General features: G+C 52.4%; 1 protein-coding gene and 1 long non-coding RNA gene across 2 annotated transcripts; one reads left to right on the top strand and one right to left on the bottom strand.

Moving 5' to 3' along the window:
* Positions 1–11,055: 11,055 nt before the first annotated feature.
* Positions 11,056–62,514, bottom strand: RBM19 (RNA binding motif protein 19). Its single transcript, XM_088176210.1, has 25 exons — positions 62,394–62,514; positions 61,563–61,745; positions 60,995–61,126; positions 60,763–60,801; positions 60,067–60,274; positions 58,845–59,131; positions 58,322–58,396; positions 58,014–58,092; positions 57,267–57,338; positions 56,133–56,333; positions 55,443–55,573; positions 54,975–55,096; positions 54,178–54,274; positions 53,632–53,742; positions 52,985–53,185; positions 52,441–52,558; positions 52,079–52,221; positions 51,046–51,106; positions 49,702–49,781; positions 49,227–49,282; positions 47,778–47,894; positions 29,148–29,253; positions 23,560–23,680; positions 18,166–18,279; positions 11,056–11,424 (listed from the first exon to the last, which is right to left on the bottom strand). The coding sequence occupies exons 1-24, from the start codon at positions 62,427–62,429 to the stop codon at positions 18,188–18,190; spliced, it is 2,868 nt and encodes a 955-aa protein (XP_088032336.1). The 5' UTR covers positions 62,430–62,514; the 3' UTR covers positions 11,056–11,424; positions 18,166–18,187.
* Positions 43,897–45,465, top strand: LOC148221650 (uncharacterized). Its single transcript, XR_015807693.1, has 3 exons — positions 43,897–44,037; positions 44,667–44,735; positions 45,328–45,465. It is a non-coding gene; the product is annotated as an uncharacterized LOC148221650 (long non-coding RNA).
* Positions 62,515–70,038: the final 7,524 nt, after the last annotated feature.

Raw genomic sequence — 70,038 nt, 5'->3', positions numbered from 1 at the left:
CACAGCGATTCCCAAGCCAGCCCTGGGGTCACGGTGAGGGGCTCCTGCCTGCCTGGGATCCCATGGAATCCAGCAGCTGCCATCGTGGACATGACCCCCGAGCCCTGGCACCAGGTCCTGCCCTGCACCCCAAGCTGGGCCAGGCAGCCCCGGCTGGAGGGGCTGGATCTCCCCCAGCACTGACTCCCACCTTCCCTAAACACACTCTGCGCTCAGGAATCGCTTCATTCTGAGTGTTAAGTCTTGTAGCTCTGGAGTCACTCGCGATTTGCTTGGGGACAGTGGGGAGAAGGAAGGAACAGCAGAAAGGGGATTTCATTCACAAAGCTTTGGCCTGGCAATGTCATCTGTTTCCTTCAAATCCAGCAGAGATGTTTCTATTAACCCCATAAATTACAAGAGGTTCGTTTGCAATCTCATTTGTTTTTCCTTCATTCAGCCTGGCTTGAGGAAGAAGAGCCCTCACCCCCTCACGAGGTTTGGGATGCTGTAGTTGATGGTTGCCAGCACCAGAGAAATATAGTTCTGAGAGGGGAAACCAACATTTTTTTGTGGGTTTGAAGTTGGTCTGAACTTCTGAGCAATAAACTTGGAGGAGTTGAGCTGCATTAATCACCAAGGCAGCTGGAATATGTGGACATGGATTTATACAGTGTAGGGAAAGCTCGGGGTCACAGCACCCATCACAGGCTGAACCCCCCATCCTTTGTCCCCCGAGACATCCCCAGAGCCCAGCCAGGAGCTGCTGTCCATGGTCACTCCGTGCTCCAGAACCAGAACCACAGCCTGGTTCCCATCACTCACACGAGCACACCACCTCCATCCCAGCAGGGTGGGACACGGGATTTCGAGGAAAGCCAGGAAAACACTTGGAGGAACAAGCAGTAGGTGGGGTCCACACGACCCCTTCCCTCCGGCCCAAAATCCTGTTGGGTTCCCTGTTCTGCACGAGAACTCCTCTCTCTGCAGGAGGGGTGGGCACCCGGCCCCACACTGCTCCTCCAGCTCCACTGAGTGATCATCAAAGGATCTGTCCCCTCCAGGCACCAGCCTGATCCCAAAAGCACACCTGGCTTCAAGACCTCTGCATTTCCAGACCTCTCAGCATTCCTGGGGTTTGGCTGACATTCTCTCAGAAGGGGACAGAGGGAAAGGGACAGCACCAATCCCTTGGGAATGCAGCCAGAGGAGAGCAAAAATCCCCATTTCCAGAGACGATGCAAGAGGAAAGGAAAAAAGAGAAACCCATCGTGATGGTGTTCATTTTAACTGTTCAGCCACTTGTAGGCTGATGCCATTAGAGGAAATAAATAGGTAAGAGGCACTCGAATGAGGAGATGGGAACAGAGACAAAACAAGAGCTGGGAGACAGAAGGAAGCACCGTGGCTTCCAGGAGAATCGAGGAGCTGGAGCAATGCTGCCTTCCCGAGCTCCACAAAGTTGGCAGCAATTCCTGTAAAACTCCCTTCGGAGGCTGCGTGGGATGCAGCCCGTGGCCACCGTGTGCCACGGCCGCTGTGACACCCCGGTCGGTGCCCGTGTGGCTGTCGGGGGGCAGAGCCGGGGGCGGATCCTGCTCCCAAAGCATCCCTGAGTGCCCGTGCTCGCTGCCAGCGCGGTCCCCGGGCGGTGATGGACGAGGGGAGCTGACAGAGCCGGCACCGGCCCCGCTCGATACCTGCTGGAGCGGGGCCATTTATACCCCGTGATGGATGCTGCGATCCAGGGGAGCGGCCGCGGCTCCTGCCCCCGCTCCGTGCGCCGGGAAAGGGTGTAAATTTGGCAGAACAGCTTCACTAAGCTCTGGTTGTTTATTATCTGGGGCACTGCTGCATCCCCAGCTCGGCCCCGCGCACGATGCTGAGGGATATTCCTCACCTGGAGGAGGGTTGGGAAGCACAGCCCAGCAGCAAAGCGTGGCTATCCAAGCACTCCTTGCCTCCAGCGGGGTTTTTTGGAGGTCTCCTGGCAGCCCGAGCAGGCAGAACCCCCATCCCGTGTCACCCCTCCAGGTCCCCATCCCCCCTGGCAGCAGGAGCAGGGATTCCCTGCAGACCCCGCGGAGGGATCCGAGCCTTGGTGCCACCTCCTCATGGCACTGCCAGGTGTGGGACCCCCCCAAACCACCCCAAATCCTCTCCCCTCACCCACAGCTGCCTCAGCAGGACCCGAGACGGCTCCATCCCCCGGTTTCCCGGGGAGAAATGAAGGGATTTCTGCTCTGGAGCGGCGAGACAATTGCAGAAATGGGTTTGCTTTGCCAGACTTCACTTTCTTCTCTCCTCTCCCTTCCCACCGTGCATCACCTTCCACCCCAGCACAATCACCAGGACACTGGGATGGCCGGGGGGCTCTTCCAGCACCTGGAACCTGGGCTCCCTGCCTGAATATTCATGAGCCACAGGGCTGGAGCAAAAGGCGCGCACAGCTGGGCAGCAAACAGGGCTAGGACGCGGAGATATTCCAAGGGAAAATGGGAAAAGAGGAGGAATTGCAGCGCCGAGGGGGTCAGAGGGAGGGTGAACAGAGAGGTACCAAGTGGCTGGAGCTGCTGCTGGCCAGGGGGACGGAGGGGGAGCGGCCCCATCTGGTCCCGGTGTCCCTCTGTCCCTCCTCCCGGCTCCTGACAGGCTGCAGAGATATCGATGCCATTTGCCTCTGCCCCGGAGGCGTTTTGGGGATGGAGAATGCCTGCATTAGCACGAGAGGAAGCGGCAAATGTCTAGGGATAAAGAAAATATAATAAAAAAAGAAGATAAATATCAGGCGAGTTCAGGAGGTGGATCTACAGTGGCTGGGGTGTGGGAAGGGTTAAGCACAGGCTTGCTTTGGGAAATGGACACCTGGAAGGGAGACACGGGACAGAAGAGCTTCAGTGAGTGAGAGGAGCCGCTCCTGAGCGTCCCGACCTTCCTGGTGTGTGTCACCCCCTGCCTCACTGCCATCAGCCAGAGCCAGGCTGGGAGCAGCCAGACAAAGGGGGAGGATGGCTCTTCCTCCTCTGGAGATGTCCTGGTCACAAGGAGGTCACAGTGCTGCAGGGACACAGAGGTGCTGCCGGCCACTGGCCCCAGCAGCAGCTCCTGGCTCTGTGCTTTGCTCAAAGCCTTCCCAGAAGCTGAGCTGGGACCTCTCATCCCTGCCAGGCACCTTTGCAGATTTGGGGCTCAGAAATCATGGCATGGTTTGGGTTGGAAGGGACTTTGAAGCTCATCCCATTCCACCCCTGCCATGGCAGGGACACCTCCCACTATCCCAGGTTGATCCCAGCCCCAGTGTCCAACCTGGCCTTGGGCACTGCCAGGGATCCAGGGGCAGCCACAGCTGCTCTGGGCACCTGTGCCAAGGCCTGCCCACCCTCAGAGCCAGGAATTCCTTCCCAATATCCAACCTAACCCTGTTCTCTGTCAGTTTAAGGCCATTCCCCCTTGTCCTGTCACTCCAGGCCTTTTTCACCAGTTCCTCTCCAGGTTTCTCCAGAGCAAACCAGTGTTTGCACCACCCCTCAACCAACCGTGACCCTTCCCAAGGATCAGCTTTTCCCAAGGCCACCACACCCAGAAGCTCCCCTTTCCATTGCCAGCAGGTTTATGATAAAAACAAAGGCCCTGACCATCCCAGCTCCCTGCACAGGTATTTTCAGAGTGGGAAAACCCTCTCCACACGCAGCCAGGTGCTGCAGACCTCAGCTGAGGTGCTAACACAGCTTTTCCCCACACTTCCAGGCAGGGAAAAGGGAGCAGCCAGTGCCAGGGAGGTGACAAGGGTGGCCTCTCCCTGTCCCTGTCCCCAGCCCTGGGTGCCTTTCCCACAGAAGGAAGCACCAGTCCTGGGTGGGTATTTCAAACATCAAACTGAAAAGCTGGAAGGAAATAAAGAGATGTTCCCAGGAGTGCTGAAGTGGCTGCTGTGCTACTCCTGCTGGAACATTAATATTTGCCAAAAATAATTTGTCTTTAATCAGACACAGCCATATATTGAGTTTTATGTCCGTTCTGGATCAGTCTTTATTACCTTGGGCCACTTCAGCTCCTTAATGGTCTGCCAGGGATCAGCATCCAGGAGGATGCAGGAGCTGGGGCAGGTGGCACCCAGGGAAGTGTCCCCAGGCCCTGTGTAAGCGGGGTGAGCCCCAAAAGCAGAGTGCTGCTAGAGAACAACCACAAACAAGAAGCAGTTTTGCATTTCTGTGAAGTGGCACAAAGCTGGGAGGTGCATTGGGTGGAGGTTGTATTTCATTCCCTGCTGATCTGGAACAAACCCCGTTGCTTTTTGCTCCTGGCCCCACCCAGAAGTAACAAGTGCTGTCCATGCTGAGCTGCAGGACTCTTCCCAGGCGATGACAAGCCCGATCCTGCCTGGCTTTGCACTTCCAGCTCGTGCCAATTAACGAGGTGTCACCGCCAGTGCCACAGTGGGGCCCTGAGCTGGCTCTGCACGGCCCCTCTGCCCACACCTCACCCACCTGCAGAGCTCTCTCCCCAAACTGGGGGTGCCCAAATCCCAAAGGATGGGCTGCAGGAGGAAAATCCAGCCCCTAAACCCCCTCTGGCTCCACTGCCCAGGCTTCCTCCCAGAGGAGAGGTCCCAGAGCTGAGCAGAGCATCTTTAATTCAAATGCTGCTCCATCCAGCACAGGGAGGATCAGCCCTGCTCTGGCCCTGCCAGCAGGCAGGGACCTCACCCAGGGAGTCTCCTGCTCCAAAAGCCTTTTCCAGAGGCAGAGCTATGGAAGGAGGGCTCCAGCTGAGCAGGTTCCTGTGGTCCTGTGTGAGCACACGAGCACAGGAGCAGTGACCTGGGGCTGGCAGAGCTTGCTGGGGGGTTTGGGGAGCAGCCCCAGCACTGCCCTGCCCAGAGGAGAGCTGAGCTGCTCCCTGAAGGAAGAGCTCACACCACTCCAAATTAGAACATCTGCCAATAAATCCCAGTGCAGACCTGGCTGGAGATACCACAGATGTTCTCCAGGGATTTTATAGTTGTGCAGATTCCCACCAAAACCACCCAGAGGTGTCCAGGGGCCTCTTCCAGCCCCCAAGCCCAGCCCTGTGCATCCCAAAACACGTGCATATCCAAAACCTGCATCACTCAGGGCTTCTCCTCCCATCCAGTTCATCCTGCAGACGCTCAGAGAGTCCATTTGAAGTAAAAGACCATCAGAAATGGGGAATTCTGCAGCACAGCTCAGAGCCTGCAGGACAAGGCCAGGCTGGATGGGGCTTGCAGCACCCTGCTGTGGTGGAGGGTGTCCCTGCCCACCACAGGGGGTGGGATGGGATGAGCTTCCAGGTCCTCCCAGCACAAACCATTTAATGATTTTAAGATTCAGGCTCCCCTCGGTTGAATTCTTGCCCACAGTTGAATGTACAGGGTGGTCACAACCACGAAACAAAACTCAGAATATTCATGCCCAAGGCTCCCACCCAAAGCAGGAAAGGTTTGTTGAATACATTCACATAATTAATACATATGAGAACATTGCAATTCCCCTCTTTGCTGGTCCACAAACACAAAGAAGCTAAATTCATTAGATTAATATTTGTTGAGACTTATTAGTTTAGCTCTAATTTCATGATCAGATGGCATTTTTGGGGAGCTGAAAAGCAAGCTCTAACGATTCATTGGATCTAAACCATGGGACTAAAGAGCAAGGAATGTTAAAATTTTCCAGGAAAAGAGCCTGTGCCCAGCTGCTGGTTAGCTTTTAAAACTGTTCTCCCACCAGCTGGGGAATCAGGCACCTCTGCTCCTCACTCAGTCTCAGCCCAGGGCCTGAGCTGGTTGATATTAAAGCAAATAAACAGCTCCTCAAAGCTTCCCAAAAAGGGGTCTGATGGTGCCACCACCCAGGAGACCTCAGAAGAAGGTCCAGATGCCTTTAAGTCATCTGGGTGATGGCAGCTGGGCTGGCTGGGGTGCTGTCCTCATGACCCCAAGCTCTTTGTGCTGCAGCCCCGAGCTGAGGCTGCCACAGCCCAGCAGCTGCACTTTGGGCAGGGCAGGAACATCAACCAGTGCTGACCCCGATGTGTGAAATCCTCCAAGCCCCCAGAGCCAGGGAATATATTTCATCCCAAGAAAAGCTTTGTACAGCAAAAAAAGGGTTTCACTGTGTGCTCCAGGGAGCTGAGAAGAGCAAGGAATGCTCAGGGGTTTGTTGTTCAGCAAAATTCCTGTCCCCAGGCAGCTCTGGATGCTGGAGAATTTCCCAGTCTGTGATCTGGAGATGCTGGGGAAAACCTGGGGGAGGCTGGGGAAGGGCATTCCCCTTGGAGGTGACAGCACGCTGCACTCCCTGCACCTGAAGGAAACTTTCGGGGAGGCAGAATTAATTCCTGAGTGTCATCATCTCAATTAGAGCACGGATAAAAAACCCAAGGCTCTCCTCTGGCAGAACCAATGGCAGAGTTTTGGCGGCTTTGCCCCAGCTGGGGACAATCCCAAGCCCAGGTGGCAGTGCCCAGATGCCAGGTCCGTGGGCAGGGCTGGGAGGCTCCGTGCTCCTGCCGTGGCCAGCAGCTCCTCTGCTCCCCGGGGAGGGTCAGCAGCCCGGCAGGGGCAGATCCATCCCGGGGTGACCCCCGCGGGTCCCCGCGCTGACAAAAGGCCTATCTTCTCTCCGCCTAAATGATTTAAATTCTAATCAAACATCATTTATAGCACATCTCGGAGCCGTCTCCCGGGAGCTGGTCCCACGTGAGCCGTTGCCAGGGCAACCGGGGGGTCTCATTTCAGAAATGTCAGATTGCATTATTGTCTTCACACTTCTCTGATAACCCGGTGTCTCTCCCTCTCCTGCCACCACCCCCCTCCCCGGCAGCCAACCCCCACACTCCCGGGAGGAAATCACCGGCTCCGTTTCATCCCCTGCCCTGCCAGCACCACCCTCCCAAGGCAGGCCCTGCCGCCTGCTCCGTGCCCCCTTATTCGGGATGGAAGGGAAAAGCAGAGCTGGCTTTGTGCTCACCGTGCAGGGATGGAGGTGATGCTCCTGTCACCCCCTCTGTGTTCCCTGCCATGCACGGGGCTGCTTGTGCCTCCCAAAAAATGAAAGGGAGAAGGGTGGGCAGAGCTCAGAGCAAGGCTTTGGTCTGTCTGGGTGAGCTTTCACAGGGCATCTCCCAGCACATCCAGAGCAGGATCAGCCCTGAGGGGACACTGCAGCTCCTCCTGCCAGGGCTTCCCTCTGTCCCCGGGCAGGGTGAGCACCGGGAACCAGCCGGGTGAGGGATTGATCCCATGGGCACCTTCTGGAGCACGGCTGCTCCTCTGCTTCATGGTTTTCCCTTCTCCCCTTCTAGGGGAAGGTGTCCCTGCCCATGGCAGGGGGTGGAAGCCCCTGGTCTTGAAGGTCCCTTCCAACCCAAACATAAACCCCAGCTCCTCCTCGTTCCCCCGTCTCCTGGAGCCCTGACACTGCAGCCAGCTGAGCTGCTCTGGCCCCCTCCATGACTCCAAGGACCCCCCAGAATCCTGTCCCCAGGTCCCAAAGGCCAGCCTGGAGCAGTGACACCACAGATGAACCCTCAGTGAGGTCTTGCCCAGCCCTGAGATGTCAAAATCCAGCAGAGCCAGGTCTAGCACAGCCGTGCTCTCACACACTGCTGGGAATAATATCCTGGGGGGAAACCCTGACAAGGGTTTGGCCAGGAACCAGTGACCCCAGGGGAAAACTGAGGTGTTTTTATGATTATTCTGCCACAACTTTAGGGAGCTGGGCACATAAACTGTACCTGGTGTTGTGCTCCAGGTGGTTTCCTACAGGAGCTGTCCCTGCTTATCTCCCACACCATCCCAACAGCTCCAGTTCCTCTGTTTTTAACCCTGTGTCCTGCTGGAAGGTGACAGGGCAGTGCTGGTGTCATCCCCCCAGTCCCCAGGCACTGTCACAAGCCCACATGAGCTGTCCCACATCCCTCCATCCCTCCATCCATCCATCTGCCTGATAAACCCCTAATGAACCTCCCAACTCTGCCTCTTCCCAAAGAATAAACCAGCCCTGGCCCAGGCGGTTAATATTTAACTGAATAAGGGCCATAAATATGGAAAATGGGACTTTTAATTAAATAAGCAGCTTTTAAAAGGGCCCTTGGGCCGAAGAGGCTTTTGTTTAAATATGATTGATTTGACACGTCCTTTCCCTCCCGCTTTCTCCCGCTCTCTCCCTCTCCTGCTCGGTGCAGGGGTGGGAAGCAGCTGCAGCACGGTCCTGCTGCAGGACCCTCCGCCTGTCTGTGCCCCAAAAAACCCGCCCACAGCCTCGGGCACCCAGCTCTGGGAGCGTGGGAGCACTGGGGTGGGCACCCAAGCAAGGGCAGCTCACTGCAGCTGATGAGGTTTGAAGCTCGAAATGGGAGCAGAAGGTTTTCCCTGGCTGCTGAGCCACCCTCGCCCACCCCAGCTGCTGGAACCAGGGACCCTGGGAACACTTTTCACCCCCCTGGCCCCCATCACATAACCCCGAGATTTTCCCCACGGAGGATGTGGTGGGTCCCTGACAGAGGGGGTGGAAGGGAAACTGAGGCAGGCAGCAGATGGGCAGCATAGCCATCCAAGGGCAAGGGACTTTTCCTGGAGCTTTGGGGATGGATTCACCCCCCAAAATTTCATCATACACACACACAGAGACTCTGGGAGCAAACACAGAGTGAAACCAGGCCTCAATAACTTTGCTGTTCCCTGACATTTGGGCATTGCCCGCTGGAGCAAGCGGCACTAATTAACTTCTTCCTCAGCCAGGCACGATGGGAGCAGGGGGTTCATGGAGTGCCAGGGGCACTGGGGCGTTTCCAGCCTTGGGGACACCCTGGGGAGCTGTTGGAGTGTGGGTGGCCCTGTCCAGAGCAGCAGTGTCACCCCAAGAGCAGATCCATCTTGGGCTGATGGACCCACCACGGTCCCCTTGCTGCCCAGAGCAGCATCAGGACTGGCTGTGCAAGGAACAGGAGTGGGGGAAAGTCATGGGAGGGGCAGGAATCCTTGGAAAAGATGGGAAAGGACCATGGGATTGAGCAGAGCTGCACCCAGATGGGCAGGGGAGGATGCAGTGCCCATGCCTGGCTCGGTCGGGCACGGAGAAGCTGGAGAAGGGCACAAAGGATGTCCCCAAAACTGAATTTAGGACTGAAGGACAAGTACAGACCAAGAGAAGAGGCAGCCCAGGGAAGGTCAATCCCCCCTGGTTCCTCCTGTGTGTTTTCCACCCGTGGTTCTCCCAGTTCATCCCCCATGGGTGGCACAGGCCCCCAGCTCAGTGCTGCCATGGCAGGTTTCAGCTGAGAACACACAGTTCATTATCTCCACAAACAACTCGGGCCAAGCAAAGCCTTCCCTGGGCTCAGACCTGTTGCTTCGATGGGATTTCATGAGTGAAGAAGGGAAAATGGGGGGGAAAAAGGGAAAATCTGGAAAAGAGCAGGTAAGGACTCACATCACTTCTGGGTACCCTTGGGTGTGGAAATGCCCAGCACAAAGTGCCCAGAGCCAGGCTGTGCTGCTGAGGAATGATCCCACAGGAATGTCAGTGAATGTCAGTGAAATCCCCTCTGGATCCAGAGCTTGAGCTTCTCCCTGGGTCTGAGCACCTCGGTGGTGACACAGCTCAGGAACCTGTCCAAAGCCTGCTCAGAGCTGGGGTCCCCTGAGGGCTCTGGGAGCAGCCAGGTGTCCATCAGTGGTGGCACAGGGAGAGCTGCTGGCACTGCTGGATACTCCCAGGCACCCTGGGGTCATTCCAGGTCCTAATCCTTCAAACTCATCACTAAACTTTTTGTGTTTCCCCTCTAAAGCAGCCAAGGCACTGCCTGGGTGAGTTGTGATGAGCTGCTCCCCTCCCAGGGCTCCTCTCCTCCGAACCCCCTCTGGCACCCCCCACTTTTGGGTGCCCATTCCAAGGCACTGCTGTGGCCTCATTTTTCTCCCTCTGAAATCTGGGCACGTCTCAGCCCTGGTGTGCAGCTTCTGAGCAGTGAAACATCCCTGAATCCTGGTGTTCCCTTCATCCCTGGTGCTTAACCCCACCTCCTCCCAGCCCTTCCCTCCGGGGGCCAGGGCTGCTGGGAGGACTAGGGGCGATTTTTGGCAGGGGCAGCTCAGGAGACAGAGCCAGGGGACAAACCTGGACAGGGGTTTCTCAGCTCTGCTCACCTCTGCTGGTGCCACCTGAGGGTTTTAAGGTTTTCAATGCCTGATTTGAAAAGCAAATTGTAAACCTATCCCAGCTTGCATCCAGCTAGAGATGGGAGAAACCCTTGGCCCACGGGTTGGGAGAAGCTGTCCTGGATGTCCCTGAGCTGCTCAGTTGATAAAATGTGGTTCCCTGCCGTGGTTGTCAGTGTGACACTGGGAGCCTGGCCCTCAGCAGCACCAGGGCATCACTGAGTCCCCCAGGGATGCTGTGGGTGCAGCATTTTCAGTCCCAAAATCCCCCACCCCAAGCCCTGAGCGAGCTCATCAGAAGTGCTCAGCCCTGATGGAATCAGTGGCATTTTCATGGATTCAGGCTCAAATTAACCTCAGTGAGAAAACCAATCTGGCCAGAGGCACCACGCAGGGGTCTGGTGCCACCAGCAGATCCCAACACGAGGCTGCTCCCGGGGGCTGGAGGCGAAAGGCAGAGCTCCTCCTGGCACTGCAGAGATAGAGATTTATTTTCTTTTTTAAGAAAAAGAAAAAAGGGGGGGAGGGGGGCAAAAAAAAGGCCCTGTGTTTGCAGCCAACACGTGTAATCTGTTGCAGCCCTTGTCAGACAAAACAGTTTTGCCGTAAGACAGCGATTCCCAGAGGGGAAAGGGGCGAAGTGAAAATACTTTATCAGCTGCCTACATATGTAAAGCAGTACCCTGGTTGAAAAGCAAAGCCTCTTTCCCTTTGAAAGCTGGGAAGGGAGAGACGGGAGGCGACTGCCTGGGAGCGGGGACAGAAATGACACAGGCACAAAGCCCAGCGTGGCAAAGCCAGGCCTCCCTCCCAAAATGCTCTTATCTCCCCATCAGCCCCAAAAAAACTACCTGGCTGTGGAGAAGAAACAAAGCCAAACAAAACCCAGACTTGGCTCAGTTTGGGAAATTAAAAATATGGTTTTTAATGTACAGGAATCATTTAATTCAGACATTAAGGGCAGGTTCTGTCAGAGTCCCCGGGTCAGCAGGGAAGTGTCCATTGCTCCAGGTTCCTCTTCCCTCAGGTTGGGCTGAGATGAAGGGAATCACTCCTTGCCTGGATTTAAGGTGATGCTCAGGAGCTGCCAGCAGACAAGGGTTTTCCTTCCTCTCTGAATTTAAAGTCTGTTTCAAAGGGAATTCCAGGACCTGGACACATGGCATAAATCAACCCTTGGGTTCACAGGATGAGTGGACTCTACTGGCAACAAGTGGGCTGGCTCCTCATGGAGGCTTCTCCTGCTCCATCCATCAGCCAGAGCCCTGAAAAAGTGGGGAAAAAAAAAAAATCAATTCCATGTAGCAGCTCCCCCAGCAAGCCAGCGAGGAGACACGAGCTGGGCTGGGGGGACACCGAGCTCCAGGAGGAGCTGAGATCCCATGGATAGGGATGCACAGAGGCAGGAGGGAGATAAGGAATGGGATGGGGGGGAGAAGAGGAGCAAGGAAAGGAGGGAAGCAGGAGAAGAAAGGGCAGGGAAGCAGCAGGGGGGGAGAGGGAAGGAGCCCGTGCGTGCCCATCTGGGCGATGCATCACATTGAAATTGTCCCGCATTAAAAATTCACCAGCCAGTGAATTTTCAAGGGATTTGTAGTAATTAGATGACAAAATGCTGGCAAATCTCAGGCTTGCCAAAGATGTTACTCAGGGGTCAAAGACTCGACACTTTTGGCTGGGTAATTTGTAAGTGTCAATCACACTCAGCCATCAGAGGGAGAGGAGAGCTCCAAGGGCTGAATCCTAACGAAGTCCAAGGCTCCTGCCTGCTGTGGCCCCTCCTGCTGCCACCAGGCCTGCAGACCCCCAGCTGGAACCACACTGGGCTGACTTGGTTTCTCATTTTTTTTAAATGAAAAGAAGGAACTTGCCGAGTTTTGCTTTTCAGCACCGATCTCTGGTGGGAGGAGCTCCTGCCTGTCCTGATGTGCCTGTCCTGTTTATCTTGCTGGGGGGAGCACCGTGGGCTGTGACCCCCTGGCTGATGTCTCTGCAGTTCTTCTGCCACGTGTTTGGCCCTGCTCCTGGGACAGCCCACCCTGCTGTTTCCTGGGGCTGACACACTGGGCTGACTTGTGCTGAAAATGGAATTAAAGCAGCTCCTGTCTGCAATCTCCCTGTTCCTGCCTCCCCACTGCATGTCAGGGAGACTTTTGGGGCCACCAAAGCAACCCCATGGGTTGTCCCTGCCTGTGCTGGCTCTGTTGAAAAACCCAGGTAAATTGAGATCCAGCAGGACACTCCCAGCCCTGGAGGGGGGGGTCCCACCTCAGGCTGAGCCTATGGCAGCAGCTCATCCACCACATCCACCCAGAGCCTGGGGGAGAAAAGAAATTGCAAAGTTTTCCACATCATCAGCTTAAAAACAGACTAGAAAATGCAAAAATTAATGCTTTGCCCAAAACACCAGAGGAAATCCCTGTCTCAGCCAGGTGTGAATCTCCAGAGAGGGCTCAGCCTTGCTGAGATTGAGGCTAAGCCTGGGCTTTGCTGCCAGGTTTTGTGGGCAGAGGATGGCTCTGAGGGGATGGCCTAGCCCCAGATCTCTCCTGGAGAGAATTTTTTGCCTTTTGTGGTCTTGTTTCTAAGCTGATAAAGTAGAAAAGTCCTGGATTTCTCACCAGCACGAGGGGGATGGCTGTTAACAGGGGCTACACTTACCTCCAATAAGATTTGGGGTCACCAAGTCTGGGAGAGGCAGGAGCCTGCTTTTCTCTCCCTCCCTCCTGGCTTATAAAGCTGTCCTTGTTATCCCTGCTAAACCCCACCTCCAATTTTGGGCTGTGAGGGATGATTGAAGCTGTAGGGAAGGGATGGGGAGGTTCTGAGGCATCAAACAGCACCCATCACACCCCAAGGAAAAGCAATCACATCCCTAACCCCCTTCTACTTCAAGAAGCCAAACCCCAGAGGAAAGGAAACTAAAGGAGGTTTGTCTGCTCCATCCCTCCCAGTGTGCTGAATTTCCTGAGTGCTCTTAACCCAGTGGTGTGGGGAGAGCTGGAAAGGGAAGGGCAGGAGGGAAATGGCCTCTGGACAGAGCTGCTGTGGTTTATCTGAGTGCAGAGCCATTGCCAGCCTGGTGCTGTCCAGCCCTGTGCTGCCCTGTCCTGGGGAGCTGAGGGCACTGGGAACGTGGCTGGAGGCTCCTCCTCAATTGCCAAAGTCATTTAATAGCTGCAAAACACCTTGCAGGGGCAGCCTTCCTCCAGCTCCTCATCAGCTGCACTTGCAGCTCCTACTCCACATATTTAAATAGCCCAAATCATGGGCTGAGGGGTTTTTCCATGGTTTTATCCTCATTTGATCTACCAGTGCCTTCAGATGCTGCTGGAAGAATATTTGTTGGGAGGCAGCAGGGAAGGAGTCTGCCTGTCACTGTGCTGGGCACTTGGGAGCCATTCCCTGCTCACAGGGGGTGTCCATGGGATGTTTCCTCCCTGTCAGAGCCTGCTGCTGGCAGATGAAGGCCCCCAGCCCCACCCCAGTGCACCTGAACACAGCTCCTACCACTGCCCCGCTCACTCCTGCAGGAGAAAATTAACCAGAAAATGCCGAATTTCCCCCAGGTCACCTCTCCTGACACACACCACAGCCCTTACTGCCCTCCCAGTCTGTCCCAGCAGCTTTGCTAAACCCTGAGCTGGGGATGATGCCACGTGTGGGGACGTGGTGATGCTGGCTCTGAACCCCCCCCATCCCCAGCAGCCCACCATGGTCCCAGGGCTGGACCACAGACACAAACCTAATGACATGGCACTAATTATGGCCTGTGGAACATAGGGACTGTGCTCCTGCAGCTCCCAGGGGAGGAGAGACACTCCCTTCTCCAGGATCCTTCCCACCTCCCTGCTCCTGGGCTGCCTCCACTTCCCGTTTGTCACCGATTCAGGTCACACCCTGCACACCCCCAGCGTCTGCTGTGCTCTGCCTCCCTTCCCAGCTCCAGTTTGGGGTGAAAGCTTCCCTGATTAGCCAATTTGGATCCCTATTTACTGTGAATTACTGAGCCTGATTATTATTCATGGCTGGCGAAGGCTGAGATCTCAAGCCCGGCCATGCGATTTCTCATCCTCTCCAATGCATATATTTAGGGAAAACAGGAGGCAGAGTGCCTCAGTCAGGGAAGCTGCTCACTGCCTCCTCCTCCTCCTCCTGCTGTATTTCCTGCTGAGGAAGGTGCTGATGGAAGCTGGAATGTGCTGCCAAACACTGGTGGTGCTGCGACCCAGAGTAAAGTCCAGATGTGTTGGAATATTGGTCCCTTCCAACTCAGCTTCTCCTGGGATTCTGTGCTGAAGGAGGAGCTCCCCAGATCTCCCAGTCAGCATCCAGGTCAACTCTTCTCAATCTGCATTTGCAAATTCTTCCTGAACCTCCCTCTGGAGATTCCTGGAGTCAGCAGCTGGGCTGGAAAGCAGCAGGCAGGACACAGGGGATGCAAGATTTTCCTTCAGCCCTGGCAAAGGGTGGGTGAACAGCATTTATGGTGCTTGCTTGGCCTTTAAGTGCTTCCCAGACCTCATTCCATGGGATAAACTTGGGAGGAAGACAGGCAAGATGGGACTGAAGGGAAGAGAAGAGCTGGAATTCCTCAGTTGTGGGCAGGAATTTCCTGAATTGAGCAGTGGTGATGGAAAGAAACCACCAAGTGCTCAGGGATGCTGCCTGCCTGTCCCTGCCAAATCTCCTGCCTTCTCCTATGGGACAGGGAGGAAAACTCAGCTGGTGCTCAGGAGTTTTCCAAAGGGAATGGGTCACTTTGGGCACCCACAGGGCACAGCAGAGGGCCTGGCAGTGCCCAGCAAACCCAGGCTCCCTGCTCTGTGCCTTGCCTTGCTTTGCTGGCTGTCCCCATAAGGAGATAAAAGCCTCTGGCAACAGGCAGCAATGAGGGAGAGCTGCTTCCACATTCAAACCCCTTAACCCTCTCATTCAGCAAAAAAGCTGCATTTGAATAATATCCTAATCCAATTGCAGAGCTGGCCCTGGGGAGGGGGATCTGCAGTGAGCCTGGGGACAGCTGCAGCCACCACAGCTCCTGCTCTTGTCCAGCTCGCTGGGGTCTCCCCCTGGATGAAGCTGTCACAACCTGACACAAACCCAGGGCTTCACCCCCAGGGGCCCTGCACCGTGTCCCAGCGGGCAGAGCTGAGTGTAAAGCCCAGGTCTGAGCTCTCTGCAGAGGCTGAGCACAGCCCAGAGAGCCCCAGAGCCCAGCGGGGGTGGCTGTACCCCAGCTCTCACCTGCACAGCCAGGTCTGCTGGGTGACCCTGCCTTGGGGCTGCTCATCTTCTCTGCCACCAGCACAGCCTGGCGACAGCACTCACACCCCAAAAAGGACACCGAGAGGAGCATCACACCCTCCCTGTGCCCAGCTCTGCCCTGGCAGCACAGGAGTGACAGGCACACATGGTGACAACTCTGGCGTGTCAAGAGCCAGCAAAACAAGGGACAGGGCTACAGCTCATCCCAGCCCAGTTACAACCATCGGTGTGCAATCATTTGGGACAGACAAATTCCTGAAGAATAGAAAAGAAACTATTCCCCCTCCCAAAGCAAACAAGAGCATTGCAGCAGCACTGCTGAGGTTAAGGAGCAGGGGGAAGCTGTTCCCTGCTTTAGCTCTGTGGACAGGTAACAGAGTTTGCATTATTTTGTCATTAGGATTGCTTCAGATCAGGGGGGAAAAAAGCAAACAGCCAGTGGGGAGTGCTGAATTTCTGCAGACCTACTTAAGTGATCATTTTCATTCAGGTGTATGCTCGTTTTTAGAAAATTCGTGCTGTAATTTTAGGGGTGCAACGTGTGGGATTCTCAATACGTAACAAAGAAGTGGAGCAGGAATTAACTCCAACTGTTCTCCAGAGCTGTGATCAGCACTTCCATAATTAATGTCCAGGCACATATATATCTGTGTACACATACACAGCCCCCCCCTGCTCACATCAAACAGATTTCCTTGATACCAAATTGCCTGAAAAATTAACCAATGTCAAACTGCTCCACAAGATAAGTATCATTAAGGGAAAAAGAAAAATCTTCATTATGTTTGAAGGTACAGGGGAAAAAAAAAAGCCTCACATGAATGTTTTCCAGCCTGTTCCCAGCCTGGGAAATAACATGTTTTAAAACATATCTAAGGGTTAAATTAATTTTCATTAAAATTTAAATTTGAGAAGGCTCCCTCTCTTCTTTCCTCCCTCCTCCCCCTTTGAACGTTTGACTGGCAACCATTTCATATTTCAATCTCGGCAGAACAAATTGAATTAGATGTTGAAACCAAACTCTGCTCTGTTCTCTAAAGCCTACATGCTCTGCTTGTGCTAATCCTTTTCGTCGCCGCTGCAGACCTCAGAGACACTCAGCAAGAAACCTGCCCTGCCACAAAAGACAATGAAGGGAAAGAGAAAAAAAAAAAAATAGGGAAAAAAACCCCACAGGAAAATCCAAGCCCAACCTGCAAGGCTGCAGAGCTTTGCTGAAATCATGTGCTGGGTGATGCTCGTGCCTGGAGGGGACCCTGCCCAGCTGCTCTGTCCTCTGTGCTGGACATGGGCTGGTCCAGCATGGCCAAACATCCCTGCTGGACTGAAATTTAATTTACCTAAGGCTGAAGTTTCCCTGCAGTGACCCCCTGGTGCAGAGCTGTGCCAGTGGTGTAGGCAGTGGGAAACAGGGACAGGAATGCCACTCACCAATGCCAAGCAAGAAAAGGGGAATCGAGTCTGTCACCACTTCAGGGGACACTGCCACACCCTCTGACAATGCTGCTTCCACCCCTGTGCCTCAGTTTCCCCAGCTGATGCTGTACAGGAAGAGGGTTTTACACCCCAGCCCTGACACATCCCAAAGGGGTATCCCTGAATTTTGGTCTGTGCCCTGAGCCAGCACTGCCAGGTCGTGGCAGGAGTGGCTGCTGTTGTGTTTGGGAAGTGTCTCAGTGGCAGTAGCAGGACTCTGCAGCTGCAGCAAGTTTGGGGGAGCAGCAAGGGCTGTGACACCTCTGGTCCCTGGGCAGGAGCTCAGCCCGGGACTGCAGCCTCAGTGCTGAGCCCTGTTCTGGAGAATTTTGCAGAACAGCTGTGATTGGACACATCTGTAAGCACAGAGTTCACAGCACACACACCTGGAGGTCCCCAAAGCACAGCTGGACAGATGTTACCCCAAAGCTCCATCCACTGGCCCTGCATGGAGCAGGCAGTGCTGCTTTAACCCAGCTCACATGCTGTGAACAGGGCTCCCAGCAGGTCCCCAGGGCTTCCACTGCCACAAACACACACAAAGGACACCACGAGCCCATGTCACCCCTCCTGAACCCACACAGGGTGAGATGAGCTCAGGGGTCTCAAAAAGATGAGAGGGGCTGACAGGACTGCAGGGTTTGACCTCAGGGAGCCGTTTCATCCTGGCTCCCTCCTGCCATCCCATATTTTCCAGCCCTGAGGTGCTACCCCAAGACACACCAAGGAGTGATGGCAGCCAGGACTCACAGATCTCGGGGTGTGGTGCTTTTGGAGGGAGAGAAGCTGTGGAGTTTTTGGTGCTGGCAGGGAAAAGGCCTTTACCAAACTGTGACATGGTGGCAGCTGCAGGTTGGTGTCCAAACAGGATTTTTTGGCTGCCCATCTGTTCTCCTCCAGCCACAGGGAGGGACAATTCACACCCTGACAGCAATTCCTGCTGCAGCAGAAATTCTGCTGCCTTTCCCTGGGGGGATGCCAAGAGCCAGGGGAGCACACAGAACACACCCAGGGCAGACACTCACTTCAACACGGGGCTCAAACCGAGCCCAAATCTGGGCTGTAACCCCTGGGACCACAGCCAGGAGCCTGTGGGGTCACAGGGGGGAGAGGCAAAGGGTGGAATCCTTGCCTGGAGGCTGCCGAGCCTTTGGAATTCCATTTTCTCTTGCCCCTGGCGCTACCAACCCTGCAGCAAGCCAGGACACCGTGATCTTTAGGGCTAGCTGTGCCCACCCCAGCCCCACTGCCCCAGTACCCACCTCACCAGACCCCAGGCTGCTGTTAGATGTCCTCATCTTTGTTATTCTCCTCCTCCTCCAGGTGCTCCATGATTTCATCCAAAATCTCCGATCGTTTTTTCTTCTTCGGGGAGTCTGTCCAGGCCCGGGTGGGAGCAAAAAGGGGAAGAAGAAAAGCAAAAATTACAACCTGGACCCACCTTGGGAGGGGCTGGAGGCAGCAGGATACCCTTCCAGTTGAAAGTCATCAAGTATCATCTACTTCTCCTCCCCAGGCAGGTCCTGGGATTCCAATACCTCCCACCCATGCTTTAGTTCACTGGCTGGGAGCAAACAGCATCCAAACAGGTGATGGTGATGCCAACCCTTCCTGCTGACCCCAATTCACCACGGAATTCACCAGCTCCCCATGGAAAAGTGGCTGCAATCCTAACCAGGGGTTCAGCAGGTCCATCCCATCCCAGCAGCACATCCCTCACCTCGGCAGGACATGGCCCTGCTTTGTCCCTGCTGCCCCACAGCACAGCACTGTCCTGGCACTGCCCAGCTCCCTGGGACACAGCACCATGCACACATCTCTCCCAATGCATCCAGGACAGGGGGGCAACCCTGAGGGAACATCCCAAGCCCAGCACTTGAGGTGACAAAGCCATTTGGTCCCTGATCTGAGGCTGACATCCTCCTTTATGCTGGGCAAGCAGTGCCCTCCCGGCAGGAGCAGTGGCACAGCCCCCTCTCCCCCCCTGGCTCCACAGCTCGCTCACAGCACATGGAGAACAGCTGTTTAAATCCTGCTTTCAGACATCAAAAGCCTCGCTGGGTTTCTCAAACAAACAAACATACCATAGGACTAAAGAAAAGGTGTAAAATAAATAAATGGAACAAGCTGTGCATTTTCTTTTAGTATTACAGCTGCTGCGGGAGATAAACAACAAGTAAATGTCACAAAACATCAATACAGAAGAAATTAACCTGACAAAAGCTCACATCCCCCCCCCCTCCGCCTCCCCCCAACTCCCAACAATTTTGCATTTCTGGAGTTCCCATCTAATGATTTTATTTTTCAATTAATTCCTTGACAGAGAGCCAGAACCTGCCTCCCTTCTCCCTGGGGGCTGTGGGGACAGGAGGGGGATGAGGGTGCTCCCACTGAGCTCAGGGGAGCCCAGGGGGCCACAAGGTGCCACCCCAAGACCCTCCAGCAGCTCCTCCCAGTTCAATCACCCAAAGGCACCAGGGGTAGGTGCCAGCTCAGCAGTTCTCCCTCTCCTTAACTTTGCTCCCAGCTCTCCTGCTTTGGAGTGACATCAAATGTGGTCCCATCTCCCAAATCCACTGTTGGAAGTGTGTCCTGTACCTGCCACCCCTTCCCAAACAGACCCTCACGGAGACCCTGCAGTGCTGGGGCTGCACAGCAGAGGAGAAGCTGGAGATGGGACTCTGGGTGCACAGGGAGCATCCCTCAGCAGAGCAGGACAATTCCCCCTGCTACACCCCCAGATTCACCAGCTCAGCCACGGGGAGCACCAGGAGCATCCCCCTCTGCTCTGAGGAGGGGAAAATAACAACCCAGGAGGGTGGGGAAGCGAATTGCTTCGACTTCCTTCCGTTCTGCTGCTCCAAGCTGGTTAAGGTTTGCCCGCTAACGATCCCATTTGCTTCCTTTAAACAATGGGCAAAGCCGGGGGGGTGGGCTGGGAGGGGATTACCACGGGATTAGAACGTGCCAGGGTTGTGGATGCCACGCTAATCCTGCAGGGTTTTACTCTCCGGCTCCGGCATGTGTTTGCATTAGTTACAGATGCTCTCGAAAAAAAAAAAAAATTAAAAAAAAAGAAATAGGAAAGGACAAAGGAGAAAAAAAGGGAGCCCAGCGGTTGGGAGGTGAGGGAAAAGGAAACCTGGGGGTCGGCGGCCAAAGGAGGAGCGATCTGGGAAAGGTGATGGAGGCAGGAGCAAATGGGAAAGGTGATGGTGGCAGGAAGACTTTCCAACCCCACCAGCAGGATCAGGACCTTCCTTCCCTGGCAGCCCCCTGCTTCCAACAACAACTGTAAATAAGCAGGGATGAGCCACAGCAGGGCTCAGTGCATTCCACCCACCCACACCCCCCAGGGCTGAACCCCCTCCTCACACATCTCCTCATCCATCCTCCCTAGCAAAGCCCTCCCCACAAGTCATTCCTTCCCGTGCCGGCGCGGTGAAATTCCCCCTGTGTCAATTTAATTCTTTGATGGATGGGAAGGAGCAGGGAGAGCGGCCCGGCACAGCTGGCTGCCCCGGCTAGGCCTGGCAGGAGAGCGGCTGAGCGCGGCGCACCGGCCCTCGCCATTTCCTGGCATTGCGAGCCAGCGCCTTCCCCGCACGGCCCCGGGCTCCTGGGGGACAGCAGGGCACGCCGAGGGCATGGGCAGGGCCTGCCAGCCTTCCCCCAGCTCGCCATTCCTCCAGGATGGAGCTGGGGAGGAAAGGGGGGGAGCTGTTCCCAGCCCTTTGGGGAGATGTGGCTCCCTGGTTTGGGGATGCAGGAGAGGCAGGGGTGAGCCTGGAGGGCTCCTCCTGCACAGGGCTCAGCTGCCCCTTGCCCCAGGGCTGGCAAATTCAGCTGCTGGGCAGCGGGGACCCTTGGTCCCAGAACCAGAAGAGCCACCCTGCTGGTTTCCAAAGCATCAGTGATCCTTGTTATCCAAAGACAGGATCCCCCTGCCCAAGCCGGGGCTGAGACGCTGCTGCTGGCAGGGTTTGTCACCTGTCTCTGCCCTGCTGTGGCATTTGTCACAACCCCACAACTACTGCACTACAGGGACAACTGTTGGCCAAGCTTTCCCTGGCTTCTCCTTCCCACATTAAGAGTATCCACAGCAGCAGGTCCCTGGCCAAGCCCTGGGGCTCTCCAGCCACCTTGCAGCAGTGGGTCCCCCATATTAAAAGTGGGGTGCAAAAAAAACCTCAAAGTGTCTTTTTTTGCTAATGTAAGAACCTGCTGGCCCAGGATGAAGAGCTGATACACTGAGAAATGAGCAAAAAGCCTTAAACCTCTCCCAGACTGCTGGGAGCCAGCGTGGGGTGCAGGGCTGAGGTCCCAGGCCTCAGGGCTGGGCTGTGGCTTCACTCCTGACAGAATTACTGAAACCACCCGTGGCAGTCAGTGACCACTCCTGGGCTCCTCACTTTCTCCTGGAACATTACAAAGCCTCAGAATAAGCCATAAAGAATGACCTGAAAACTACACAAAATGGGAAGGAAGCCTATTCCATTTTATTGCATCTATTAGACCTATTGAAAAGACGGCTCAGAAGTGGCTTGATTGCCATGACAAACGCCTGCATGGAGAAAAGATTTGGGAGACCAGACCTCTCCTTCACAAATAACAGCAGAGACCTGGAACTGGAAGCCCAATCTCTCTAAATGGTCTCTAGAAATGAGGTGTGTAATTGTAGCAGAGAGCAGTCAGTGGTAGGACACGTCTGTCACAGCCCAGGTCAGGACTTTGAAATTCTAAGACAAAGATGATGAGGCTGACATTCAAGCTGGGGACACCAGACCTCGGTCTCGATTGTTTCCAGAGGCTTGAAGACCCAAAATTATCTTTTCTTTCCAATTCCCAGCTCAGGATAGGGAGCTGGCCACTGCAACTGTGGGAAGACCTTCACAATTCACCCACGCTGTGCTGGGAGAGAACTCATGGGACATTGATAAACAGCACAGGGATGTCTGAGCTGCTCCTGTGCCCTGTGGGGAGAGGAGACTTGGGGAAATGGGGATCAGTAGGAAAAAGCATGGTTTCTGGTCTGTACCACCAGTGGAAAGAGCTGCAGGGTGTCAGCCTGGCTGCTGTGTGTGCTCTGCATCCTCTCCATCCCTGCTCCATGTGGGAAAAGCAGCCTCTAGCTACGTCAGGGAGAAAAGCTGAAGGAGCATCCCCCTTCCAGAGGGCTGCAGGCAGAGTGGTAGCAGCCTTTTTTCCCCTCTTTATCACTGTAAACCTCTGCACACCCACAGAAAGGACAGGGTGCAGCTCCTGCCTCACCTCAGAGCCCTTGGCACCCCACAGTGTCTGGAAATCAGGAGCAGGCACTTTCCAAGGGAATAAAATCCCACCCATGATTCCCTAGCCTGCCAGCATGGCACAGAGAGGCTGAGACCTGGTCCCAGCACCAGCCAGATCCTGGTGCCCACAGCCAGCCCCAGCCCGGCTTTCCTGGCACAGATCCCCTCCTGGCACATCCCACTCTGCTGCAGGATTAACCACTGGCAGCTGTGCCAGGCCTGGAGTTGCTGGATGTTCCTGAGACAGGCTGGAGCACAGCAGGGATGGTGTTTCCATCCTATTCCCACCCCTAAAGATGGGCAGAGGTAGCCTTGCTCCCTTTTCTCAGCTGAGATCCTGGAGCCATTTCAGCTCCAAGGCTGCATTCCTGCTGAGATGTGAAAATGCTCCTCCTGCTGCCAGACCAAGGGCCCAGGTGGGTGAGGAAGAGCCCAGACAAGGAGGCTGGAGCAAAGGAAGGCAAAAATCAGGATTAAGGATAGCCTGGGGGAGGTGGCAGAGCTCACAGCCACATCTATGAGAGTCTGCAAGGACCCTAAAGCCAAGACCGTAGGGGAAAATAAAAACCGTTTATTTCCCCATACACTGAGCAGAGTGGGAAGGGGGGAAGGAGATCCTGAAGATAAAACTGGGTGCTGTTTTCTCCATCCAGGTGGAGCTTCATGTGCAGGACATGTCTCCACTCCAGTGCTGGGTTCTGGGTGGGCACATCCACCCTCAGCCCTGCCACCACCAAGCTGCAGCTTCCCTAGCCTGGAATTCCCAGCCCTGCACTATTCCAGGCACATGGGGATCACTGGATCAGTCCGGATCACTCAATAACCAAGATGTGCTGCTGCTCTTCCCTCACCAGGGATGTGCAGCCCCACAATTGCTGCCAAAGCCCCGGGCCATGGGCATGTTGTGATGGAGAGGGGAAGCTGGGAGGGGATGCAGGAGGAGCAGCATTGATCTCCAGCTTAGCCCTGCAGCCCAGGGGAGCCATTCCTACATAAATATTTGCCAAGCAATGCATTTGTGCCTGTCGATGGCTGTCAATAGGAGCCTGCAGTGCTGTCATCTGCAGAGCTGTCACTCCCAGCAGCCTGAGCCAAGCAGCCCCTTCTGCATCCCAACCCATCACCAGGCAGTTGTTCCTTTTAAACCCACGTGCTGTGTGCACAGAGCCTGTCCCCAGCCCGGGAGCACCCAGGGGAGGGGGCACAGCGTTGTGGCTGGCAGGTGGCATCGCGGTGCAGACTGAAGGGCTCACAGGCAGAGCTGTCAGACAAAGCCCTGGCCTGGATGTCTCCAGGCTGCAGCACGTCCCTGGCAGTCCCCAGGTGTGCCAGGTGGGCAGTGGCAGGCAGGAGGGGTCGCCTTACCGTGGAAGTGCTGGGCGGTTTTGCGGCGCAGGGCCTCGAGCGTCTCCTCCGTGTCTGCCCACTCCAGCACCAGCCTGCGGCCGTACAGGTGAGTGCTGTGGCACAGGGCATTGAAGGCTTTCTGCAGGAGACAACGAGAAAAGAAAGAAATTAAAGGAGAAAAAAAAGAAATTAGAGCAGGCTCACAGGAGGGAAGGTAAACATGTCCCTCCCTCTGCCCCGGAGGGGAAAGGCCACTGGAGAACATGGTGCTCGGAGTGCTTTGCTCTGGTGGGGCAGGATCCATCTCCATCAGAGGCTCTGACTTGGTCATTTATCTTCTCTGTTCTTGCAGCAGAGCACATTCCCCTCACCATTGCTGCTGGCTGCTGCTCGTGGTGGGGCAGGCTGGAATCCAGCACAGGATGGGACCACCCTGAGCTGGGAATGCTGCAGTCTCTGGAGCCCTGGGTCAGCACTGGGTGGGACCTTGTGACTCCCCAGCACCTTGTTCTCTGCTGTGACAGAGAGGCTCCTTTCTGCTCTGGAAGCCAGTTGGAAAACTGCCTTTCTCCTGCCAACCATTTGGTGACTTGGCCATGCTGGCAGCAAATGTGGCAGAGCAGAAGCCAGCAGAGAAGTCCTCTGCTCTTTGTTCCTGTGGTGGATTGCTCCATTACAGAAATCCAGAGGTTTCCTGGAGTTGGATCCTGTTCAGTAACACCCATACAGCAATAATCTCGTGGTGGTGTTGAACACAAACATGCTAGCCAGCTCAGAGCTCAGGTGGCTTTCTCTGTAGGCAACCAGCAGAGACACCCACAAAACACTGCCTCAGGCCAGGGAAGTTTGATTTTGTCTTTATTTCCCACAGAATTTCACGGAAATTCAGGACTGAGCAGAATTGGGCCCACAATCCAAATACACAAACACACTGGCCAAGTATTTTTATCCCCAGGGACCCACAAAGTGCTCCACAGTAAAGGCTGAGCACAGGGGGAGAGAAATGCCCCAAATGCTTTTGTAAAACCCCAGCTAAGGCTGGGATGAGGTCAGGTTTTGAGCTCTGCAAACTCACATCCCTGGAACTAAATGGCAACTCCAGACACACATCCTGCTGTCCAAGAGGGAGCTGTGCTCCCATCTGGAGGCCCCCAAACCAGCCCCCAAGCTGTCCTGTAGAAGCCCACATCTCTCCTCTGAGCCACTGCAGCTGTCCCCAATGCCACATCTCTGGGCACAGGGGATTGTCCTGCTTTGCTGCCCACAGCTGCTCCTCAGAACCTTTCTCGAGCTGCTGGGTTATGAAATTCATAAAAAACCCCAATTTCAGTAAGCAGCACCCAGTAACCTGAGTTTTCTTCTCTTTCCAAAGTCCCTTCACCCATATAAAGGAGTGACAAAGAGCATCAGCTTCACCTGCCCCATGGGTGAAATTCCCATTATCCCAACACCCCCTGCTCCCCAGGGTGATCCCAGCAGGGCTGAGTGCTCCCTTTTCCAGGGGCACATTCCTCCTGGAAGAGCTGCAAGCTCCAGCTGTTTGGATTTGCTGCTGCTGTGTTTTCAAGGCCTATCTCCCAATTAGCAGAGCAATGTGTTGGCTTAAACAAACACGGGGGGGGGCAGTGGGAGGGAGGTGAGGGCTGTTTACATTGGCACCAGGAGCCTTTTCCAAAGCCTGGCACACAACCCACGGCTCTAAACACTGCATTTCCTTTGTCAATTCCTATTTTTGGATTTCTCCTTCCCATAGCACGAGGAAGAGGAAGGTTGGTGACAGCACACAGCCCATCTGTGCTCCACAGGTCATGGAATAGGGCAGACCATGATGAACGTGGCACTTGATGGGATCTGGTCCTCTGAGCTACTTCTCTGCCCCCACTCCTCCTCCTCCTCCTCCTCATGGGATTTCCATCCTCTAGTTTTGCTAACAGCCCTGGGAAAGATCATGGAGCAACAGGGAAGGCATCAAGTTATGTGCAAGAAACCTGCTGGGTGAGACACACCTGCCACCAGCCTGGTGGCACTGGCCCTTCCTGGCCAAACACATCCCCAAAATGAGTTGGTTTGCACCCAGGATGAAGGAAAGCTCCAGCCTGTACTGGGATCCCTGCTCCCTGTCTTCCAGATGGGCTTCAGGAGCTGGGAATGCAGAAGAGAAGCAGCACATTTCAGGTGCCAAGCACACGGATGTCACTTCTTTGGAAAGGAGCTAAAAGACAAAAGCTGTTCATTGCTCTGAGAGGAATTAAGACTTTTACAGGGGAAAAAAAAAATAAAAGAGAAAGCACTGATGATTTAAAAGACAAAGGGATGAAGGGGAGAAATGCCATCCCCATACATCCACACTGCTGGAAATCTTCCAGGGAGAGGAGGAAATCTGCCACTGCTGCTATTCCAAATGAAAAGATAGGTAGGGAAAAATATATTTTAATTAGGTGACAAGTATGAAATGAGGAGAAGCAGACTGGCTTTCACAGAAAGCAGGAGCTATTTTTGGGGTGCAGCTCCTCTATGTGAGCATCTGCCTTCCCAGGACACTTCTTTGGAGGAACAAAGAAGGGCCAGAGGTTTGTGGAGTTGTATCCAAATGAGGGATAAAGGGAGGTGTGGTGTTTGCTCACCCAAAAGAGAGACTCACCACAAAAACCCTCTAATTTCCAGGGCTTCATATCTTCCTACACCTTTAAGGGGAGCCGTTGCCACAAAAAGCTCTTTCTGAAATGCCCAAACCTGATTCTGATGAAGCTGCTGCATTTGGTAACACATCCTCTGCCAGGCCACCCCAAAGTCTGAAGATCCCTGGCAAACCTTCTCCCAGGCCTCATTTGCTTTCCAGATGCTTTAGGGGTTGCATGAAAACCCTACAGACTTCTCCTCCTCAAGAACAGGATGTGAGCATGCTTAAAAATGCCATTTCTGAGCATTTTTTGTAAAGTTTGGTTCGAGCTTAACGTTACAGCTCAGCATGGTGGGAAAAAGCGGGGAGAGGCTGGAAAAGCAGCTTAAAAATGTCTGTGGGGTTCAGAAAGAGAATTTCCAAGTGGAGAGGTGGCTGACAAATCCCCAGGAAGGCCAGGCTGTGGGGATGAGGCAGCCAGAGCTGTGGAGCAGAGCCTGCTGTGCTGGCAGGGCCGGGAGCAGCGTCTGTCACCCCGGGTGTGACAGCGCCAGCCCTGACTGCTGCACTCATTTGGAGGACAGTGCTGCTCTGCCTCCAGATTCCCCCCTGCCCTATTAAATACTCAAGCCAAAGAGCCTCCAGGCTGGAATCATTAGAGGGACAAAGGGTCAACAACATTAGGAGATTGACAAATATCCCTCCCTCACAAGAGCCAGTCCCAACTGAGGATGCTCTCTGCGATGCCAGCTGCACACAAGGATTTTTCCTTCCGTGTGTGTGCATTTTGAAAGCATTGGCTGTCTCTCCCAAATGGGCAATTTCTATTTGGAGACCAGATGTATTTTTATATCAACAGGGGAGTAAAGTGGGAACTCGGCTTCCCAGTTAATAGTTCAAAAATAAAAACAATTCCACAATTCTGCGCAGGGAACGGTTAGTGCTTCCTTAAGCGGAGTTAATTTGGTATTGGGGGTGCATCAGAGTTCCAGGGGAGGCTGAGGAGATCAAGCCAAGCCTGATGGGGCAGATCTGCAGGCACAGCACTGGGGAGCTGGGAGGAGGAGCCCCCATCTCCGTGCTGGCTGTGGAAAATCTCCACGTGCGCTCCCACAGCAGCCGTGTTGGGAGAAAAAGACAAACACGGGAGGTCACAGGCTTTAAATGCCCAACAAAGGCAGCCTAACTATTCTATTACAAACCCATCATGTTTTATAAGATGCTTATAAGCAATTTCCAGATTACCACTCTGAGCAAAAGCGTCACTGACAGTCAGAGCTATTCAGCTCAGAGGTCTCCAGGCCCACTCCCCTCCTCTCTCATTTCACTCAGCAATAAACTCTAAGCCAATTATGAGCGTGTTTACAATATTCAGGATCCTATTCATCAATACACCGTGCATCCTTTTCCAGACGGCCAATGGAGTGTACTTGATGTGCCACTTGTGAGACAATTAAATCCCTCAAAGAGATGAGGGTGGAAAAAAAATATGAAGAAGGAAGAAGAGCTGCTTTGCTGGGAAAGAAGAAAATCCCGCTGAGAGCTCTTCCACAGGGCAGCTCTCTCCCTGCATGCTCCCCTCCATGAGCATAGGGAGCAGTGCCCTGGGCCAGAGCCCTGCCTGGCTCTCTCCCCTATCACTGAGATCCCACTTGCCCAGTGCAGCTGGAATCAGTCCCTGAGGGGGTGAAAAGGGATTGGGAGGCAAACACTGAGCCTGTGCCTGTTTCCCCCAGAGAGCAGCAGGAAAGCAGGTGCTGCCTCACACCCTCCCAAACTGAGCAGCAGAAAAGAACCAGTCAGGTCCCTCTCTGGACCTTTCCATCCAAAGCCTAAAGTTTCCTTGGGAAAAGATTAATTCAAACCCCAGGAACAAAGCCTGAATGACTGTGGAGTGAAGCAGAGGTGAAAGCAAAGCTGCTTTGAGCAGAGCCACAGGCACAGCTCAAGGTGCAGGGAGAGGAACCTGGATCCTGGGGGGTCCCTGCATCCCCAGCTGACCCCCAAGGAGAGGAGGGAAGCTGAGCAGAGGGAAGTTTGAGTTAGGATCAATACAGGACTAACAAAGAAACTCCATGTACTGTGTTATACAGGAGGTCAGGCTGGAAGGGATGATCTAATAGTCCCTTGTGATCCTGGATCAATGAATGCTGTCTAAAAACATAAACACAGGCTCTGGCCGGCTCCCCCCTCCTCTGTCCTTCATCTCTGCTCAGTCTGGAAAATCTGGAGTTTTGGGGGCTCATGTGGTCCCTTCCCTCCAGCAATAACATCCCGTGGGTTGTGCATACAGCCACTCCCTTCCAGACCCTGCATGTATCACCAGGAATCAGCAGCAGGATGAAATCCACCCTGCTCCAGAACCTCTGGCAAAGGACAAGAGTAGGATACCATCAGCCAGGCTGCAATGCCCTTGTTTCTGCTAAAAGCATGGAACTTCAAGATATAGGAAAGCTTTCAAAAATAAATGAACTAGGCCAAGCCATAACTGCTGATCCTCTGGCACAGTCACTGGGAAAGCAGCAGGGTAAGGCTGCTCACAGGGGGCTCTCAAAACACACACAAGAACTGGTGAACACAAGACTTGCACAGGTTACAAATTAGGTAACAGCCACAATATCCAAATCTGCCCTAAAATCAAGGCAGTGGTGGAGGTGGGACATGTGCAGAGGTTTCCTGATGTGTTAATGCTGGGTCAAAACCATCCTGTCTCACCTTGCTGCTGACAAACCTGAAAAATAAGCTCCTGTCCTTCTGTATTACAAGAATTTTGAGTTATTTTATCAGTTGCACCGAAATTATCCCCATTAGGGTTTGAGTTGTGGGTTTTGTTGCTGCCCACGTGGGGGTTTCAGCCTGAGTGCAGCTTTCCTGGGAAATGCTACCAGCCTGCCCCAAACCTGGGCTAAGCCTCTGTGGGACAGAACCTCCAGGCTCCCCTCCCAGCTGGGGCAGTGCCAGAAGGGCAGGGAGGAGCACAGCTCACCTTGGCATCCTGCTTGGTGACGAAATCCACAAAGCCAAAGCCCCGGTGGGATCCCGTTCCTGCCATTTTCTTGGGCAGCCGCACGGTCTTGAGCTCTCCAAAGGTGCTGTGGATCCAAGGAAAAGCAGGGACAGCATGAGATGAAGGGAAGGGTCACCCCTGTCCCACCAACCTGGGCAGTGCCAGCTGCAGAGCCACGCTGAGTGGGTCACTCACATCAGGTGAGTCTTGTTCCAGCTGCCCTGCAGCCACTCTGCCTCCCTGCAAGCCCCATTTCCAAAGCACACACAACCAGCTAAAACCAGCTTGGATTTCAAGGATCATTCTGGATATAAAACTTAACAATACAAAAAACTTCATTAATGTAACTGCTTTGCTCCCACTTCCCTCAGGAGATCCAGCCAGAATGCCATGCCCTGCTCAGGGTGGGCAAAGCATCTCCAGGAAACAAGGGCTGCTCCAGATCTCACTAAAACAGATTTATTTGCACCTTTAAAGAGGGGCTGGGGTGCACAGGATACAGGCAGGAGACAGAGCATGGCTCCACAGGGAATTATTCAGTTTCCAGAATAGCTCCTCCATCCCCAGAGGTGTCGCCCCTCCAACTCCAGGGATCCTGGGCATTTTTTATGATGGGATTTCCTCGCTCTAACCCTTCAGCCTCTCCCATCCTGCAGCTTCTGTGCTGGAATAAACTGGTTTTACCTAAGCTTTCTGGATGTAGAAAGGGAAACAGGCAAATCCAGCAGACCACAACAAACTCCATATCCAACAGCATTTCAGACAAGTTTTGCAGTGTCAATGGAAATCCAAGAATGGGGAGATAAGGGGTTCCTGTCCCACAGAAGGAACTTGTGGTTGAGCACCAAAGCATGCAGCCGTCCCACTTTGTCCAAAAACCCAAAAAATGGCCCCAAAGGCAGCACATGCTGCCATGTTCCCCCTCTCCAGTGCCATCCCCTGGAGAAATTCCAGGACAAAGCCGATGCTTTCCCTGCTGCCAAGCTCCGGCTTCCCCTTCTCCTCCCCTCGCACCCATTTATCAAACACATATGCACAAACTGCAGGCAATAAATATTTAATGTGGCCCAGGTCTGAAGAGATGTGTTATTTTATTTGAAAATCTCCACACAGGCGTGCATACACAAAAGGAGCCTGGGATACAGCAGTGCCAAAGAGCACCTGGGAATAAACACAGTAAAGGCCATAAACGCTCTCGTGAAATGATATAAGCTAAATCCTGGGAGTTAACCTGCTGCACTGGCAGCATGACCAGGCATTCATCCACCCAATTTCCTTAGGCAACGTGGTGTGTAAATGCACCATTATGAAGCTTCAAAATGAATCCGCACGTCTCCCGCTCGGTGCTTTCCCTCCCTCTCTCCCTCCTGCCCCCTCCGAGCTGGAGCTACGCAAACAAACAAACAAACCCCAGCACAGGAGAGGGAGCAGCCTCAGCTGCTGGGAATGCTCCCAGCCTGTGGCTTCCAGAGGTCCTGCTGCAAGGGGGTGGGGGGTGACAGAGACTCCCAAGATCCCCGGAGCATCTCAAACGCTGCGGATGGGTGAAGGAAGAGGCAAGGAGAGATCTCCTGAGCCATGGAGATGCCCATCCAGCTAGGGAAAATGGGAGCTAAGAGCCACAGGCATGCTCCAGTCTCTCCATGAAAAATATCAAGGGCACTGCCTGGGAGCAGCAGAATATTTGCTGAAGGAACAGAAGCAGAGTATTTGCTCAAAGGGAAGTCTCAGTCTGTGCACTGAAACACCAACGTGTCCTTTTGACACCAGCACCCAGGATGGGCCAGGAGGTACCCACAGGAGCAGGATGGCTCTGGATTCAGGGTCCCAGGGAAGCTGTGCTGACCCACATCAGCCTGGGCAGAGCTGGAGAAACCGGCTCTTCCTTCCTCCCCAGCTCAGAGCAGTCCAAGCCACCTGCACTTGGAGAGGTGTGCAGGGAGTGGAGACCTGATCCAGACCCAGAGCTCGTCCTGGGCAGTGGGAGCCAGAGGGGCTTCCAGAGGGATGGATCCAGGAACAGGGGAGGTGGAGGGGTGAGGGAAGCCGAGGGGACAGGGCTGACCCCAGTGGGGCCATGCAGGGGAACACTGTCCCCCCCACTGCGGCGCTAATTAGAAACCACAACACAGCAATTACCAGCCCGGGAGCTGCGAATGAAGCGCAGAGCTCCGGCCTTTAATGTTCTCCTCCCCGGTGCCAGGCACAGACTCACACCTCTCTTTTCCAATTATTTCTCCTGGGTTTGGGGGGGAGAGAGAGGAAGAGGCAGAAGGAAACCCAATTACCCCCGCGGTGCCAGGCTCGGGTACCCAGGGAAGCCAGAGGGAAGCCAGAGCTGACACGTTTGCTCCCACTCTAGCTGCGGGCAGGCTCCAGGATGGCCATGCAGGGATTGTGGGGACGGGAGGAGGAAAAGCATGGAGCACATCACCCAAGTGACACCAGAGCATAATGGCAAGGGAGGGAAGAAAACAGCTTTTCCATAAGATCTCAGGGAGCTGTTTGAAAATGTGTTCCATGGGGCTGGGATGGCTGTGCAGGCAGGGGGGGTCACAGCAAGTCAGAACTGGTGGCACTGCCAGCTCCTTCCCCTTCCAGCACAGATGGAGCCAAAAAACCCACAGGCAGCCCAGGGTGGGGTTCCTCTGGGTGCTGGTGCCTCTCTCCTGTCAAAGTGGGCAGAGAGCAGTAATCCTGCTGCCAGCACCAGCCCAGGCTCCTTCCCTCAAGCAGGATGGTTTACAGGGAAGTTTCCAGCATCAGTGAGTGTGAAACCAGAGTGGTTTCTGGATTTATACTCACTCACCCATCCATGCCTTCTCCACGTGCTCCTGAGCCCCTGCAGCAGGGCTGAAGGACCTGCTGGTTATGGGAGCAAAGCCCTTTCAGGCTTGAGACATTGACTTATTTGCAGTCAGCCTGGCTTAACTTTGCACAACACTTGAACCTGTCCTGATGAGCCCATCGGACCCCTGTGCCTGGCCTGGATTTCTGGCAGGACACCCCCACAGCTCCTGGTGGCACCACACTGGGATGGGATTTCAGTGTGGCCAAGGTGTGCAGCAATCCCAAATCTCTTGTGAAACTCCCACGGAGCTGCTCACAATTAGTACAGTAAAGTTTAGAGAGGGCCAAAACCAAAGAGTTTTGCTGCAGAGGCAGCAGGATGGGAGAGCCCCTGGTGACTGCCATGGACATGGCTGCCCCAACTCCTCCCACCTTCCTTCCTGCAGATCCATGGAAAACAGAGTCCAACAGCTCTTCTCTGAAATCCCAAGTGGAATGAGGACCTGGAGGGGAGGGCAGAGGTGCAGAGGACGTGGCTCTGCCTGGGCTCCCCTGTCCCTGCAGGCCCTGCCAGCCAGGCTGGCAGATCTGTCCTCACGCCTCGCTCTCCCAGGCTTGGCAGTTTTCCTGCTGTTGGCTGGGAGGGATGACAGCCTCCACAAACACTGCAACTCCTATTTCCTAAATGAGAACCTTTGTTTTAAACCCATCCAGATTTGCTGAGAAACCAGAAAAAGCCTGTGCTGGCCCTGCCTGAGCCATAATCCACAGGGCTGCAGAATAGCGACAGCCACGAGCTCTCCTTTGACAAATCACCCATTCCCAGCTCAGCAGAAACACAGGGTGCACCCCAGAGATGCCAGCAGGGACATCCCCTCTCTCCCACCCACAAGAGATGCAGCATTTCTCCATGGCAGGGCTGGCTATCAGCTGCTCTCCTGCTGCTTTGGCAGCTCTTCCAGCTGCTATCCCATTTCCCTGGCTGAACACAGGGAGGAAAAGGAGATTTCTCCTCCTCCTCACTGCAAGCTGGCTGCAGGTCAGAGGAACATCACTCCTTGGGATTGTAATTATATCCTTCTGGCACAGGCCAGCTGAGAGGCAAGTCCTTTGCCTGCTAATTATAGGACATTATATTGCTATTAAACTGCACATTCCAGCTCAGGAGACAACACACGGCTCACTTGGCTATGCCTGGTCACCAGAAGGAGCCTGCACATCCTTCACCACCACAGCCATGGCCCACGGGAGAATGGGCATACAGGAGGGCTCCAGAAAAACTCTTTCCTCCCCTTCCTTCCTCCCTGGTCTCCAGAAAACCCCCCAGCTTCAGGCAGCAGTGAGGGCAGCTGGTTCATGGGACAGGTACCTCCATCTAGTTCCACTCTTGCCACTGTCCCAGGGTGCTCTAAGCCCTGTCCAGCCTGGCCTTGGACACTTTCAGGGATCCAGGGGCCTCCTCATCCTCACAGGGAACAGTTCCTTCCAAAGAATTTCTTCCTAAGAAATTGTAAACATCTCTCCAGCTGGGAAGTGTTCCCTCCATTTCAACCCCTTCCCATGTTCAAAGAGCAGCATTTAAAGTGCAAAATCTTTGGGACAGGCCAGACCTGTCCATCCCTGATGGGTATTTCCAAGTCCCAAACACACAGATGTGTTCATCTGACTTGATCCTGGTGCACCCCCAAGCCATGAGCTGATCACAGACTCTTGGGTTGCCACGTTCTGAGGAGGAAAGCACAAATGACACCATGAATCTGTCCACTGCCAAAAACTCAGAACATCTTGGAAAACAACCACAAAAACCACCCTGAGCGTTCTGCAGATGTGTACAGAGGTCCCACTGCACAGAGCAGACTTAAATCCCCCTGTCTAGTTTATATTCCTTCAAGAAAAACAAAACAGCAAAACCACGCTGGAAAACTGATAATGAAAACCTTTATTGAGGCTGCCAACCTTCTCCTGGGTTGCCATCTACTGCCACCATGTCCTCCTGCTCTCCTCTTGCTGCCCTGCTCTGCCAAGCCCTGCCCAAATCCCCCCTGGTGACTGCTGGCAGCCCCAGGCTGGAGCTCAGGAGGCTGAGCCAGGCAGCGTGACCGTGACCGCTCATCCCAAATGGCTCTGGGCAGGGATGACGAGTCCAAAACAGACACGAGTCCTTCCCTCCCCTGCCTGCACAGCCTCAGCCCCAGAGCAGGCTGCAGCCACACAATTCACTCCATCCCTTGGCAGTGCTCCTCTTCCTTTTATTCTTTTTCCCCCAAACAGGACCTTCCCCCCTCTCAGAAAACGATGGCCCTGACAGGCTCTGCCTCTGCACCCATTTGCTGATTAAAAGGGGGAGGAAAAAAAAAATACAGTAATGGTCCTTTTTTTTTCTTTCTTCCTCCTTGAGGAAGGCAGGACCCTGGCAAATGGTTTTGCCCCTGGGCTGAGCCATGGCCAGTTCCACCCCCTGCATGAGGGAGTTAATGGAATACGCAGCAGAAGGGCCCTCCTGCCTCCCTCCAGGACTTCAGCTGACTCCAGGACAGCTAATCCCATTACAAGAAAATAACGTGGATAATTCAAGCTAATGAAATCGTTACAAGAATGTGGACAGCCAGGGGTGGACATTCAGAGCCAATTTAACACTCCTTGGTGTTGTTATCCCCAGCACAGGAAATATCTGAAAAGGAGGAAGGGAAAGGGAAGGAGGGAGGAAAAAAGCCTTCCTCTCTTGTTAGCTTAAATCCTGTTAGAGAGTTCAGGAATTATCTGGCACCCATCTCCCCTATTACCATTATCAGCAGCAGCATCAATAATGTCTCCTTCACCTCTGAAAATCAGCAAATGAAGGCACAGAAAGACAAGGTGGGAGGGAAAGCTCTGGATCCTGAAGCCAAATCAAATTGTGGCTTCCTCCAGCTCTGGAGCCATGGATGGAGGGGTTTGGCAGCAGAACACGGGTCCCAGTGTCCCCCTGTCCCCAGATGAAGTGACAGCAGGAGGCAGGTCCCCAGTGCAGCACTGATCCTTCATTCCCTGCTGGATAATCAAAGCACCTGCAAAATGTGTGTGAAAAGGCAGCAGGACACGGGACAGCCACGCCTGTGCCTTGTTCTCTCCTCCATGGATCAGCAGTTTTTCCAGCTTTCCTCTCCCCTTTGCCCAGGAGCGTTGTCTCTGTTTGGAGGCCCCTTCATCTGCTGCTGCAGCACAACTGGGTTTTGCTTTCTGTGATTCCTTTTTCCCTTGTGCTGCTGCCTGCTCCAAGCTGTGGATCCCTTCCCAAACCCAGTTTTGTGGGAAGACCTGGCCTTGCTGCCAGAGCCTCCTGGGGCAGGTCAGAGCCAGGCTCCTCTCACTGCAGCATCTCCCTGAATAACACTGCTGCTGGGCACAGCTCTGACTTCCCTCCACTACATCCACTAGAAAACAGTCCTGGGGAAGCTGCTCCAGTCTTGGATTGCCCTCACTCCCTCAAACTCCAAGTTTAGTTCTTCCAGGATTTATTGAATTTTGGCACAGATCCTCAAAAATTATTTAGATGCCCAACACCACAACTACTACGAGTACCAGGGATGATGTAGACATGGATGTTCCTCTTCCAAGCAGCTGGGAATTGGCCCACAAATCCTATTTTTAGTGGACAGTGGCAGCAGCCTCCCTTGGAGCTCGTGGCAAAGCAGGATCAGGAACACAACAGCTTTGGCCCCAGAGCAGGAGGCAGCCAAGGGATCTTCCCTCTCCTCAAGATGCTGGATGAGGACGCACTGGCTGCTTCCTGTGGCTTAACTGGCTTGTTTAAAAACACTGCAAAACATTTTATCCCTTCTCGATTTATTTTCCTTAACAGTTGCTTATGAGGGACCTTATCAAAAGCGTTCTGAAATTCCAAGTAAATTAGTCATTAGGCAGGTTTTCAGAACAGTAATTAGGCCACTCCATGCCCCTGATGTATTATTTACCTGAGAAGATCTACATAATTAGGGCTCTTCTTTATAACTGGTATTACACACACTAAATTCTACTCCAGTCTATCGTGTAATTACGCAATTAGGCTGCACGCTAAACAGAAACCAATCCTGAAAACCAAGCAGAAAGAAAAAAATAAAAACCCACAACAGTAATTATTATTTTTTTAAATCCTCCATCAGCAGCACAGCAGCAAGTCTTAAAATTTTAATATCCCTCCACTTAAGTCATTTCTAAGCAGGTGCTGCAACCAGGTTTGGTTTGTTAATTTTGCCACGTTTAATCCGACTTTGGGAGGTTTTAACTTCGGGAGAGAATGATTTAAAGGCTGGTGGGAAAAGGGGCCTTTCCTGTGCCTGGATTTGCTGTGCTGGTGGGAGCAGCACCAAGTCCCTGCAGCCACCCTTTGCAGCTCCTCCCAATCCATGCTGATTTTCCCAGCTCCTGGAGGCAGCCAGGTACAGTTGCTATAGTGTGACCATCATTTCACCCTCCAGAGTTGGCTCCCATGCTGGAATTTGAGTGTGGAAGAAAGGAATGAGAGCCCTGGAGCCCCTGCAGCAGCAGATGGGATGTGCAGAGCCCCACCCAGCAGCCTCACACACCTTTAGGATGGAGGGATGGACGTGGTCATCTCCTGATTTGTTCCCATCTTTCTTCTTGCAAAGCAAGATCCCAGGATGGCCCTTCCCACCTGAGCCTGCCCATGGGGTATTGCACAGGTCCTGCTTTGTTTCCTGGTCCTTGATGATGGAAGAGTGTGCACCATTGGGGTGGGAAGTATTTTTTAAATCTACTTCTTGCCATAAATCTATTTTAGACTTGGTGACATCAAGGAAAAGCAGCCAGGACTCACTGACACCTCCTGGAGAAGACACCTGCCTATTCTCCACATTTATTTCCATGCTTTAAAGATGATGATTCACTGTTTAATGAAAGCAGGAACAAACTTCCTCCTGAAATTTTACACCTCAATGCCTACAATTTCCAGTTCCTAAGGGATAGGGGAAGGTGCAGAGCTGGCACAGGGAACACCACAAGCTTTAAGAAGCCCTAAGTTTAAGCAGCACTGCTGAACTTGAGCACTGACATGAGTTTGGGAGTTCAAAGCCACCCCAACAGAGTTTGAGCTGGTGATTCAGAGGATTTAAGGATAACTGGTGGATGTGTGATGGAAGAGGTCACCCCAAACCAGGATGGGGGGGGAAAATCCCACTTTCATATTATTCAGGTTTTGTTGTTGCTTCTCTTCTCTTGGGCAATCTTCTAGAACTGGTTCTGGTCACAGCAGGGCTCTTGTCCCCTCTGCTGTCATGGGCCAGCCACTCTCAAATTCCCTCATTTCACCAATATAATATCTTCCTTCTTAATCCTACTGGTAATACTAGTTACTCCTAAGAGTAATTACTATTTTTTTTTTTTTTTTTTTTTTTGCTGGGGGAGATAAAAGACATTCAAGTCAGGTGGAGAAAGGACCAGCTCTATCAGGACATCTTCCCCCACATCCCCTCCCTGGAGCACACAACCACGCTCCCCTGGCAGCTGCCCCTGAGATGCACAAATACAGCAGTCACAGTCTCTATATCCCAACCTCATGAAATCTCAATCCTTGCACAGCCTTCAACAAGAGCCTCCCATGCCTGCAAAGCCCTTCTCAGAGCTCACACTCCTAAGCCACAATTCTCCCAGCACGCAGCACCTTGCAGGACCAGGGCTTAGGAGCCACCAAGTCACTGCCCTAATCACCAGAGGGTCAGGATTTCAAAGGAACCTGCAGCTCCCACAGCGCTGAGATTTGGGGATTTATCTCTCCTGGGCTCCTTTGAAAATCCTGATCAGAGTGCAGCTCTGGTAAAAAAAAAAATAAGTTATGCTAAAAATAGTGCTCACGGGAGGGTCTGGTACAAATCTCTGCTCCTGGAGGATTCTTATGAGTCAGCTCCGTTCAAAGACAAGAGGAAATTTGTACAACTAGCAACTAGGAAACACAGATGGAACCCAAAGGTGTACCCAGGGCATCCTTTGGAGAAGGCTGCCTTGCTGTCAAGATACCAGCTGCATCAACAATCCAAAAAATAAAAATATATCTCATATTCAACTGTAGAACCTCCTGCACCAAGTTGAGAATAAATATAGAAGCAGTGAGATATTTATAGGCACACAGCTATTTTAACACAGCTCTGCTTTAAAGAGAATCCTTATTTAAGTCTCGTCCCTGTAAAGCTGCAGGATGACTTAGAAAAAGAACCTGATTAATTATTTTCACCAGGAAAAGAGAGAAACACAGAGGGAAGATCAAATGCACGCAAGCGCAGCGGGGATGTGGGAGCTGTGCTGGTGACTCAAACACGAGGCTGCCGAGCTCTCCTGAGCTCAGGTTTGTCCCCAAGAGCCCAGCTGGCCACATGTGACATCTGCCAGGGGTCAGAACATTCAAAGCAGGCACAGAACAGCTCCTTGGTGAGGCAGCCTGGGAGGCACCACGCTCCAGAGACAGAACATCCTATTTTCTGTTCATGCCGGAACAGCTCTGGGAGCAGAGGCATGCTTCCAATTTGCCCATCCTGTGCCCACAGCTGAAAGTGTGGCTGCTGTCACCTGCCATGACCACGGCAAAGCTCAGAGGCCACTTTGCACAGTGGGATTTGTCTCTCCAGGTCACCTGGAAAAGTCCCAAAAGACAGGACAGGGAGTGATTGGTGCAAGCACTGCCTGAGGCACCGTGGGATTCAGTGATGATGTTCCCACTCCATTTCATGGAAAGCTCATTGCTCTCCACCTGTCTCAGAAATGGATGAAGAGGACAGGGATTTCACAGGATCACTGAATGGCTTGGGATGGAAATCATCTAGTCCAACCTCCCTGCCAAGAGCTCCAAGAAGTGTGGCCGCAATGAGACAAAAGGGGATCATCCTTCGAGCCACAACTCACAAAAAATGCAAGCACACACCTGGAAAAAAGGTGAGACAGGCTCTAGGGGTAACAGCAATCCAAGCGGCAGGGGAGGAGCAGAATGCCTGCCATGGAGAGTGAGCTCCAGGCAGGACGGGCTCAGCAATCTGAGCTTGTGTGGGAGCTGTCAGAGGCCCAGCTGATGGCAGTAAGTCCCTGCAGAGGTGACAGCTCTGGCAGATGCAGTGAGCAAACAGCAGAAAAGGGAGAGAAATCAGACAGGAGGGAAAGGCAGAGCTGGGCTGTGCTCACTGGCATTATGAAGGGAGGCAAGTGGTTAAAAAGCAACTTTTAAGCAGCATCCTTGCTGAGCACAGGTAGGGCAGGGCAGGCTGGCAGCTCCCCGGCCTCCCTCCCCCGGAGCTCCCTGCTGCAGCAGACCCAATTTCATGGGGTTTTTGCACGGGCAGCAGGGTGGAAAATGATCATGGGGGAGGAGGTCAGATCCCCCGGCAAGCCCCACCTGGGTGGGTACCTGGGCGAGGAAAGAGGCCAGCAGTGAGTGAAACAAATGGCAGCCATGGGGGGAATGAGGGGCTGCCGTGCTGGGGGGGGGATCAGGGCCGGCCATGCTGGGGGGGGAAATCAGGGCCGGCCATGCTGGAGGGGGAAATCAGGGCAGCCATGCTGAGGGGGGGATCAGAGCCGGCCATGCTGGGGGGGGATCAGGGCCGGCCATGCTGGGGGGGGGGATCAGGGCCGGCCATGCTGAGGGGGGGATCAGGGCCGGCCATGCTGGGGGGGGGGGGGGATCAGGGCCGGCCATGCTGGGGGGGGGGATCAGGGCCGGCCATGCTGAGGGGGGGATCAGGGCCGGCCATGCTGGGGGGGGATCAGGGCCGGCCATGCTGGGGGGGGGGGGGGGGGGGGAACAGGGCCGGCCATGCTGGGGGGGGGGGTCAGGGCCGGCCATGCTGGGGGGGGATCAGGGCAGCCATGCTGGGGGGGGATCAGGGCCGGCCACGCTCCCCCACCCCAGCCCCGTCACCCTCCTGGCTGCTGACGGCACAGACAGCGCAGTCCTGCGTGACAGCGTGAAATTAATATGATTTTGGGGGAAGTTGGCAGTGAGTAATGAGCAGCTGAAACACCTCGTCCCCACCCCCTCACCCCCAGACTCTTTTAACCCCTCAGCTGCTGGCACGGGATCAAAGAGTGGGAAGAGCAAGAGCTGGGTTAAAGAGAAGCAGAGAAGGGCCGTGCAGCCCCCACCTGAAATGGGATTTACAGGGTGAATTTTGGCACAAATCTCAGCGGTGCTGCTTGTGAGCCGCCCCAGCCTGTTGGGATGCTGAGATTGGCACTCCTGGGCTTGGAAAAGTCAACATTGCTGCTTTTCCAAGTGAGGTTTCACAAAGAGATGTAAAAAAAAAAAAAAATGAAGACTATGAGGGGCTGGAGGAGGTGCAGACCTGTCCTGCAAACAGCCCTGGGCAAGGCCCAGAGCCCAACCATGATGTGCACAGACCACTGATGGGCAGCAGAACAAAAAGTGGTTTTCTGGCTTCCCTGGTAGCTAATAAATGGGAATATGGGCAGAAAAAAAACCATCCCATCTTCACGGGCAGCTGATGTGAATCCCTGGGTGCCTGGGAAGGGTCAGTCCCACCACAGCACCTTCCTGAGAGGACAAGGCTCAGCAGCTTCCTCCTGTGCTTAACTGCAGCAAATTTAAGATCTCCTGTCCTCTGCCAGATGCCTGGAAGTGCTCAGGATAGTGCTGGGGGAGGAGGAAAGAGAGGTGAGAAGACAGATGGTCATCCTGATCTGCCTTAACTTGATTTCTTCAGGAAAAACAAGGCACAGACAGCAACGCTGCCGGTGCCAGCAGCTGCAGAAGGCAGCACAGTTCAAAGGCCTTGGGCACAGGGACTGCCTCAAGGGAGCTGAGAGACTCTGCAATGGAAGGGCTTTAATTGCAATCACATCCCAAGGCTGAAAATCTCCTGCACTGGGAGAGGGAGAGAGGCTGCAGCAGGCATGAGGTTAAAAAAATAATGATGCAAACAGAGATGCAAATAAAGGACACGATGTCACCGTGAGGAGAAAGCTGTGATTCATTAGAGGCTTGTTCAGGACCTTCTCGTGAAGTGAGACTGAAAAATACCCACACAAGTGAAAGACAAGGAGGGTGGATGGATCAACATCACCAGGAAAGGGCTGGAGTTAAGAAATCCAACAGACAGAGGAATTTTAAGAGCAAGGAAATAACCATCTTGACTGTCCCTTGCTGAAAGGCTGAGACACAAGCTCAAAACTTAGTCCAGTGTAATTTCAACATTATACATTGTACAATTCCCCAGCTGCCAGCCCCCAAAGGGACAATTCTGAGAATGAACAAGAACTGGCCACAATAGAAGGCAAAAAAAAAAAAAAATCCCATGTTTTCCCTTTTTTAGACACACACATATTCTTCTTAATTCAGACAAAAAGAGACCTTCTAACACTAAGAACCCTGAGTGGGTTATTTCCAGGACATAGGACAAGCAGGCTTTGGTTTTGCTCCCCACGGAGAACCACCTGCCCACATCTGAAATTTTTCTGCACTGAAAAAATGGCAAAAAAAAAATCCCAAATCAGAACCCCAGAGTGGCATTTGAACAAGACATTCCAAAAGCAGCCCCTTCCCTACCTCACTCCACCTCCCTGAGCCCCTCCACGCTGCTGAGCAGCGGAATTTGTGTGGAAAACTAATTAAAGTTCCCTCGGGGAGCTCGGCTGGATGCCCTGGAGAGAGAGGCTGTGGCAGGAGTCAGGAGGAAGCAGCCCAGAAATTCCCTTTTTGCACAGCAGAAATCCAGGTTTTGGATTTGGGTGGGCAGAAAAGGGACCTGGAGTATGTGGAGAGCAGAAAAGGAGAAAAAATAAATATAAAAACTAGTATGTAATGAATATTCAAACCCAGGAAAGGGATGTGCTGAGGAAAAAAAAAATCTTCCTTCTGCTCTTGGAAAGAGCCACCTTTTAAAGCAACTTTGCTAAGATAACACAGAGTTAAACATTTCCTTATCTATGTTAAACACCTTTATGATTCAAACTGAAAAACAGCACTGCAAACCCATTTCCCTCTCCCCCACCCCATGGCTCGCTTTGGAGAGTGGCCAAATTAAAGTGGCCAGTTCCATTTCTGGGCTCTGAATATCAACCCAATTCTGCTGTGTTTGGATTTCCAGTACACAAGGAGAAGACGGGAATAAAATAAAATGAGTTTAATTTATGCTGTTTGAAAGACTCAGAGAAATAAAGCAGCCCAGCAGATCCCTGTATTCCTACCTGCAGCTCATTCCTACAAGCTGCTTCCCAAAAAGCTGCATTTTCCTGTACAACGTCCCCTGGCACTGCAGTTTGGGCATGGAAACATCAGGATTGGTAAAAGGCTGCAAGGATGCACCTGGGACCAGCTGTGCAGGAGATCCAGGCTGCAAAGTGTGGAAGGGAAGAGGGCATGGGGTGCTTCAGGGGGCAGCCTGTGCCATGGTTCTCCACCTTCATGGGGAGAATTCCTTCCCAATATTCCATCCAGCCCTGCCCTCTGGCAGTGGGAAGCCATTCCCTGTGTCCTGTCCCTCCATCCCTTGTCCTCAGTCTCTCTCCAGTTCTCCTGGAGCCCCTTTAGGGCCCTGTAAGGGGCTCTGAGCTCTCCCTGGAGCCTTCTCTCCTGCATCTCCCAGCCTGGCTCCAGACCTTCCACCAACTCTGTGGACTCCAACAGCCCCACATTTGTCTTGTGCTCTCCCTGCAAACCGAAGACACATCAAAGCAAACAGTGGGGCCCAGCTCTCCAGCCAGGACAAGAGGGAGCCATCAACCAGAGAGCTTCCTTTTTCCCAAAAAACCAAACTCAACACATCCAAAGGTGCAATTCTTGTGAGAACCTTCAAACAGCGTGGCTGAGACCCCACAGCCAACGGGTGACAGAGAGAGGCATGCCAGGGTGGGAAAATCTCAATCCAGAGGAGCATCCTGCAGCCCCCAGAGCCAGGCAGGCTCCTCCTCAGACACTGAGCAGCCCAGCACAGCCCCTGCATTCCAATGAGGAGCTGGAACCCAGAGTTAATGCAGGCTCCACATCCTCTGTGCCATCATCATCCTCTGTGCCATCACCACAGCCTCAGGAGCAGCCCTGACCCAGCTCCCTGGAGTTTTTGGCCCAGAACTCTCAGCACAAAAAGCAGCCTTAAAATGTTATCCCAATGGACAGGGCTTGGGAATCCAGCCCTAGGCTGGGAACACCAGAGACACCCACACACGTGCTGGGATGCCAACCCAGCATGGTAACCCCTGGAGCAGGGGCCTGGGGAGGGCTCTGGAGAGCTCATGGCCCCACCTGCTCCCTGCAGAAGGTGATGTGGTGATCCCACTCCCCACCACATCCAACTCAGAGGCACCTGCCAGCTGTCACTGCACAGCTGGGCACTGAAACACCTTCTGGTCCCTGCTCCCAGCACTGTGTGTGACAGGACTGCACCTGAGCTGTGCCTCCAGGCACATTCCAGAGTCCTTCCAGTTCTCAGGGGAGCCCAGGAAGGTGGGATCCAAGCCCTGATTCTGGCTGCAGGGTGCTCAGCTGCTTCCCCAGGGCCTTTCTGCTTCTCCAAGACTCATTTTTGGGTGCTCCCTTCTTGCAAGCACAGGTGTCAGCATTGCAGGGGAGTTCAGTGATTCCCCTGTTCCTTCTGCCACCCCAGCACATCAGCAGCTCTGTCCTGGCTCACATGGCTCCTCCCAAACTGCTACCCCCAGCAGTCCCTCACACCCCAGGGAGATGCTTGGGCCATCTGACTGCAGGGGGACAGCATGGAGACAAAATTCAAGCAGCTAAGAAGCAGCAGCAACTGGTTTTGAGCCATTTCTAGCACAACATCAAAGGTTTTAAAAGTGAAACCCAGCAATCCTGCCAGCACTGGACATTCTGTTTGCATGAAATGCTCTAATTAACTCTGCCCAGCACTTGCTTAACAAACTCACTTGTATTTCCTTAATTTTTTTCTCCTCCTGTGTCTTTCACCAGCACAGATTTTCCACATCTTCCACAGGGGAAGGAGAAATTGTCTCCAGTCATGTAGACGCCATTACTGGGAGAAAGGTGTGAACAGCAAGCATGTCTGGCAGACGGATTCATTATCCCACCGTGTCCTTTATAATGGGAAATGAAAAGCCCATTCTGGTAACTACACTTTATTATAATAGGTCAGAAGAAGTGAAAGGCATCATCTTATAAAATTAACTTCATAAAGACTGCCTTAAAAAAAAAAAAAAAAAAACCTTTGCCAGTTTATCCACTGCATCTCCCTGCAGAGATTTGTTTCTTCTCCCAGAAAGGGCTGATTCCCAAATCTTGTCCCACTTCACTTTTCCCCTCCATCAGAGGGAATAGTTCTTTTTCCTCCTAATCAGGCCCAGACACTTGCTTTGCCAGATGCAATAAATGCCATGTCTTTGTCAAGACAGAGAAAACAGTCAGCAAAGGAGTTAAAATGAAAAGAGACACCCACCCCCAAAGGTCTTTACAAAAAGCAGTGTTACTTTCTCTGTAGGAAAGTCAGACTATGGAGATAAATGCACCTGATAACCTGTTCTTTGCTCTGCAATACCTCCCAATTGCTTTTCTGCTCACTGCTTCTTTAGTCAAACTGAAGTCCAGTCTCCCAGCTGATAATAATTCTGTGATTTGGCAGCTCTGTGCAACGTGTTTGACTGCAGTTCCTACAGGTGCAAGGCAAGGGATGGCCAGAGGGACAATAAAACACCTTCCACACTGAATCCTGATCTCCCTCTCAACTTTGTCTCCCACAGCTAACTGCAGGGCAGAACTAACAATTGCTGCAAATTCCAGAGAAATCCAAGATAAAACCCAAATGGTAAGTTCTCAGATCTTTGCAGAATATGAGAAACAGATTCATTCCCCAAACACAGAACTCCAAGAATTGCATCCTTTGGTGGGACGAACAGCATGAGGTGCTTTTCTAAATTTCTAAAACTTAAGAAGTGTTTTTCTAAATGTTATCATTCCCTTTTTGAGGAAAATGAAACTTCCATCTCCTCAAAACCACTTGCAAAATCAGCCTGATTGGCAATCTTCACGGTGTTGGTGCAGCCAAGGGAAGGAGGATGGAACTCTGAAACAAAGAGTTAATTGGAACTCCCAATGAAGGCTGCATGGATCTCATTTGATAGATTCTTAAAGGAGCCCAATTTTCAGAAATTGCCAGGCCTCCAATCTGTGAAAATGTGGCCTTTCACAGATCTCCAATTCAGCTTGCCACGTCTAGAGTTCCTTTTAAAAAAAAAAAAAAAAAAAAAAAAAAAAAAAAAAGTCTTGCCATAAAAGCCCCACAATTTGGTAGCAAAAATTAGCAGCCTTCATGGGATAGCAATCCCTTTGTCTCTCCTCCCCTAACTGTGGCTCTTTGCAAAGAACTAAGCACCATTTACCTTTTGTTATTTTTCTAGATAGTAAAGAGAAGAGTAGGATCTAATCAAGAACAAAAATGGGTGAAAAAAACACACCCACAAAAGCTAAATCTTCACACCTCGCCCAAAAGCGGCCCCTATAATTGAACAGCATTTCTCCTTCTGAACAAGATAACACCTATCTTAAAAAAAAAAAAGATAAATAAATCTCTTGAGAGTGCAAGAGAGGCCAGAACCTCCAGGAGAACGTGGCAGGACATGCTCTGAACCAGTGTCACACTCCAGCAAAGCCACTGGGGCTGGGGTGGGAGGAAGGCAGCACCTGAGGCTTGTGGAACTGCTAAACCAGGATTATTTTGCAGGCAGAGGACCTGAGCTGTTGATCAGAGCATTCCTGACTCTTCTCAAACACTTTAATTAAGCACCACCTTCCTCCAATCCAATAACCAGAAACTGCTATCCCCAAATTCCAAAATTTGAAGCTCTTGCAGGCTGCTGTAGGAACACAGGGATGGTGCAGGGCAAGGCTGAGCATTCCAGTGATGGATCCATAAACAAGATCCAAAAGTGTAAAAGGAGCCAGGGCAGAGATCCCTGAACTGCCAGTGCTGAGCAGCTGCAGCAGCTTGAAAATTCCACCCTTCAGAGCACCCAGCTCGCTGGGTTTGCTGAGCCAGTGTCACCAACACCTTCTGTGGGGCCATTTGAGAAGGGGGACTGAGTTCCTTGACAAAGCTCCAAACATGGAGATATTTGTTTGGGAGGAAAAAATAAATGTATCTACACACATATAGTGTGTTACAGATATATTTTTTAACAATATTGGCATAATCTATGTATTTTTCTGGTGTATTACATAGGTTCTGTGTGGATGTATATAATATGTGTGTGTACATAAACACACACAAATCGATATTTATTTCTAAATTAATATGTATTAATATTCATATTTATTTTTAAAAATATTTTCTCCTGCCGCAGAGCTGGAAGGTGGCTGTGGAGCAGGTGAAACAATAGGGAAGATGTAAAACCTGGGGCTGTCACCCTGTGTGGTGCTGCCTGCCTGAGTGGCCTGGTGCTCCCCAGGCTGGCTGTCCCTTGCTGTCCCCAAGCTGGCTGTCCTGGGCAGGCTAAGAGTGCCCCCTGCAGCCCTGCCAGCCCTTCCACTGCCAAAGGATTGTTTGCCATTCCCAATCAATCCCTAACAAAAGGTAAACTAAGACAGGTTCCTAAATGCAGAGCAAGCCCAAAGCTCCAGGCAAAGGCAGCTGATTTAAAGGCACAAAGGAAGCAATCCAGGAGGGTGAGGTGCTGGGCAGTGCTCTGCTGTGCCTGGTTTTGGCTGCTCCAGAGGAAAGGAGGGGTGGCAGGAGTGAAAGCAATGTGTCCCCCCAAGCTGCTGGTTTGTGTTTCGAGGATAAACCCCCAGCTCTGAATATCCCAGGTAAATGAAAGGGATGCTCTGAGAGCTGTCACCAGCTGGAAGCTGCACGTTCCCTGCAACATTCATCAGATGTTCCCCTGCCCCTCCCCTCCACAGCTCTGAGGTGCTAGACAAGACAGGAGGGAAAAAACCCACACCAAAAACCCCCCACAGGCTCTGTGCTTGTGATGTACAAACCCTCCCAGCGCCTTGAACTTCACCTTAGTCCCGGCTTTGCTGGCTCCAGCTTTACGAGGGTCACACCTGCAGCTCAGAGTGTTGGGATTTAAATTAGCAGTGCTGAGGAAACTCAGCATGGGGACTGGCAGCCCAGGGGCTCTGCCTGGATCCCTCAGGGTAGAATTGAAGTAAAAGCATCCAAGCTGCACGGCACAAGAAAAACCTTCTGCTTTTCTAGAGGCATCTTCTTGTTGTGACCATCATCACACCCCTGTCCAAAAGCCAAGTCATGCTTTGCTTTCAGTGAAATCCCTGGAATTCATCCCAAATGAGTGCTGCAACACAGAGCTTTCCTCACAGCCTGCAAGGGAACAGCCTCCCAGGCACACAGGAACATCTTCACACAAATAAAGGAGCTGGAATTCCATGAACACAGGAAAACACAAAGAGATCACTGCCAGGGGCTTTGCACTGCATGGCCTGGGGAGGTTTTAAAGGGTTAAGCAATACCTCAGATTTCCTCTTTGGAAAGAAATGCCCCAGCTGTGACAAAAAAGCACCCAACTTCTGCTAGGACAGGCCCAGAGAGGCCACCTGCCAACACAGCACACTGAGGATGGGAACAGGAGAAAAATCCCTCCTGCAAACCAACAGCAGGGCAGGGCCTGGGGCAGTGAGCAAAACATTCCTGTCCTGGGAGCAGGAATACTTTTACAAAGTTTCACTTATTTTTCAGGACAGAACAAGGGTTAAATCACAGCACAAAAGAACACAGATCCCAAAATCCCTGTGTTCTTCCACAAAGACAAGAGAAAATTCACAATATTTACAATCTGAGAAAAATCCCGTATGAAAATCACAGCAGAGTAACCCACAAAGCACTTTCCTACCTGAAGAGCTCCCTGATTTCCCTGACAGTGGCCTGGAAGGGGATGTTTCTAACCAGGATCTTGGAAGTTTTCTGCTTCTTGGCAATCTGTTTCTTTCGGGCTGATTTCACAGCAGGCCTGGAAGGCAACAGGAAGGGCAGGTAAAGACCATGGAGCAGCAAAGTCCCTCTGAACTGTGACTCCCCCAGGATTTGCAATGTGGAAAATTGAGGCAGCAGCTCACACTGGCATCCTTGGTTGTGACACTGGCAGTGCCACACAGGACACCAAGAAGGATCAAATTCCAAACACCCTTAAATCCTACATCTGAAAATGAAATAGCCCATCTTGCTCCAACTGAGGTCCTCATTTCACATTTGCCACCAACTCGTGTTTTGTCAACAAATCTTGCCTTTTAATTGTCAGGAGAATGCATTAATAAATATATTTTTAAAAACTAGCTTAATGTAAGCTAGTTTTGATTCTTTTTCTTCCTGGCTTATAAAACAGTAAATGAAATTTTGTAACAGAGTATTAAATTTTTTTTTAACCTCTGGAATTGTCTTGCATTTTAAACAAGATCAGAATTTACCTAACACAAAAGACAGCAGCTTATTCCATAAAGCAAAGCACTTCCCATTGTGGCCTGGATACCTGCTGAAGGGATTTTCAAAATCAAACTGGATAAAAATGGTTCATGAAAGAACTGAAATACAAAGTGCAGACACAGGGAGCTGTCACGACTGCTTGTGGTCCCCAGGAACCAGATTTTCAAACAAATTTTGACATTTAACAGATATCACTTCCAGTAGGGTTTCCAGAGTGTCTGAGGGACAGTGTTTAGGTGCCAACATTCAAATATCTGGATTAATTTGCAACTTTGCAGTTAGAATATTCTGTGCTGAGTAAGAACTAGGAAGGAATCCCTAAAATCCAAGGCTAATTCCAGGTAAATTTACCCACAAGTAACCATCTCCTCTGTGCCTGATTGCTCAAATAAAAAGAGGTAAATCCAGATTTTTTTATCAAGCAAGAAACCTGATTTTGTCTTGATTTGATCAGAATATTAGTCTTAAGCTCCTGTTCTCTCAGATGAACAGGTAAAAGACTTCATTACCCAGAAAAGATTTCTCTCCAAGAACTTTTCAAACCCCTGGGAACTCACAGTGCTGCCTGAACTGCCACCAAAGCAGAGGATTTTTCCTTGAGCAGGAAAGAAAATTCTGCCTGGTTCTCACTTTGGGCTCATTTTTGGGGCCCCACTTCAGCTCATTGCTCATTTTATTTTCCTTTCAAGCAAAACTGAGTAAAGCAGAGCAAAGGCTGATGTGTTCAACAGCTGGAGCACTCCTGGTCACATCCCTCAGGATGCAGCTGCTGGGGAAGAAGGGAAGGAGCTCCCAAGGAAGGGAAGGAGCTCCCAAGGATCACTGCAGCTGAAATGTTAATGAGGTGAGAGGTGAGCCTTACCTAATAGCTCTCTCTGAGAGCTTCACTTCCAGCTTATGGTCATCCACAATGCAGCCCTGGGAGTTCAAACAAAGAAAAAGCAGGAAAAAAGCATACAATTAATAGAAAGAAATATATAAAAGCATTAAAAATCAAAGCAGCACTAAATTAACATTAATCAGTATTTGTTCTGTGAGGGGATATTTGGGTCTCTGCCCCCTGCAAGGGGCACCTGACAGGAAAACTCATGAAAATTCAACCCTTGTACATTTTCCAGGATTTCCATGTTGGATCAGCACTAAGAAACAAACTTCTCCACAGTTCTGTCTCTTTATTAAATCTCTCCTCTTCCCTCAAGTTCCTGGCCCATTTTAGAGGCTTCTCCACCTGTCCAGTGCAGCTCACACACACAGTACTGACATCCCCAGCTGCACTGTGAGCTGCCAGGCTCAGCCCAGGCTCTGGGAAGAGTCCCAGCCTGGCAGCTCAGGCTCACCTGGAGCTGGCGCAGAGCTTTCTGGGCACTCTCTGGCTTCTTGTACTCCACAAATCCAAAGCCCATGGAAAGCAAAGTGCCTGTCAGGACACAAAGGGGACTTGCTAAGAAAGCAGTGCCAACATAAGATATAAAAACAAACCAGGAGCAAGCACTGATTGTCAAAACTGAGGGGACAAAAGCCTAATATCCCATGAAAAGGACCAGCCTGTCCATGGCTGGACTTGGATGCTCCTCATCAGCACCCTGGCTGAGATTTTTGAGCCAGGCACTGCTCTGGATCAGCTGTTTTTGGTGCTGATGTGAAGAGGGGATAACAGATGTTGCACACAAAACTGATGTTTTCAGTGCAACTTCTTTAAACAAAACACTACAAAGCAGCTGCTGGTCACAATCAGGGGAAGTGATCCCTTGTGGAGACAGACATCCCATAAGCTGGAGTGAGCAGCTGCCACTTCCACAACAAAAACATCTCTTCTCCTCCTGCACAGCAAAGGTTTGCAGCACCTGAAGTCACACCACATCCTTGAGGAACTCGCTGCCTAATACAGGAGCCATAATTAAGGGACAGTTGATAATGAGGGGAGAAAACAGCACCCCGTTTTCAACTTCAGAACCTCAGCAGGGGCAGAGTGTAGAGGTGACCCCAGTGCCAGAAGGGATCAGGTGCTTCATGACCAGCCCACACTTGGTGCTGCCTGCTCAGACCTCCAGCAGAACTGAAGAATTCACTTTATTTCTTAATCTCCCAGGGGATCTGAGTTTCCAAATATCCCATGACAGGGAAGCTCTGTCAAGGGGAAAGGCCACAAAGCTATGAACTCCCAGAGAGAAGCCACAGCCCCTCCAGCCTTCATCCAACTCCTTGGGAAGCAAGAGCAGCCAATAACAGGCACAGGCACTCATCCCTGCAGCCTGGGGGGCTCAGGGCTGGCAGGGAGAAGGCAAACCAAGCCCACTCAGCACAGCTCTCAGCCAGGCATCCTCGAGGATCTGGCATTTCCAGGATAATGCAGGGTTTAATCATCACGGGGCACCGGCCCCTGTCAGCCTGCATCCCACTCTCTTCTGTCATCCTGAAGGAGTTTGGCTTCTCCCATCTCAAGATCTCAAGAGAAGGTCACATCTCCACAAACCCCACAATGGAGTTAAAGCTTCTAGACTGAACCCTGGGGGAAGGTTTGGGTGCTGCTTGCAGCCATTTCGACAGGAACACTTCTGGAAGCACTGAGGATTTTGCCAGCAGGAACACAAATGCTCAGCCAGATGAATGCTGAAGCAATGCCACACCTGAGCCCTAAGCAACCAGCTGAGGAAGGAATTGAACAGCAACATCTAGAGTACCTGCTTTGTCTTTCTTCTTGGATATTGTGCAGCTCTTCAGGGCTCCCACTTTGGAAAACGTCTGCAAGGAATTTGGACACGTGATTCAGTTCCCTTTGTCACAGGCTTGCAACTCAACTGCCAGCATGGCCTTTTTCCACACAGACCCACCTCCCCCAGCACACACCTGCCAGGCACTGCAGCTGAGCCTTTCCTCATCCAATTATTTCTGTGCAAATACACACACACATGGAGTTTTAAAGAGATCAAGACATGCATTCCCAGAAATCCTCCCCCACCCCTCAGAAATAGTGCAGAGATCTGAAATGGCCCTGGAGGAACACTCTGGATTACAAGATGCCCTCAGCCAGGTAGAGGCCTTAAGGGTGGGTGGTGCCTGTGATGTTTCTAGAACATAGCTCTTCCCAAGAATGGGAGGCTAGAGGGTAGCAAACCATTTGACTCCCTTGTAAAGCCAGAAAAACAAGAGGGGACAAGTGCCAGCCCTCCTCTGGACATTTATTTGTCCAAAGCTGGACCAGAATCTCTCCACAGGTCCAGGATTCTTGGGCCATGGAATGTGGCATTTTACACAGCTACAAGAATTGCCAGAGATGGGAAATTCCAGCTGCCTTTCCTTATTTTGGTATGAACACCCCACAGAACTTCAGGAATGCCAGGCTCTCTCCCAAGTGATTTGTTGAGGTGAAGCAGCACAATGTCAGCAGAAGCTGAGAGGAAAAGCACATTCAGAAATCATCATTTATTTATTCACTGCCTCTCACACACGAAGCAGTGGCAGAGCTGCAGCACTGCCTGTCCCAAGGAGGAGCATTACAGAAAACATGGGAAATCAGGAATGTTAGATTTTCTGCTGCCTCCACCTGTCTCTAGGTGGAATTAAACCCCATCAAAACAGTTTCAGATGCATTTATCTTAACTGACACCTGGAGTGATGTTCCCATTCCCAGTAGAACCCAGTGCTCTCTCATCTCCCACTAGATCACACTGGCTGCAGCTGAAATCCTTTAAACACTGTGTCCTTGTGGCTCACCTCCTTCAGTGTGTCTTCTGTGGTGGCAAAGTTCAGGTTTTTGATGAACAAAGTACACCCAGGAATGTTTTCTTCTTCCTCCTCTTCTTCCTCTTCTTCTTCTTCCTGTGCTGCTGCTTCCTCTGAGTCTTTTACAGCTTCACCTGAAACAAAAAAAATAAACACAACTTTGTAAGATGCAACAAAGCCAAATTTTGGGGGAGTTGTCCACTCAAATAGTGGGGATGGGGAGAAAGGTGGTGTATTTAGAGAGGGAAGATCAGCCCTCATAGTGGGAAGTCACCCAGACCAAAAATATCCTGAAGCTTGACACAACAGCAGAGAAACACAGAGACCCCCAGCAAGTCAGCCAAAGCTCTTACCTGGCACCAGCCCTGCTTCATCCTCCTTTCCTGGAGCCCCAGCTTTTCTTTTCTGAGGGGCTGGGCTGAGGAAAACCCCCATTGGAGCCCACTCCAGATACAAAGGCACAGAATGAAACTGTGAAGAGAATTCAGGAGAGAAATGAGAAGTGAAGGGCAAGGCCTGAAAGAAAAACTCTGCTCTCAGCTTCATTTTCACCTTGCTCTGTAATGGCAAACAGCAGTGGAAAAGCTGAGTAACCTTTTCAAGTGGCTAAACTGTGTCACTAAAGGATCCAGCCTTACAGGACCATGGCCTGCCATGGGTCACTCCTGGATTGTTAAAGGGGAAATAAACCCTCCAGCTGTGTCCCAGCCCCCTTCTCCAGCATCCTCTGCAGGCTGAGCCCTGCTCTGCTGTACCAGACACCTCCCTAAATCCCAAAGGCACAGGCTGGAAGATCAGTGGCTCTGGGATAACACCCTTCCCACACTCCCTGTGCCCCCTCACCCTTCTGCAGTTTCCCAACTCACCAAGATCCCACTCCCCAGGCAGTGCCCCCACCTTGGAGTAGGCCAGCCTGGTGAAGGCTTGCTTGGCCTCTGTGGGCTCCAGGAACTCCACGATGGCAGTGATGCCTCCGTGTGGCAGCAGCACCCTGCCCAGGCTGCCGTGTTTGCCAAAGAGCTCCTCCAGCTCGGCGGCGCTCGTGCTGGCCGGCAGGTTCTTCACCAGGATCACCGTCTTGCTCCTCTCACCAGCAGCCTGACACAGCCAGCAGGGACAGAAAGAATATGGGATGTAAGAGAGAGAATCCAGCATTTTTCTAAATGGACACTCCAGATCCAACGGGCTGTGCTCTCCCTCTCTCTGTATCACTTCCCTCCCAGACTCAAAAGGATCAACAGTGGTGTTGAAAACACTCCCTGGAAAACCCACATCCCACTACAACCACATCTCATGGATGGAGGATTCGGCTGCAGATCTTTCCCTGCCTACAGCAAACTGCCCACCATCCTAAAGCCATCACAGTGTGGATTTCACCCATCCCAAGGGCAGCTGCGCTTTCAAATGGATACATTTCCTAACTTATCAGGGAGGGTTCAACCCTGCAAGATGCCATGGATTTAATTACCAATTTCTAAGAGAGCTGAGAACACCAGGACTAGAAGAAGTGGATCCCTATGGGTGCCTCCAGCTGAGCCTCTCACCTGGCTGAAAGAATCCAGGCTGACTCCATTTTCCACGAGGAACTGGCGGATTTCCTGGACCAGCTCTGTTTCTCCCAGGGCCACTCTCACTGCCACGCTGTCTTTGCTCTCCTGCAGACAAGAATTCAGTCACCTGCTGCTCTCAGAAGCACATGCAAAGGGAATGTGGTAGGCAGCTTGAGGGTAAAATGCTCTAGCTCCTCTGGAGCTGCTGGAAATTGTACTGTTGGAATTCCAACGCATCCTAAAGTAAAATGAAATTTCCAGGAAGGGTCTGAGCTTTAGGGTGTAAATTCCCATCAACTTCTAGTTATGTAGAAATGCAAAATTCAGCCACAGTAAAGCAGAGTGGGAAGGAAGGCTGGGGACCAAGGGATCAACAGGCTCAGACCCCACAGAGGTGCTACAGTACCACAGGCCTCAGCTCTGTGATGCCCATGGATGCACTCAAGCTTTTCCTGTACAAGACCAGGAAGGCCCTGACCACAAAGAAACAGGCAGGAAAGTGATGTCCCAGCCCAGCTGATCCATCCCAACCCAACTCACAGCATCCAGCACTTGGCTTTTGGAAGCATTGTACTTCTGGGCCATGGCATCAGCCACAGCGTTTGTCCCCACAAACAGCGCATTCCAGTTGTGGGAGCTGGCAAGAGAAAACACAGCCAGGGTCAGTCATGGGGCTCCTCTAGGCAATAATCCTGGGAAAAAGCAGCTCTGAGCACCACCACGAGCAGGCAGGGAGAAGAGAGAGGGAAAGAAGGGTGGAAAATCTCTAGAGAAGGGACAGCATGAGGGAGACGTGACTGGAGAGCAAACAGAAAACAGTGCATACAGCAGAGCTCTGATTCCCCAGACCTGACTGGTCACAGCTCTGCAGCTGAAGTACCTGAAGTTCAGGTACTGGCTCAGAGGAACACACCTTTACAACTGGTTTCCTAAACCCACAAACCCCATGCAAGTAAGGTTGCACCTTTTTCCCTTCAAGACAGAAAGTATCAGCCACTTCTTGCCAACTGATTTGTCACCCAGCAAGAAAAACTGCTACAAGCGTTAGAATTACAGGTGGACGAGCAGAGCAGAAAGGCCCAACTGATCTGAAACCACACCCCAGAAGAATGACAGACTTTTTAGAGAAGTAACTCATAGCAAAACCCTGCTGCTCTCAATTTCTGCTGCTCATTGAGCTACTGCAGCGACTTGGGCAGAGGAGTCAGGTAGGTAAGAGAGAAAGGAAACAGAACTGCACAGCAAATGCTTCATCAACTTTGGGAATGTCTACAGCCCCTGTGAAGATCCCACATGCATTCCTGCCACTTCTGGGAATCTGGCAGCTTGTGCTGTACCTGGCACTGTTGGCTTTGTCCTTGGCCTCTTTGCGCTTTTTGTAGGATGAAGACTCCTCTGCATCTCCATCTTCCATTTTGTCCTTTCTGATTGTGGAGGGTAAAAGATGCATCATTCTGCCCTGCAAGACAGGAAGAAGAGGACTAGCAGCTCTGGAATAACCCACAGATGTCCATTTCCTGGCATCTTTCCTAGTCAGACAGCCTCGGTTGAAAGAGGGAATTTTCCTTCCCAAAGGAGCCACAACTGCAAATCAAAGTGGCCACACAGCATGAGATACACTCAGAGCTCCTTCCCCACCTCTACTAGGATTGACACAGCTCTTCAAACCAAGCTACTCTACCAAAAAACCTGCAGGAGAGCCTCAACCTTTTCAACAAAGCCCAGAACAAACTGCCAGTCACATTCCCAACAAGCATTCCCACCAGCTGCAGCCCAGAGCACAGGAAAAGCATCAGCTGCTGTACCTGGAACACCTGCCCATCCAGCTCTGCCAGGGCCTTCACAGCATGCTCAGGGATCATGTAGGTGATGAAAGCAAATCCTTTGGGTTTCTTGGTGAGTTTCTCTATGGGGAAGTGGATCTCTGAGAGGGGTCCTGCAGGAGGCAAGGCTTGGTGGTCACACGTGTCCCTGCACAGCTCTGAACTGGCACCTCCCACACAGAGTCAGGGATGAGGGGAGCAGCTCTGGATGCGTGGTGAGCCACCAGCCAAAAGCTGCAGAGGGACAAGGCACAAACAGCACAAGTCCAGGTGTGGCAGCTCATGGGCTCTGACAGGTGACACAAACCAGGCAAGCTTTGAGCAGCTGCCTTCACCTCCAGTCAGGGATAAAGACTTCTACAACCTCACCCTCTCTGCCCCAAGATGCCAAGATAACCTTAAATGTGTTGAATTTGGAGGTAGAAGAGGGAAACTTCAAAGTTACACCCCAAGTTTGGAATGTCAAGTGGATCTCAAGGATTCACTTCTCAGCTGCAGGAGGCTTCCTGCCAAGCAGGCTCACATTATCACACGAGAAAATGAAGATGATGGCAGCTGGGCCATGTCCAGGAAATGTAGGACACAGCTTTGTCCATTCCCACCCAACAGGAAAACCTCTGGACAAAGGAAAGACATTGCCCTGCAAGTTCCAGCCCCGTGGCAAACACTCACCATACTTGGAAAATAACTTCTCCAAGTCCTCCTCAGTGCTGGTGAAAGGCAGATTCCTGACAAAGAGTCTCCCTGACTCAGACAAGTCCTCTTCCTCCTCATCATCCCTCAGGCTCCTTTGCCAGGGCTGGTGCTCAGGTTTTGCTGGCACAGTTTCTTTTGCAGTGTTCCTGCACCTGGACACCTCCACACAGCATCCACCTGGTCCCCAAACAACACAGAGGGACCTTGGACACCTCCCAAGGCCACGAGCAAACAACACCCATGTGCTAATGCTGCCCAGAGAAGCTGCCTAGGACACAGGCTAGACAGAGTTAAAGGAATAAAGGAGGAATTTATTAAAAGGCCTTCAAAGGAGACACCTTGGGCTGGACAAGAGCCTGGCTGAGGCTACAGCCAAGATGGACAATGGGTCACAACTTTTCACACTTTTATAAGTTTTGGTCCATTTATATATTTGGATTAATTGTCCAATTACAGTTTCATGTTATGAAGTCCCACCTCCCAGATTGCTCTCTTCAACTTGCTGCTGTTTATGCTTTTTGGGCCTGAGCTGGAACAGGATTTTGTTTAACTAAGCTGTGAGGAGAACTTGCTAACACTTTATATGAAGTTCAGAGTTATATACTAATAATCTGGATAATATGAAACCTAAAACTGAAGGCATCACAAAGAGCCCAGGGTTAGACACAACTACAGCCCCACAAGCTCTGAGCAGGACTCAAAAATAAGGGGGAGGTGGGGGCTGTAAGAGTCAGTCTCCACAAAAATCTTTGCTTTCAGAGAGCCCCAGCCTGTCTGTGCCAGCCTACACAGTATCTGCAAACAGAATTTCAGAAGTTATTCCAAGGGTTAGGCCAAGCCCAGGGCTCCAAGCCAGCCTTGCAGCACTGTCTGTACAAAGCTGGACTCGAGCAGGGTTATTTTTATCCCAACAAGAACCACCTCCAGCACACAGCAAAACACGAGGGCCCCAAAACCCCACTCCTGCCACAGCACCTGGTTCATCCCAAGGAGCAAGCCCCCCCCCCCATCTGCCAGGGAAAAACTCCAATCACAGGAGCTACTTGTGCAGGGAACACTCGAGCAGCTGAGCTCCCATGGCTGGAACGAGGAGGAACAAACAGCCCTTACCCAGGAATTCTTTTTTCCGCTTCAAGGCCCTTTGCATTTCTGCTTCACTCTTCAAGTCAACAAAGATGTAACCTTGGAGGAAGGGAAGATTCAACTGAGCATCATGTGGGGAACACACACAGCCACTAATTGGGTAATTAAGGGTGAATTGGGCTTGCTTTAATATAGATTCCTATAGATAGAGCATTCAGCTCCCATGAAAAGTTTCAATCCAGCCTGGAAATGGCCATGTCAGACTGGAAGGCTGCCTTTTCAATGCTTATTCTCTATATACAAATAAAAAAACTTGACTTAGCAGCTGGAGTAGGCTTTCACAGGTGCCTCTGAGAGCAAATAAAAGGTGCATCCTTGTTGGACTATTAAAGTAAAGAGTACACAGCAAAGCTCCAAGGACCTGCTCCCACAAATCAGCACAGTGCCCTGTGCTGCTGCAGCTATCCCAGAGGAACAGGCTTTTCCTTGGCAGGGTTTGGGGTGTTTAGAAAAGTTCTGGATGCAGCTCAATTAAGAAAAAAAAAAAAAAAAGAAGGCTCCTGCTGCTACTCCTAAGGGAGCACAGCCAACATTACTCTGCCCACAGCATCCTGTGGACAGCAAGTAGGGCAGGAGAGCTGCAAAGTCACAGAAAGGTCTGGAAGAATCAGGCCACGAGCCAGGGATTTGGAACTGCAGACTGAAAAAGCAGAGGGGTGATCAAAAGGTCCCCTGACTCACAGAGCCCACCCCCCTTCCACACACAGCTCTTACCTGAATTCTTCCCCTGGGCCTTTTTGCCCATCCGGATTGCCACTGGCTTCAGAGGGAAGAAAAAATCCCGAATTTTTTGCTGCAGGAAGAATTAGAATTGTTTGAATAAGTTCTCAGATACAGGAAGCAGGAAGTTGCAAGCTTAGGTTTTTATATATAAAATACTCTGCTCAATAAACAGACCTCTTCCCCTGATCACTCACACAACCCCCAAAAGAATGAAAAGTGAAAATTTCTGCAAACACCTTGCAGAGCTACACTGGGAGATGCCCCTGAGCCTCCCTCCCCAGCTGGGAAACCAAACTTGCCTCGGTGATGTTCGAGGGGGCCCCACGGAGTTTCACTGTGAATGGAGTGCTGGCTTCCCCTGAGCTGCCCTGGCTCTGCACACAGGAGGGGGAAGAAAATGAAGAAAAAGCTGAATGAAAGAACAAAAATCACAGCGCAACCAGCTGGGCTTGGCCAACAAACAGGAGGCTGAAGAGTGGGAGGGAATATCAGGAGATTCCCACAGCTGCAGCAGCCTGGGGCAGGAGGTGCCAGCTGAAGCTGCAGTGCCATGAAAAACTGAGTTCTGCTCTTGCCAGGACAGCATTTCCTGGAAAAAAGCCTCTGACAAGGGCACTAGCAGCACTTACCTGCAAGCCCCATCTTTGGGAATTTAGCCCTGAGGACATTCAACAGCATTTGTAAATGGGTCACACCAAGAATGCCAAGAAAGCTCAGTGGGGCCTGCAGCCTTCCCAGGCTGTCAGCTCATCCCTGCAGGGACTGACAGACACCTGCTATCCATGAAGCTGCTGCAAACACAGAAATCTAATTCAGCTGTACCTCTAGCATGGATCCTTTTTTCTTCTTCCCCACTTGTGTTTTTTGTTCTGTTTGTTGGGCTTTTGGCTTCCCCCTTTTCTCTGAGTGGGCTTCTGCAATGCCTGAATCCTCCTCAGTCTCACTTTCCTCTTCTTCCTCCTCAGTCTCACTTTCCTCTTCCTCCTCCTCAGTCTCTGTTTCTTCCTCTGTACTGGATGAGGAGGAAGAATCCTTCACCACTTTAGATTTCAGGTAATCCATATCTGAGAGGTCTTTGCTGGTAGCTGCCTTCTTCCCTTCTTTCTTTCCTGGCAGAGAGGAGAGAGCAGAGAAGTTTTTTCACACAGATGATGCTGCTGCTCTCCCTCCAGGCCAGGAAAAAGCACAGAACTGACACAATCATGGCCATCACCTCCTTGTCCTCCACTTTTTCCATGGGAAAGGCTTGGGAACAGCAGAGAAATTTCATCTCAGCGTTTCCAGACTGACAGCTTGGATCTCAAAGCAACAATTCACATATAAAACACTTTAGAAAGGGGTTTGAGGTACTCCAGGATGAAGTATTTTGCCACAATTTTAACTAAATACCCCAAGCAGGCCTCAGAGAAGCGTTTCAAGTGTTTAGTTTCACAGGGGAAAGGACACAACCACACCTGCATTTGAGTTACCCAAGGAGAGATGAGGAGCAGCAGGGAAAACACCACTCACTCCACCAGAGAAGCTGAGGAAATCCCATGGAGGGAGGGAGAAAAGCTCCAAACCCACACCCACCCCTGCTGCAGGGACACTGGATCCTAAAATACACACAGCAGAGTGCAGCCCAGACTGCTGAGTCTTCAGCATGAACCCATGACTCCAGATTTCCTTTCAGGAGCCAAGACACTGAACCCTGTCCCTTCTTAGCAACTCTGGCAGGCCCAATGTCCAGAAATGTGCAAAGACAGAGCAAACAAGTTCACAGAGGTTCCTAAACCAACAGTAACCACATCCAGCCCTGCAAATCCTGCAGATGAAAGGGGCTGCAAGTAGGAAAGCTGCAGATGTTTGCCCAGTTACTCCTCCCTAATGATACAGGGAAAGCACAAATGGCACCCCTCAATATAATTTGCCCCATTTCCCCAAATGTGGGGAAACTAGCAGACATTCCCAGCACACAGAAGGGTGACACTGAGTCCAATCCTGTCACTCCCTCTCACAGTCACTGTGACTGAGATAAGCAAAGGGTGACAGCTCCCTCAGGTACCTTTAATCTCCTCCTCATCTTCAGAGGCTTCACCCCCAGCCTCACTGAGCTCCTCAGACTCATCTGAATCAAAGTTGAGGTAATCAGCTGCTGATGCTGCTTTTCCCTTCTTAGGCTCCTCTGCCAAAGTGTCATTAGCCCAAGTGGCCACCTGGGACCGTTTCTGGTGAACCACCAAGAACTCCTGGAATGTTTTATCTTCCTCCAGCTGTGGGGAAAAAAAAAAAAAAAAAAAAAAAAAGTTGTGAAGAGAGACTCAATGAATCTGAAATCCAAGATGTCACCTCATTTCCAGCAGTGTTAAACCAAAACTCCCTTAAAGGGAGCTCAATTTACAGTGACAAGGTGATTGAAGTCTTAAGGTGTCTCATTCCTACTCTTTTTTTATAACTGGTGTTTAGAAAGAACTTTAAAGAGGAAAACAAAATAAAAAGAGAAAAAACCAGACAAGTTAAATGTGACAAAACTCACATATGGATAAACCCCAGAACTACTGAAACAGAAGTGACCTGGGCACAATGTGTGCTCACAGGGGTAGCTGACAATTAAAAGCTTGGTGGCCCACGGTGGGATTGTGAAAATGATTTTTACAATAGAACTGGGTTGTCCCAGCCTGAATTAACAGCATGGGAAATGGGACAAAAAGGAACTACTGAGCAGCAAGAATGCAGGGACAACAGTCCAATCTCAACTCACCTTCTTTAAGTTATCCACTGGATCTTTCTTCTTTTTATCCTTGGGAAAAATAAAAAACCAGAAAGGTTTATGAGAAGCACAGGCAATTTCAAGGAACAGAGATCCTGAGGCAGAAAACACCAGGACTCCAAGATCTGGCATCCCAGCTGCTCTGTCCCCTTCCCCACAGCCCAGGCCACCCTTCTCTGGCACTGACACACATCAGAGCCTCCAGCACTCAGGCAAGACTCACTTTCTTTGTGCCTGCAGGAGCTGCACTTGCCAAGGGCTCCTTGGTCTGCTTTTCTGAGGCAGGGGCCTTCTGAGAGTGTTTGCTCCAGGCTTTGGGTTTTGTAGGGTCACCAAAAGACCTGCACAGCTCCACCTGGAATGAGTCAGGTCTTTTATTAAACATGTGCTCAACAGCCTGGGCTGTAACTGCTGGGTAACTTCACTCAGGAATTATTGTAACCATGATGGGATGCAGGGTGTGTGCAGGAACAACTTTTTACAGATTATTTTAAAAGCACAGAGCTACACATTCAATCACCATGGGAAAGTCAGGAGTGGACAGGCACAGAACCCCAGGACGGCTTGGATTGCAAGGGGCCTTAAAGTGCCACCCCTGCCATGGGCACGGACACCTTCCACTGTCCCAGGGCACTCCCAGCCCCATCCAACCTGGCCCTGGACACTGCCAGGGATCCAGGGGAGCCACAGCTGCTTTGTGCCAGAGCATCCCCACCCTCCCAGGGCAGAATCCCTTCCTAAGATCCCATTCCTTAAGAACCTCAGGGAGATATTTTTGGAGACCAGCTCACCGTGACTCTGGAAGTGTCTATGAAGCTTTTGTTGAAGTGGTTCAGGGCTGTTTGAGCTTCTTCCTCAGATTTGTAGCCAATGAAGCCAAATTTCCGGAACCTTCCATCCTTGGTGTACTTCAGGCAGCAATCAGTGAGCGTGCCAAAGGCACCAAAGAGCTTCCTGAAGCGCTCCTCCTTCATCTGGGAAAGGAGAGAGGGCAGCAGGAAGGGAAATCAGCCACAGGGAGGCTCTGAGGACAAGTCCAACCCAAACTATTCTGTCTCAAAGGGCTTCTGGAAAGCTGCAGGAACCACGTTGTGAACCAAATCTCTACTTCAGCCACCAGAGCCGCTCATCTTCCCCACGAACCCACACATGGGGACGGGGAACAGAGAGGGATCCTGCCGGGCACAGCAGCACCGAGGGCACTTGCTCCCAACTCCCGGACAACGAGGGGGGCAGTGACCACAACAAGCCCCTGAGGGGCTGCCGCCTGCCCAGCTCATGCCCCTCCTGCTTCCTGCACCTTCCTGACTCCTCCAGGAGCGCTCGCACCATCCTCGCCCCGAAGCGCCCCCATATTCTCCATCCCAGCACTGGCCACGACCCCTTATCGCCTCACAGCCCCTTCCCCCGGGACAACTCACCGTTCCCCCTCCAAAACTTCATCCTCCCACCACTTCAAACCTCTCCTGGGGGATCTCCCCCATCCCCACCACACGCTTCCCTCCTGGTGCCTCTCCCTGCCCGGCATCCCGCTTCCCCCCGCAGTGTCCCCTCAGACCCTTCCTAGGCCCGGCACTCCCCCTGCATGCCCCCTGCACCCCGACACCGCACAGGCGCCTCACCCCATTGGGGAGATTCTTCACGATAAGCCGCGACATGGCAGCGACAGACGCCAAGGAGGGAGCGCTCAGCGCCGCGCACGCCGCCCCATGGGCGCCGCCATCTTCCCCGATCACGTGGTCCGTGGGCGGCACCGCGCATGCGCAGAGAGCGGGACCCGGATGTTGGTCCTTAGCAACGGCCCCTTAGCAACGGGGCCTGCGGGGCCATGGGGGCATCGCGGGGGCACGGCGGGCAGGGAGCGGCGGAGCCGGGAGGGGAGCAGGGCACGATGAGGAGGGGCTGGGAACCCCCGGGTTACCCCGCAGAGCGCGGTTGCAGCTCCCCGGCCCGGCCGCGCTGCTCGGCGGGGCCGCAGGAGGGAGCTCCGCGCCCACCGCTCCCGGCTCCGGCCGGCCACTGAGCCAAAGGCCCTCCAGAGATGTGGAGTTTGTGTGGGGGGCACGGCGCACAGGGCCGCGATGTCACGGCTTAAAGTCATGCGGGAGAGAGGAGGGAAGGGGGACAGAGGGTTCGGTCCAGGGAAACTCTGGATCCCTGCATGTGTTCAAGGTGCCAGGTTGGACACTGGGGCTTGGAGCAACCTGGGAGACTGGAAGTTGTCCCAGTCCATGGCAGGGGATGGAATGAGATGAGCTTTAAAGTCCCTTGATATCCAAACCATTCTGTGATTCTGTGAATAAAGCAGCTTCCCTCCAAGGAACAGCTGAATAACCCCACAGGCAGAGGATGTTGAGCTGTGAGAGCACCAAAGGATAAAAGAGAGCAAAAGTCACGGAATAAAAAAACTCTTGAGCGTTACTAAACACTGCAGGTCCTTTACTGCCTGAACATCCACCTCCAGCTTCCTTCTGAGCTCCAATCTCTGCTGTGACCCGAAGGAACAGTTGGAGCTGTGCCAGGGGAAAAATCAGCTGGATATCAGGAAAAGGCTCTTCCCCTAGAGAGGGGCCAGGACCAGGATTCTGTGATCCTTGTAGGTACCTTCCAACTCATTTTATGCTTCCGTGATCCATTGCTGGAGGCTGAGCATATCTGGGTGTTCTTCAAACACCTGCTCCTGCTCACAGCCCCTCAGCCCTGCTCTGCCTGGGTCACACAAGCTGGAAATCTGATTTTACACTGCTATTCCTAAAGAAAGATGCTTGGGACAGCTCTGAGCTTCAGCACCAGCCCTCACCCACTCTCCCCACAGTTTGGGGTTACCCCCGGGGTAACTTGGAGCAATTCCACCCCCTCACACCATCTCCTAATGCCCCTTTGAGGCTGGCCCGGCTGGCTGAGCCCATCCCAAAGGCTGAAGGCAGCAGGGAGACAGGGCAGGAACTGTCTGGGGAGGCAATCCCAATATCCTGGCAGGACTGGGGTGCAGCCCCTGCTGTCCCCCGGGGTGAACAGCAAGGGAAATGCATTTTCCAGGGAGGCAGGGCAGAGCCAATGGCCAGGCTCAGGGCAGAGGGAGCAGGATGCTCTGGGAATGCCATCAGTGCCCTGCTCAGAGGGAAAGTGCCCAGCACAGCCCCTCAGCCCTGACTGGGGGCTCCCAGGGGAGCTGCTCCTCTGTCCCTTCTCAGGGGTCTCCATGAGGTGTCACAGCACAGGGACTCAGCTCCCTCCCCCCTCGCCCTCTGCCTCGTCCTTGGCCGGGCTGTCAGGGCTGTCACTCGGGATGAAGGCTGGCACTGACAGCAGCCTCACGCCATCACTAACGCATCCAGACCTTGCCCTTGTCACTCCTGTCCTCTCTGAGACACTTGTCCCCCGTCTCCCTCCCCATGTCCTGCTCACCTCTGTGTGCGGCTGGCAGCAGTGCCCAGCTCCTGCCCATGCCAGCTCCTGCCTCCTGAGGCTGCACAGGGATGGAGCCTGCCTGTGTCCAGCCCTTGTGCTCCGTGTGTGTCCTCACCTCCCAGCACAGCTGCCCTTTGCCTCCTCATTGCTTTTTCTGCACTCAGGGGTGATTTTGCCCAGGTGGGAGTGTGGCCCCAGTGCTCAGTTGCTACAGGTGTGACCCCTAAGGATCAGAACGAGCCCCTTCTCCAGGGGAATTTGGGAGAGCAGTGTTTAACTGAGACCAGGCCAGGTACCCAGCTGAGCCCTGATTCCAGTGGCCATGCAGGAACGTGGGTTTGGCAAAGTCCATGGAGATGTTCAGCTCTCTGGTCTCATTTAATTGAAAACTGATTTTATCCCTCCCCAGATGCAAAGCTGTATACGGAAGCACAAGATTTACACACACCGAGTTCAGATTTGATTTCCTTTGTGGGTTCTGCTCCTCAGGGTGGGTCAAGATTTTAAGTTTGCAAGTGTAAGACTGGGAACATCCTTTTTCTGGAAAACTGGGGGTTTTAAGGGGATTGGAGAGATAAGAGTTGCTCCTTCAGCAGGTGGTTGTGCTGCACCATGGAAGGTCCTTCCCCAAGGCAGGCTCAGTTCCAACCTGAGATCTCAGCCCTGGGCAGACGAGGGAAACTGAGGCCCTGTCCTGAGGAGGCTCAAAGGACATTTTGGAAAGCTCCCAGTGCTTGAAAGGCTGCTCTGAAAATCATCCTTAACTCTTCTGCTGCTGGCACAGAGCAGGCACTGTAGAGCCAGTGTGGATGGTTCACTGGGGGCAGGTCACCCAGCACATGCTCTGAAACAGAGACAGGGGAAGATATATATATGTATATAAAAAATAAACAAAATCACTTCTTTGGGATGTTTTTCCCCATGGAAACTATTGTCTTTGGTGATAGCAGTATGAGACACTCCATGTCCCAGTGTCACTGTGTGCCACCGGTCCCCACAGCAGTGCTGGGCTGGATGCAGGTGGCAGCTGGGTGGGGCAGGAAAGGAAAAGGCTTTGTTTCCTGAACTGGCTTAGAGCAGCAAGAGGCAGAGGGTGACTGGGAGGTGACAGGCCCAGCAAAGGTGACACAGTGACACATCTCCCCGCTGGGTGTTGTCCGGACAGAGCCCCACGTTTGTGTGCTGTCCCTGCACTCCATGTTGGGGTGCCCACAGACTGGTGCAGGGTGCAGGTGATAACTGTCCCTTCTCCCTCCCTCTGCAGATCCATGCTGGGCACAGAGGGGCACCCAGGGCTCCATCAGCCATGGAGGAGGGACAGGACGAGGTCCCTGTGAGCTCCAGCCAGGGAAGCTGTCGCAGAGCATTACCTGTCTGACCCCTCAGCTGGCCGGACAGGGCCTTGCCCAGCCAAAGAGCAGGGGTCAGCTGGCTGTGAGGTGGTATTATGGGCTGCCTGCAGCAAGGAACTGAACTTTGGAAAGCAGGGGACCACGGTGTCAGGGCCATCTCTCCATGGGGAGAGGCAGGTGTGGGCGGAGGGACAAAGGGACGTTGTGCTCTGGGGTGTGAGGGCACCAGGACAAGAAGTGCTACTGAGGAGGAGAGAAAGAAAAGCAAGAAGCTGCTGCAGAGCCTGTGAGCCCCTGGGTACGAGAAGGCAGAGGTCAGATGCAAAGGCTGCTGTGGTGTTTGGAGAGGTGCTGCTCTTGCTCTGTGGCCCCTGCAGAGTCCAACGGGGCACTGGAGGTCTCCCCTGACTTGTCCAGGTGCCACTCAGGATGGCAGGCAGGCAGAGCTGTGACCCTGAGCCAGAGCTGCCACTGTGGTGTGGTGTCCTGCCCTGGACAGCCCCGCTGAGCAGGACGAGCACAGCCCCAGGGTGCCCTTCATGCCTGTCGGATCGGGAGTGCCTCGGCCACCGCTGGACGCTTCTGGAGGTGAACAGGGAAGGTAAAAGATCCCTCTGAGCCGGGGTCACCTTGGCTGTGACAGATCCCCCCACACCAGACAGCCTCTCTGGTACTCACAGGATGTTGCTGAGCAACTCTGGGGGCTGGGGGGGTTTTCTGAGTGTACCCACACCCCTCCATGGCAGAAAGCACGGGAGGTGCTTGGTTTCCTTGGCACCCAGACCTTGAGTCCTTCTCTTTTCTTTTAGATGTGGGAAATGAGCAGAATTCAGCCTCGGGGGGTTGCTGCAGAGGGCTGTCACCTGGCTGAGGACCTTCTACTGACTAAATTAACCCACAGATAGCAGCAAGGACAGGGATGAACGGGACCCAGCAACACTCACAGCCTGCTTTTGGTGTGCTGACCCTGCTACAGTGGGTAATACTATTTTAATAACAGCACCACAGGAAATGCTGCCCGAACCTCCTCGGTTTTGCTGCTGGAGACATTAAATTTTGAGAGAGGAGATGGCCAGAGCCTCCTTGTATGAGCAAATTGTCCTGACAGTCCTGAAGGAGATAAAAGGCTGCTTTTAATGATACAGCTGGTGCTTGGAAAGGCAGTGCCCAGGACACTTGTCCCTACTGCAGAATGGGATGGAGCCAAGGGAGGAGGAGGAGGAGAAATTGCCCTTCTGAAGGGCTTCATCCCTGGGGCTCTGCCCATCCTGGCCGGCCAGACCCTCTGCTAGAGGGACAGGATGCTGCAAGGATCCTGTCCTTGCCTGGGGGTGTGACTGCTGCAGTGTCACTGTGGGCAGCACAATTTGGCTTCCAACTACACCTACCCTCACCTGAACCTGCAGCTAAGGGACAGGCTGGACATGTGTCCACGCTCCTGCTCTCTGCCCTCTTTTTACCTGCAGGTTTTTTATGAAGATTTTGTCTTTTCAAAGCCTTCCAGCTAAACTGCAGTGCTGAATGTCAGCAGATGGGGGAGAGGATGAGGAAGGACAGGAGGATTTTCCCCCTCACATTGGTCACAAACAAGCTGCTGATGCCAGCTTGACTTGCCATGGAGGAGGATTAACAAAGGACTTGGAAATCCAGATAATCCAGGTGCTTTGCATTACAGCAGCAGGGGTTAAACCCTGTCCATGAGCAATAATTCATTCACCTGCCAGAAGAGTTAATGGCACCACACCTGCCTGGGAGAGGAGCCACCACCAGAGCAGGGCTCAGACCTTCCTCCTGTCCCTCTGGAGCAGTGGATGGTGGCTGGCAGAGCTGAAGGAGATGATCCATGAGGTCAAATCCCTCCAGGCATCACTCTACCCATCACAGCCCATGTGTCTCCCAGCAGAGCCTTCCATGGTTCTCCAGAGGGGATGGGCTGGCCTTTGGCTCTGAGCATACACAGACTGCCAAGACTGGGGTGGCCTTACAGGAAAGGTCGATCCTGATCCCACCTAAAGCTGGGGGAGATGTTGGCTCTGTTCTGCCACAGCTGCAGCTGGCCCAGGCTGCTGCTGTCACCCACCCAGCACTGTTTCCTCCAGGTGACAGATAACTCCAAATCATTTTCCAAGCTGCCCCAGGCAGCATTTCCCTTCAGACCTTGACAAACTCCCCACCAGCCTTCCTGACGGGTGTGGATGGACCCTCCATGAGCAGACCAGGGAGAGGGATTTTCCTGCTGCTGCCCTTGCCTGGTCTCTCCTTCATCCATCACCCCTTCCACCGCCTTGAATTTCCTTTATTTCTATATTTTCGGGTGTGTGTGTGCGCAAATGGGCTCAGGGGAGGGTCCAGGCAACAGCTGCCTTTGATCAGAGCAACATGTGGGAGATGGAGCACTTCAGGAATGCCGACTCCTGATCAAAGGTGGGAACACAGTGACAGCCGGGACTTGGCAAAAACCCATCCCGGCTAATCCCGGCTGGAGAGCTGGGGGGTCGCTCAGGGACCCACCCAGGCAGAGCCCTGTGCCCATCAGAGGGATGGATCCGTGCCCCGGCAGGGTGAGGGGAGCAGGGCTGCTCTATTTGCCCCAGGGCTCTGTCCTGGGCAGGGCGTTATCCTCTGTGCAACAAGAAATGGGATCCCCAGCTCTTCATCAGTTCTCCCACACGCCAGCACCCTCCAAATCTTGCAGCTCTCCTGGAGAGGGAGCTGAAGGAAAAGAGGGGCAGTGATGCCCTGAGACTTTTATCACCTCCAAAAAGATGGATGGATGGAAAGGTCATTTGCTGTAAAAACAGCTGGGAGGAAAAGGGAAGACAAATCGGCCCCTCCGGACAGCCGGCCGGGTTTGGGGACAGGGGAACACAGCTCGCAGCCCCTGCTCCACCCCAGGTGTGTGGGTGGCGGTGCAGGACAGCCCCGATGTGTGGGCTGGCCCCGGTGCCAAAATGTCCCATGTCACCTTCCCCCGCGGCCGCCCTTATCTCCCGGCGGGTCTGTCCCGATAATCCCGGTGGATTGGAGGATTGAAGCCTGGCTGGAGGAGCAGGTGGACCCAGGCAAGGCGTTTGTGCTCAGCTCCCCCGAGCTACACCCAGCCCTTCTCAGCTGCAGCACTCGGCTCTTCCCCCGGCAGGGGTGGCAGGGGAGTGGTTGTTTTCTTTAAAAGAGCCGAGCAGTTATTGTTTGCTATAAAGTTGTTTGTTGTAACGGCACATTAGTCTCGAAAACCAAAAAGTCACGAGCTTTAAAGCCCATGCTAAAAGTTTTCAGCGTAGAGTTCCGAATAGAAGTAAAGTCCTGATTAGAAGTAGAAGCCGCTGTGTTGAGGTCCCTGGAAGGCTGATGTGGCTGCCACTGCTCCTGTCTTCTTCTTGGGGTGATGATGATAGCAGTGAGGGGAGACAAGAAAGAGAGAGCAAGAGCCAGTCTTTCTTTAATGCATAGATTCTTAAATACAAATTATCCAATAAGTTAAAAACACGAACCTGAACTGTTTCTTATTAACTTATTAGAATTCTAGTTTCTTAGCACACCAGGTTATGTGTTAACTACGCATATGGTCTATCTTGTTCTATTAAAAAAATGTAAGTAATATTCTTTTATATTCTTACATACCTATTCTTTTCTTTTATATTCTTTTTTCTTTTATAGTCTTTTCTATTCTATTCTTTTATATGCTTATAGCTTTGTTATGTCTAAAACTATGTTTTTGGAACTCACACGGAAACTTGTTTTCAACAGTAGTATCTAGGACTATGTATTTTATCCTTCTCTAGAACTGGCTGATGTCTCACTGAGGAACTCAGAAAGGCATCTGTTTTTCAGGCTCCAACAGTGGGTTTGACTCCAGCTCTCCCCAGCCTCAGGAACACCCTCCATTCCCGGCAGGAATAATCCCAGCCCATGTTCCCGATGCTCCTGCATCCCCTCATCCTGCCTGGACACACCTCCCTCCTCCCCGTGGCTGTTTAGGCTTGGCCAGGCTCCTCTGTCATGTTGGAAAGGGAAGCTTTTAGAAAGGGCCGATAAGGGCGGCTCCCCCGGGGTCACCCCGTGTCCCCGGGCGGGTCACAGGTCGCTTCCTCGCCCTGCGGTGCCTGATAATGAGTCCATCACGGCCGGGGGACGGAGACAGCATTTATCAGCTAACCCTGGGAAAATAAAGACGTGAAAATGCTCGTGCGCCAGGCTGGGAATCTGGCAGGGATGAGCCTTTTTTTTTTTGGGTGGATGGAGAGTTTGGGGTTTAGGAGCTGGTGGGGGTGGCAGAGAGGAAAGGGGTGGGGGAAATTGGGAAGCAGGGAGCAGTAGGAACAGGGGGCTGGGATCCCACATGACTCCAGAGTGATGCTCCAGTGCTGGCTGAGGGCAAGTGGGGATGCCTGAGCTCATGGGATCATTTCGATTGGAAAATCTCTGCAGGATTATCCAACTACTTCCTTCAGTGCCACGTTCACCCCTCTTTTAAATTCCTCCAGCTTTGGTGACTCCACCACTG

Source organism: Sturnus vulgaris, chromosome 19 (genome assembly GCF_052056855.1).
Source record: "Sturnus vulgaris isolate bStuVul1 chromosome 19, bStuVul1.hap1, whole genome shotgun sequence".
Taxonomy (NCBI): domain Eukaryota; kingdom Metazoa; phylum Chordata; class Aves; order Passeriformes; family Sturnidae; genus Sturnus; species Sturnus vulgaris.
The sequence above is the reverse complement of the archived record's forward strand: the minus strand, read 5'-3'. Positions and strand labels throughout refer to the sequence as shown.

Bases quoted from the DNA above. Each gene is read 5' to 3' on its own strand.
- RBM19 (XM_088176210.1), bottom strand. From the start codon at position 62,429: ATGTCGCGGCTTATCGTGAAGAATCTCCCCAATGGG. The intron at 60,802-60,994 runs GTGAGTCTTGCC...ATTTTTCCCAAG, and splicing joins CTCCTGCAGGCACAAAGAAA to GATAAAAAGAAGAAAGATCC. The intron at 55,097-55,442 runs GTACAGCAGCTG...CCTGTCTTGCAG, and splicing joins TGGATGGGCAGGTGTTCCAG to GGCAGAATGATGCATCTTTT.